This window comes from Impatiens glandulifera, chromosome 7, assembly GCF_907164915.1.
Source record: "Impatiens glandulifera chromosome 7, dImpGla2.1, whole genome shotgun sequence".
Lineage (NCBI taxonomy): Eukaryota > Viridiplantae > Streptophyta > Magnoliopsida > Ericales > Balsaminaceae > Impatiens > Impatiens glandulifera.
Window position 1 is genome coordinate 5565149 of NC_061868.1, and position 72089 is coordinate 5637237.

Genomic DNA, 72089 nt, shown 5'->3' on the forward strand with positions numbered 1-72089 from the left:
AAAAAAACAATATGGTTGTATTGTTGTAGCATTATGTTTCATCGACTTATTTTCTTAATGTGAAACTTTGTCTTGTTTACTACGTTTCTCTTTAAAGTGAGGATGTAAAAATAATAAAAAACAGTTTAATAAACTATTAATTAATTAGTTTAAAATTGTTAATTAGTTTTAATAGGTGTTAGTTAATTGTATTAAATGCAATTAAAATTGAAACTCCAAAGAATTTCAATAATAATACATTTTTCATACAATTTTAATTTAAAATTTTAACAATGCACAATGAACTCCGTGGCCACAAGCACAAGGTATCGAGTCTGGTAGACAATTTCCTAAACGAGCTGCACAACACTTATCATCACCAAGTCGGGGCAGTTAGAAGCTCACATTGCATGTTTAAAGACCACGACCACAGTCTAATTAAACAATAACGAGCATTTTCCGTTCACCTCATTCATCAGTGTAATTATTGTTATGTGAAAATCTAATCTAAACACACAATAAAAAAATATATAGAGATAGACGGGTAAAATATAATGAACACAAAATATAACGATATTCGGCTAACAAATACATCCTCGGAGAGACGTCCATTCTATTGATATAATGGAATTATGGTCAAAGTAATTACATGTTATAATGACTTTATTTATAAATGACTTTATTTATAAAGTACATCAAAATACATAAATACTAAATTACTATACATAAGCGCATTAAACACTTAAAACTATTACATTATATAAACCTTAATAAAATTTGAGAAAAAAAAACAGGGCTGAATTTTGCTTTCTATTTTTTATTTTATTTTAACTTCTTTCAACCATAACTATGACAGATTCTGACAAGTGCTGCTTCCTCCAACTGTATTTTCCTCACGAAGAAAAATAAACTGAAAAATCAAAATTAGAGTTAAAACTGCATCCCTGAGCATAATTTTAATGTCCCAAGAGGCTAAATAAGTGTGAGCAGTATAAACAATGAGATCTCACCGGGATGAATCACAGAAACTGGAAAAATGATTTGAACAATGCCATCAATGATTTTTCATCTTTTCCTTTTCAATAAATAAAGCACGAAATGAATATTTAGTACAAACTTAATCAGATCATGTTACCCTATAATCATAACTAGCTTACTTTGGTTAAACTTACCTTTTTTACATGCCTTGAACGGTTCCTGTATTTGCAAAGCTAGTTTTCCTTTGCATCTTGTCCAATATATATGGTTTTCACCCGTTCTAAACAAATATAACATAAAATAAATAGTCAGCGTACATCATTTTAAATGGAAACAAAATAAGGAAATATACATATATTACAATAATTAATTTTTTAAAATATGTATGAAGAGTTTGATTCCACTTAATGGGAAAATTGTAAATTTGTAAGACTTGAAGTTGAGAGTAATGGATTTTGTTAAATAATTATTAAGGATTATTTAGCAAATTTGTAACTTTAATTTAGTTTAGGTGGCTTCCATGTGATGAGTAACTAAGCCACATTAAATGAAACTAAAATCTCAATATTATATAGAAACTATTATTAGAAATAAGTTTGATTAATTCCTAACTAGTAATATATATATTGAAAGATAAGAATAATTCATACATTTTAATATACATGAACCTTTTTTAAAAATAAAATAATAATAAATCATATATAACTTAAACATAAGCAATTTTTTGGGACCTCTCTAGATGTGGAACATTGTATGCATTTTTTCTTCTTCAAATTATCAAGTTGTTAGCAACCTAGGTGAATGTTTTAGAATTTGAAAATAGGTAAAAACAACTTGAAAAACAGTAAAATTTCAGATCAAATTAGTGGATAGACATCATAAAAATAAAACAATCATTTAGATAACAAAATTTTTTAAAAAATAATGATTAAAGAATTACCTAAATATGCATTGGAGCTTTTGAAAATCTGAAAGAGTTTTCATTCGATTCATATTGAGAGCATCTTTGTTGAAGTTAATATCAAGGCAGTGTGATATTGAATTAACAACATCTTTCAGAAAATAAACCATTGTCTGAAAGAAAGTAAAGTTAATTAAAGTTTGCAAAATATCAATTGAAGACAAAATGAAAATACCTTGTCGAAACAATATTATGATCCTCAATTTATTAGCGACATCAAATTGGTGTTGAACTAATCAACATTCAAAGTCAATTGTAAAAAGGAGATTCATCAAATATAATCGGTAATAGGAAGGATAAAAGAATAGAAAAAGAACTTACAATCGGGACACAATGAAAGATATTGTCGACAAACTTCACACACATACACACTTAAAGGTGAATTTGATGATGAAAAATATCTAGATCGTATTCACCAGAATGGAGAGCACCAAATACTTAAATAATTTACGCCGACCAGAAAATTATAAAAGGAGGCGTATGAGGCGTGTCTTGATAATTAGGGTTTCGTCAGGTTAATTATAATAAAATTATTGGGCCTAGACCCACCTAACAATTTTCATGGCTTCGTTTCTGAACATGAAATAAAATGAAAAAAATAATAATAAGTGAAGAATGAGTATAATTAATTTGTTAAGTAATTTGGCTAGTGATATTAATTAAAATATTTATTTATAAAATTATAAATATAAATTGATAATACTATGTTATAATTTGTTAAAAGATGACAAACTTGAAACAATTATAAATTCTAGATAAAAAAAAATAGTATACTGATAAGTCAATATTATTTGTTATATAAATGAGATCATAATAAAATATTATTTAATTTGTAAAATATTAAAATATCTCCTTATTTGAAAAGTTAAAACTTTTTTTCTTAATCTATAATTATATATTATTTTAGTGAGGATTAAATATTATTCATTAGAGAGTTATGCAAATATTAACTTTATTGAATTAATTTAATTGAAAAGTTTATTTTGTGTTAAATGAAAAGCAAATTAAGATTTTGTGTTAAAAGAAAAGTAAATTAAGATTCATAAACAAATTTAAATTTTAGAAAATAATTTTTTTTTATTTTTCTCTGTCAAATAAAATTAGTTAATTAATAAAATATTAAATAGACCATGATTAATATTATTATTGTTATATATATTTTATAAATAAAATTTTCTTTTAATATTTTCAAATATACAATTATTGAAAATAATATTTTATTTATTTTAAATTATTAAAGTTTGTACTTATTTATTATATATCAAAATTTTTAAAGGGTTATATATATATATATATATATATATATATAAAAGTAGGGGTGTTCATCGGTTCGGTTTCGGGTTATTCGAGTTCCACAATTTGGTTTCTTCGAATTTTTTATTGTTTTTTGTCAATTCGAAAACCGAACCGAATTCGAATAAATTCTAATTAAACCGAACCGAATTCGAATTTTATATTCGGTTTGAACTTCGAATCAAACCGAATTCAATTTTCTTTTATTTTAAACTCAAAATAAAATGTACCAACCAAGAATTGAACTCGGGGTCTATACCATGGTAAGGTACTATTCTACCACTAGACTACTAGTATTTTTATTTCATTTTTTTCTTTTATTATAAATCTTAATTCAAAATATTATAGTTTGATTATTTTGAAGTTATTCTTAAGTTAAGTTTGGAAGAATAAATAATAAAAAATGAATTCGGTTTTCGGTTTGGTTTTCGAGTTGAAACTCAAACTCGAAAACCAATTCGAAAACCGTATTTGAATTCGAATTGGTTTGAAATTCGATTTGAAACCGAAAATGAAATTCGAATTCGGTTTATTCGAATTCGGTGAATTCGAATTCGGTCGGATATTCGGTTCAGACCAAATATTAAACACCCCTATATAAAAGGAGTGATAGAGAGAGGAAATTGGTGAGGGAATGACTTGACATCACCTTCATTGGTTGGTAAATGTAAAAGTGGGAGGAAAGAGAGAAAAAAGAGAAATTATTTGATTTTTTCAGCGAATAAGATTATGCCAACTCATTCTCTCACCTAATCATTTCTCTCTCTCTATATATATATATATATGAAGAGTAAATGAATATTTGAGTCAGATTGTGGGTTGATCTGTCCATAAACTTAAAACAGTTAAAAATAAAATAAAAAATGCAATAGGTATGTTTCGAACTTGCAACTTAACAAAAATAAGTAAAACCCTTTAATCAAGTGTGATTGAGATGTAGTTAAAAAAATATGAATCAAATATTTGATTGACCAAAGTGTGAGGTCACAATGCTAAATGTCAATTGAGATTGATAGTTTGTTTTTTTAGGGATAATAAATATGATAAAGTGTGATTGAGATGTGGTTTGTCGAGAGATAATAGGTCGATAACGAAGGATCGTGATGTCATGACATTAGAGGTCGATTGAAACTGGTGGTTGGTTTGCTAATTGCTGGTTGATTTTTCGAGGAGTGAAAAATAAAGTTTAGACATTTAGGAAAGAAATTAACACATTTTTTTATTTTTTTATTTTAATAATAAATTTAAATAAATAAATTTAATAATTTTTAATTTATTTAAAATAATATTACAAAATCAACATTAATAACATAATAATATATATATATAATAAACCTTAATAGTGAAAAAAAAGAGTTTAATTAATTAGGAAAGAAATCGACACATATAAAGTCTATATTACAATATATAAATAACATTGAAATTTTCTTCTTCCTCTTGATTAGCCTGAGTATATTCCTCTATATTTTCATCAACAACCACTTCAACTTGATTTGATAGAGACTCATTAACTATCTCTTCAACATGATTGTTGAGGTTTTACCTACTTCGTACTACTTTTTTCTTGTACAAAATTTTCTTTATCTTTTGTTTTCTGATCTTTAACCATATTTTTCTCTTTGATAATATGCATCTCTGTTTCATTTTCCTACATTTTTACTTTTTGCCTTTATAAATTTTCTAATCTTCTTCCTTTTTCAAATCACAATTTGGCTTGCATGTTGGAAGGTGTTGCAAAAAGGGCATTTGTATGACCTCCACTCATAAATGATTTCCATGATAATAGGTTTTCATTTTTTTCTACTATTGTCATACTATTCGGCAGTGTGATTCTAGGATGCACTTCAATTCTAATTCTAGCAAATTATAGGTTCTCTCCTTCTTTAGTAATTGAGTCCATGTATAATGGTGTACCCAATAAACCTGCAAAATGACTAAGAACTTCTACATTATACATGTGTGCAGGGATGTTCCAAGTTTGAACCATATCTGAGCTATTTCCTTAGGCTTGCTTAATAAGTTCAAATCTTCATACTATCTTCGTACTTTATACAGTTGGATCCAATATATGTATGCCAATTTTTCAGAATTTCATCCAGATTTGATCCCTTCTTAAATTTCATAAAGTAGAGATTATATACATTTGCAAAAAAATTCTCTAGTCCCTTTTCCTCCCATTGCTTCATAAGTACCTCTTTGGTGAATACGAAGAAAACTTTATTCTTTCCTATGTAATTTCCCACCATTACATTTTTCTATTCTCTAACACAATTTTCTTCTACAGCAGCCAATTTAAATTCTAAAGGAGAATTCACTACCTCCATTTTTATCTGTACATTGCCCAGATAGATTTTTCCTTTGTATGCATGATCTTCAATCTTTTTCTCAATGTTGTTTTTCCAGACTTTATTGATTTTCTATGTATAATTATTTCTGATAGTATATGTAATCAATTTAAGAGCATTCATTAACACCTCATTGTTGCAACAGACCATTTTACTATCACTTCATATTTATCAAGTACAATCTCTCATTTCTTAGCATGCATTAGGAGTTCGATGATTTGATTTTTTAGTCCAAATAAAATGGCCATTTGATTATACCCTATCATCCAAACTCCTTATTTCTTCTCCTTGATCCCTACATTATTTTCCAAAGGCTTTTGGGCAGCAAATGAGTGTTTGCTAATTTCTGGCACTTTTTCGTTAATAACTTCTTCAACTATTTTGTTCATTTTCTTCTCTATAGTTTTTTTGACTCATTTAAGAACAAAATCATGCACTTCTTTGGCCTTTTTGTTTTTCTTTTTACCCATAATTCAATAAGATTTTAGAATAGGGGATTAAAGTCAGAACAACAATCTTGAAACGACCTTATTCAAACCCTAGATGATTTTTCCTCGATGTGCCGAACGTGCTAGACGTGCCGATGAGCTTTACTCTTACCACATTTGCCGTAACTAACTACCAATTGTGTTAATCGTGTTGATTGTGCCGATTGTGCTGAATGTGCCAACGATCTTGAATCCGACACTATTTTTGATTGAATATGAGAATGTGAATGTATTTGGGGAAGAAATTCAAGATCCCGTCGCTAGAAAATTATCGCCGGAAATCTTTAGAGATTTTCTCTCACTAAAGTTTTTGTTTTTCTGATATGTGTTTGGCTTGAGTTTTACATAAATCATTAACCTCTTATTCTCCATTAACGTTAGTTGATCATAACGAGATTTGAGTTAGTCTTCTTCGATAACGTGGTTCTCTAAGTGTATTCTTAAAGTTGGAATCTCGATTTTGATAAGTTTTACGACGTCCATACCGTAAACTAGAGAATATGGAGTTCCACTCGTTAAAGTTCAAGCGGTTATACGATATCCCTATAAGGCATATAGCAGCTTCTTATGTCAATCCTTGTATGTGTTGGTCATCTTCTTGATGATCATAATCATGTTTTTGTTTGCCGCTTCAACCGCACCATTGGTTTGAGATTAATATGACGATGATTTATGATGCTTGATTTTGAACTCCTCGAGCAATTACAACACTTTTCCTTAGAAGTGTCGACCATTGTTTGAAATCAGGGAGTGATGAACTCCATATCTAGCGATGATGCAACTTCAAATGAACTTTTCCACTTGAAATGATTTCAAGACTTTGTAGGAGGCGTCTTCAATCCATTTAGTGAAGTATTTTATGCTTACGAGTATAAACTTGTTCCCATTTGACGCGTGGGGATAGATTTTCTCAATTACAACAATGCCCCATGTAGAAAAGGGTCAAGGGGATGTCATGTTGTAAAGGAGAGATGCTGGTATATGCTTTAGGTTAGCATAAATTTGACTTTGATGACAACTCCTTACATATCTCACACATTCTTGTTTGATGTTTTTTCAGTAATATCCTAAACGAATTATTTTCTTAGCCAAAGCAATCTCATTCATGTGTGGGCTACATGTCCCTACATGTGCTTCTTCCATGCTCCTGTTGGATTCAGGATTATCTATGAAGAGCATGTTTTGTCCTTCGAAAGATCGTCGAGAAAACATGTTGGAAATCCAATCATAGTTGGTGGAATACTGGAACAACGCCCGTCATTCCTTAGCTCGGAAGTGGGAAGGATATTCTATGTATTCAATATACTTCTAGAGAGTATCGTATTAGGGTTTATATTCATTCTCACAAGAATTCACTAATCCCCTTTTAAAAGTAGGTCAGTATTTTTGTCGAATTTTTAATGGTTTGACTTTAATTCCGCTGGGAATTTGATTCATAGCTGCCAAAGTAGCCAGGGCATTCGCGAAGCGGTTTTGGCTTCTTGAAGCGTGAACAAATGATACTTGATCAAATTTGTTCATAAATTTGGTCAGGTGGGTGTGGTAGGGTTTTAAGCTTTCCCCTTTAACTTGCCACGTGTCATTGGATTATGATATAACCAAGTTAGAGTAACCAATGACTTTTAGCTTGGTTGCCCCCTTTATGCCAATTTGAGATCCGAGAGGCATGCCTCGTATTCGGCCTCATTATTAGTGACGAGATATTCGAGTTTTATAGATATTGGGTTGTACGTCACTTTCGGGTCAACTAACAAAATCTCAATTATGTAACCCTACTTTCTGGAAGCTCCATCAAATATCAATTTCCATGTGTCTAATGTAATACTCATAATTCCCTTGTCAGGGAATTCGAGTTCATCTTTTGACTCAACAATGATGGGTTGGTCAGCGAGGAGGTTTGCAACAATGATTTCTTTAATAAACTTATGTACTGTATAGTCTATTTCATATTCGAATAACATCATCATTCGTTTAACTAGCTTGGGTGACATAAGAGTTCATTGGAACAAGAAGTAGATCGGGTCTAGTCTTGATACTAACTTGATAGGGTGGCTTGCATGTAGTGTCATAACCTTTTGGTGACCCTTGCTAATGCCCGATAGATTTTCACAACTAGAATGTAATTAATTTCACACCCAGTCATCCTTTTACTGATGTAATACACAACCCTTTCGAGTTTATCCTCATTTTTTTGAGCCAACAGACTTCCCATGACTGTGTCTGTTACAATAAGATATAAGATGAGAGGAATGTCGGCTCTAGGCAACATGAGTATGGGAGGGGATTTTAAATAAAATCCTTTATTCTATCAAATACTTATTGACAGTTTTCATCCCATATGAACTTTTGGTCTTTCTTCAGCAGCTTTAACAGTGGATCGCATATCATAGTAAGCTTGCTGATTAATCAGATAATATATTGGATTTTCCCAAGAAATATTCAGACCTCTTTCGTTTCGAGGGACCGATATAACCGTGATTGCTTCTATCATAGAGGGATCAACTTCGATTTCCCTTTGTGTGATTAAGAAGCCTAGAATTTTACCAACTGTGACTCCAAAGGTACATTTCTTTGGGTTGAGTCGTAACTAATATTTCATGTTTCGTTGTAAGAATTTCTTGAGGTTTTGGACACGTCCTTCTCAATTATTTGATTTGTCGATCTTGTCGTCGACATATATTTTCACTTCCTTGTGGATCATGTCGTGAATGATCATAGTGGCTGCCTTTTGATAGGTTGCTCTCGCATTCTTAAGACCGAAAGACATGACACGATAACATAAGGTGCCTACTTTTGTTATGAACGTGGTTTTTCTTTGTCTTGCAGGGCCATCAGGATTTGATTGTATCCTAAAAATTTGTCCATGAATGATAACAATTCATGGCCGACAGCATGATCGACCAATATGTCGATGTATAGTAGCGGGAAGTGATCCTTAGGGCTGACCTTATTTAGATCCTTATAATCTACGCACACACATATTTTTTCTTCTTTCTTTAGAACGAGAACTACGTTAGCTATCCTGGTACAAATTTTGAAGTTTATTATAAAAATAATTAATTTGGGTTCAAATTAAATAATCTTTGAATTTGTAGTAATCAAATTACAATTTTATTTTTTAGAAATTCGTTGTTTAAATTAATTAAAAACAATTAATTTAAAAGATTATTCATTTGAAAATAGAGTCGCCCATTGAATTTTGAAAATTAATAAACTGACATATGTGTACAAACATATTTTAACCAGAGTTTCCTTAAGTTCGTAGTTTAGTGATACTCAGGAAAGGGCTTTTGCGTTACATCCTCTGTACCCGTTTTAAAAACAGTCTCAACTTATGAATTTGGCTTTTGAAAATCTGTTGTATATCGTTTTATTCTAACCGATTATTCTTCCAATCCTAGACATGCGTAAGCTTGTGCTTATTTAAAGAATTGTAACAATAATTATTTAAATGTTGGTACATGTTGCTGATGATGACCAATAAGGAAAATATCTGAAGAATATCAGTATTCAAAAGCATTAGGTTTAAACATAAATCTCAAACATGCCTTTATCAAAATATTTTTTTTGTGAAAATATCCCAAAAATATTTTGAAATTATTTTCTAATTCTCTAGGATTTTTAGAAAATGATTTGGGGTTCCAAAATTACAAAAATAATTTTAAAATTTTAAAATTGGAACTAAACATGCCTTAGGACCAGTGTCCTATGTCTTAGGTTCGTTTAATCATTCGGGTCTAAAAAATCCTCGGTCCTAGTCGAGAACCCCTCGATCCAAGTTCAAGATTCTCGGTCGGGTGCGGAAGTCCCTCGGTCAGGGTGTTAAGGCCTCTCGGCCCTTGGCTAGAATTCTCGATCGGGTACCAAAATTCTCGGTCAAACTCCTCAGGCGTGGGTGGAAGTCATCGGTCCTAAGTTCGGGAGTTCTTAGTTAGGAGTGAGAATCATCGGTCCTAGGTCTAAGTTCTCGGTCGGATATAAAATCATCGGTCGGACCTCTCGATTCTAGCTGAAGAACATAGGTCGAACATCTCGGTCCTAGGTCTGAATTCTATCGGTCCTGGCTATGATCTATCGGTCGGACCTCTTGGTCCTGACCGAAGATCCTCGGTCAGACCCGTTGGTCCTCATTAAAATCAAAATTGCAGGTTTTGAAATTTTGAATGAAGCTTGGATCCTTTGATCCAAGAGCTTATGTAACTTCACAAAGCTCATAGGAATATTAAAATCATCATCCCAAGGTATTATTCGACCTAGGTGATGATCAATTTATTCAAAACAGTTTATGGCAAAAAATCGGATTTTTTATTTTAAAACTGTTTTGAAGTGTAAAGAGTTTGTCAATAGCTTCCTTATACTTCATATGTACTTGATTAATACCAAAATATGAACAATGTCTGTTCATTTGGACCAATTCAAGAGCTCAAAATTTTTATTTATTTTGAAAATTATAATTTGGATCAAAATGACCAAGATTGATCAAATATGATCCAAATAGTTGCCCAACATCATTAGAAACATGTTGGGAAGCTTTTTAAGCTACTGTTCACGAGGATTAGCCCAAGAACCGAAAACCCATTTTTTTATTTTTACAAATATAAATTTGAGTTTTTTCGTTTCAGGTTGATTGATCGGTTCTGTCATTCACATAAAGCTCATAAATGATCTTAGGATCGATTTCCATTCATCAAATTCAAGAACAAGGAAGCATATAAGCTTATGAAAACTAAAATATAAAAATTTAAATTACAAACTAGAAGACTGAATTAAAGTATCATTGAAAGCTTACTAATTGTTGGAGAACACTCTTTAGACCTTAAGAAAACTTTATGGATGCATGAATCCAAGATTTAAGGACTTATGCAAAGATTTCGAAAATCTAAAAGTTTGAGCTTTAATGACGGATTTTCTGTAAATATTGATTTGAAGCTTGAGATTACTTCTCTTAGCTTCAGATTTTTTGAGAGAGGCTATTTATACCCTCCTAAAGTCGGTTGAGGAATCCAAGTGGCTTGTAATAGTCAAACACTCATGATAGTGTTTTGGTTGTTCTTGATCCAACTTGTTGATATATGTGGAATTGGGACTAGAGTTTTGAGGCCTAATTTAGTGTGCTTCAATGTTAGGTACAAAAGAAGAAAATAATCTATATATATTATATTATATGAAGGGAGAATGATATATTCTAAAAGGGAAAGAATATATAATATAATATATAGAGAGAATGATTTTTTTCTAATTATTAATTCTAAAAGTCTATATATATTTACATTGTAAACGAGTTGTAGAGTGTGGTGAGACTAAAGCCTAGAACATACAGAGAGTTAGAATTTGTAATTATAACTCTATTGAATCGATTCTCCGAAAGCAGGATGTAGGATATTGTTGGTCTGAACCTAGGTAAAACTCTTGTGTCGTAATTCTGTTTATTCTTTGTTTTTACGTTATTTTTCTACATCCATTACGATTGCTATATTTCCGCTTTTCAATCTTCGGGTGATAGTTTTCACAACAAACTGGTATCAGAGCGAGGTTGGTCTAAGGCGGCCGCGGTTCGATTTCTTTGACTTGAGATGGGGTCAACTTCTAGGGTGGATATCGAGAAGTTCGATGGACGAAGGATTTTGGGTTATGGAAGATGAAGATGAGGGCACACCTAGGCAACATGGGAGTCGCTAAAGCACTCGAGGGGGAATCGAAATTATCAGCCTCAATGGACGCGGAGAAAAATATGGAGGTATTGGAAAGGTCCTATAACACCTTGATTTTTAGTCTCAGTGAAAAGGTACTGCGAGAGGTTGTTGGTGCCACGACGACAATAGAGGTGTGACTTCAGTTGGAATCTTTACATATGACTAAGACACTATCGTCTCGGATCTACATCAAGCAGAGATTCTTCAAGTTTAGAATGACTTAGGGGAAGGAATTGAATACGCATCTCGACGATTATGTCAAGATTCTCCTTGATTTAGAAAACATCGGGGAGAAGTACAAGGATGAGGATAATGCGTTGATGCTTTTGAATTGTTTACCAAAGTTGTATGAAACGTTCGTAGATATACTCGAGCATGGGAGGGAGGAGCTTATCCTCGATGATGTAATGAGTGTGTTGAGATCGAAGGACCAAAATAACAAGAATGAAGAGAGCAATGTGAATGGAGATGGACAGTTGGTTCAATGGAGAACCAAGAAAAGAGACAATAAAAGTAAGAAGAAGAGGCGTTCGAAGTCTCTCGGGAAGAAATCTACTAAGTGCTATAATTGTGACAAGGAAGGGCAATTTAAGTGAGATTGTCCAGATTTGAGTAACGACGGGAAGAAGAGCGGATAAGCAGCAAGTGTTTAAGAGGTCGAGAATGGGTACGAAAGTGCGGACGTTCTCGTTGTCTCCACTAATTAGTCCGACAACCGTTGGATTATGGATTCCGGGTGTTCGTTCCATATGACACCTAACGAGAGTTGGTTCGAGACCTATGAGAAGACTTCAGTGGGTGAAATTTTGTTAGGTAACAACAAGTCTTGTAGGGTGATGGGGATCAAAACAATGCATTTGAAGACGCATGCTTGAATCGAGAGGGTATTGACAGAAGTACGACACGTCCCGATCTTTGGAGGAATTTAATTTCTCTTGGCTCACTAGACCAACTTGGTTTTGTATGGATGGGCGAGAAGAACGTGATGAGGGTCACAAAGGGGTCGTTAGTAGTAACGAGGGGTGTGCGAGAGAAGAGTCTTTATGTCCTTTAAGGCAGCACCTTGGTTGGTGATATGGCAGTGGTAGCAGAACTATACTTCTACTTTTCATTCTTGTGAAGAACGATTTGACTTCATTCGAAAAGTGAAATGATCACCCTACTATGGTGATTATTTCCCCTACATATAGGATCATAATCAACCTCTCGCAGTACTTTGTCACTAAGGCTAAGAATCAAGGTGTTATAGGCCCTTTCCAACACCTTCATCATTTTCTCCGCGTCCATCGAGGCTGATAATTCTGATTCCCCCTCGAGTGCTTTAGCGACTCCCATGTTGTCTACGTGTGCCCTCATCTTCATCTTTTATAACTTAACATCCTCCATCCATCGAACTTCTCAATATCCACCTTAAAAGTCGACCCCATCTCAAGTCAAAGAAATTGAACCGCGATCGCCTTAGACCAACCTCGCTATAATACCAGTTTGTTGTGAAAACTATCACCCGAAGATTGAAAATCAGAAATATAGCAATCGTAATGGATGTAGAACAATAACATAAAAAACAATGAATAAACAGAATAACGACACAAGAGTTTTACTCAGGTTCAGACCAATAATGTCATATGTCCTACTTTCGGAGAATCGATTCAATAGAGTTATAATTACAAATTCTAACTGTATGTTTTAGGTTTAGTCTCATCACGCTCTACAACTCGTTTACAGTGTAAATATATATAGGCTTTTAGAATTCATTAGGAAAGAATCATTCTCTCTATATATTATATTGTATTATATTATAATATATATATATTCTTTCCCTTTTAGAATATAGCATTCTCTCTTCATATAATATAATATATATGGATTCTTTTCGTTCTTTTGTACCTAACATTGAGGCACACTAAATTGGACTTCAAAACTCTAGGCCCAATTCTACAAATCTCCACCTTGCCTCTATGTCCATTGTTAAACGAATGAACCTCATCATTAAGAACATCTTATAATCGATCCTCCTACTTCTCCGATTATGTTCCAAACTTTGTGACGTGAATCAAGTCGCAACATTTTCGAAACTTGATTCCCGTCGTCACCACCTTCGTGGTCATATCTGCGGGATATTCATCCGTGTGAATCTTCTCCACAACTACCCATCTCGAATGTAGTGAAGTCGAATGTCGATGTGTAACACCGAGTTCTTGGAAAAGTGTATGGTGCTTTGGTTATCGCAAAACAGCTCGACCTTATCATGTTTCACCCCAAATTCACCCACGAGACCTTTCAACCAAAGTGCCTCCTTGACTCCATCTGTCACATTGGTATACTCGACATCCGTTGTTGAAAGAGCAACTATGGATTGTAATTGTGCCTTCCAACTTACTGAGCATCCAAATAGGGTAAACACATATCCCATTAGGGACATTCTCTTGTCCGAATCACCTACAAAATCAGCATCAACATATATTCTCAACTTATCATCACCTACACCCGCCCGTTTAAAACAAAGACCGACATCTAAGGATCCCTTAATGTAATGGAGAACCTACTTCATCGCTTCCCAATGTTCTTTCCCCGAGTTTACCATAAAGCGACTAATAAGACTAACCGCGTAAGCAAGATCGGGTCGCGTACATACCATGGCATAAATTAGGCTCCTGACGGCACTCGCATATGTGGTGTTTTTCATTCTCATATTTTCCTCCTCGGTACTTGGTGATATCTTTGAGGAGAGTTTGAAATGAGTAGCTAACGACGTTTGAACTGCCTTGGCGTTAGACATTTCGAACTTGGAGACCACTTTTTAGAGGTAGTCGCTTTGAGACAAGAACAAAGATCCTTTCTCTCAATCTCGCTCAATCACCATCCCCAAAATTTTCTTTGTCGGTCCCATATCCTTCGTTTCGAACTCACTCTCCTAACAAACTCTTGACCTTGTAAACTCTTCCTTGTTTCTTGATGCGATCAACATATCATCCACATATAACAATAGAAAGACCCCGCAACCATCAACCCACTTGACATAGATACAACTATCGAAATTGCTCCTCAAGAAATTGTTACGAACTATGAACTCATCAAAGCGCAAATACCATTGTCTTGGGGATTGGTTTCACCCTAGTCAAACACTCATGATAGTGTTTTGGTTGTTCTTGATCCAACTTGTTGATATAGGTCGTAATTATGATCATATATATAGGGGAAATGATCACCATAGTAGGGTGATCATTTCACTTTTCGAATGGAGTCAAATCATTCAGTAATGATCGATGTTTATCCTCTCAGCGATCGTGGTGAAGACGATGATCCAGGCGAAACAATGTCATTGTGTGCGCTTTTGGCGAACGCGGAGCATTCCGTTAGCGCTTTGTTGCGTTTCGTCCACGATCAAGCGCTCCCTTGCGTTTTAGCTAACGGGGCATTAACTGATCCTGTACGGCGCAGACATGCGCTTCTTTCGCTGTAGGAGAGACTTGACGCGATCCTACAACCAACTGTCCATCCAAAGGCCGTAGTTTCGGTTGTAGTAATCCTTCTGGATTTCGGCTACATCCGATTACAAATTTAATTTTATTTTAAAACCTTAAGGTTTATTTGAAATTAATTTTTCTTTTACCATTTTGGCTTTAATTTTAAAATTTTAAAACACGCAAAATATTTAAAATATCTATAAAATAAATATGACAAATATTTTGTCAATTTATTTTATTTGTTTTGTATATTTTTGGGTTAAATAAATATTTTTTGGGATAAAATAGGTACCACATTTTATCTTAAATTATTTATTTTAATCTCTTGCTTTTTCTAAAATTATTTTGAGATAAAATGAGTACAACATTTATCTCAAATAATTTTATTTATTTTATTTGGCCATTATTTTTAATTAATTATTTTTAATTATCACAATAATTAATCTAATTAATTGTTTAATTAGGCTTTGTCTTGGGGTTAATTATTTTGATTTTATTTATTCGAAAATAAATCAAAATATTTATTTTAAATTTATAAATTGGGTATGTATATTTTTAATGTTACAATATTTGTTAGGGTTTTAGAGGACCGAGTGTTACACAACTCATGTCATAACCCTAGTTTGTTATGTCATTATCTTCGTTTTAATTTTTTCAATAATATTTTCACTTTTATGTTGAAATAACCAAGTTTTATCTTGATGAACCACATTATATCTATATTTTATCTTTATTGTTTGTGTCATCTTTCGCAATTTGTTCTAACAATTTTATTTGAATAAAATGATACAAGTTATAAAATCCGATACACACAATATATTTTTAGATGTTAATACATTTTGAAAATTGTCTTAGACTCATTAAATATAGTATTCACTTCCATCTTTTATTTAAACTCACCATATTTAATAATGTAACATTTCTAAATAATCTTGCTTTACCTCTTATTATTTATTCAATAAACCAAATTATTGTGTACTAGTTCTTGAAACAAAGAATAACCAACTCCATCATATATTATGTTTGGACTTTTTCTTATGGACAATTAATTTTAAGAGACCTTAATTGATTTGAACTTGATGAGACATTTATTTATTTTTTAAGAAATAATATATCATGTTGGGGGAATTTGACGAAATGACCCCAAAAATAGGGTTATTTGACATGGCAGTCACTTGATAACTTTATTTGCTCTCGTGGTCACTTTTATTTTTTTGGACGAAATTACTCTCTTCGCGAAACGCGAAGTGAATTAGAGTTTTATATAAATACCCAAAAATTTTCATTTCATTCATTTCCTTTCTCTCTCTACTCTTGTTCGACGGTGGCGGCGAAGGCTACGGCAACGGCGGAAACATCAAAGATAAGAAAACCTAACACCCTAACATTCAGATGTTCATCATACTGTTCTTATTTCTATTATTTTCATTTCAAACTATTTATGTTATTCTTAATCAAACTATAACTCTAAATTAATTTAATATGTTCTTATTGTTCATATTGGTTCATATTTGTTCATGAATCGATGTTCATCATACTGTTCTTATTTCTATTATCTTTATTTCAAACGATTTATGTTGTTCTTAATCAAACTCTAACCCTAAATCAATTTAATCTGTTCTTATTATTCATATTGGTTCATATTTTTGTTCATCTTATTGTTCATATTTGTCGATGATGATATTTGCCTATCATATGGGTTCCGTTTCAGGGAAGATTCACTTCACGTTTCGCTAAGTACTTCGCATTTCGCGAAGCGGCACATCACGTTACGCGAAGCGGCATGGTCGGCACGCCGCGGCACGGTCGGCACGCGAAGCGGCACGGTCGGCACGCGAAGCGGCACAGAGTTGTACTTTGATTCTATTCAATCATTTGCTATATTAGGCTCTTTTGTTGCTTCTGTTGTGTATTGGAAAATTGGAATGAGTAATTGTTGTTATCACCATTCTTTATAAAAGCAAGTTCTTCTTCAATGTTTCTTTTTTCTTCTTTGGCCAATACCCTCTTCTTCACTTTCTCTAGCTTTTTTGCATTTTCACATCCAAGTCAACTCTTGCCCATTTACCCAAAACATACACACTCACATATTGTCTTATGGTCCCGAGAAAATGAGATTTTATTTTTACGCAACTTATTTCAGATTTGTATATAAAATAATCGTTTAAGCAACATACCAAATGAGGATAAATAACCACCCAATGAATTCTAGTTAAAATTATAAAATTACTAAACAACATGCAAAAACATTCACACTATACAAATCATACACACTTGCTACATAAATGAGATTGTAATGTTCGATTTGAAAAGGAAATTAAGCAAAAAATAATTATTCGAAGAGTATGACATTAGGAATCGAATTTGATGTTTTACACAAATCTAAGTATAACTCTGTGTCGCTTCGTGTAACACAATGTGCCTTCGCGTGACGACCGTGCCGCTTCGCGTGCCGACCGTGCCTCTTCGCGTAACGCGATGGTCCTTCGCGAAACGTGAAGCCCTTCGCGAAACGTGAAACCCTTCACGAAATGTGAAGTCGCGAGAATCAAATGAATTTTCCCTGAAACGGAACCGAATCAGAGCATCATCAACTTCATCATCGACAAGATGAACAACCACGATGAACAATAAGATGAATAATAAGAAAACCTCATGGTTTAGGTTTGAAGATGAATATAATGAAAATAAATATAAATCGATCCAATAACCTGATATTAGAACGTGTTTTCGTCGTCGATCGGTATAATGTGTTCGTTTAGGTTTAGAGTTTAGTCGTGGTTCTGCCGCCGCCGTGCCGTCGCGAGAAGAGAGAGAAGTGAGGGAAGAGAGAGAAAGAAAATGACGAAATGAAAAAATTTAAGTATTTATATAAAAAAAATTCCCTTCGCGAAACGCGAAGAGAGTAATTTCGTCCAAAAAAATAAAAGTGACTACGAGAGTAAATAAAGTTATCAAGTGACCACCAGGTCAAATAACCCTATCTTTGGGGTCATTTTGTCAAATTTCCCTCATGTTAGACTTGTTCTTTGACTTGTTTTTTTTTTATATATAATTTTAAATACAAATTAAAGACTAGATGGATTAGCAAAAATTAAAATAATAACTGACTTAGTAAAGATCATAGTTAGAGTCCCCTACTGCCATCACAACAAGTAGCAAGGAAGTTCGGAGGGTGATATGGAACCCGATGATCAAAGGCGGAGTTAGAATTTAAAATATATTCGGGCTAAAATCTTTTTATAAAACTTACCCGAACTAGAATATAATAATATCAAGCAAATAAACAAAATACACCTAGATTACTATCGCTGACTCCTTTTAGTCACGGAAAAACTATAAATAATGATGGTATTTTCCCATCGTTATTGTCATTTACATACAAGATATTTTAGACTACCCGAACTACAGCCCAAGTAGGCTTGTACATAGATCCGCCCTTGCCGAGGATCTCGATCACTTAGATAAGAGAGCATCGACGAACATCGAGTCCACTAGTGAAGATCACTTTCCCCCATTAAAAGACTCGGTCAAAATAAGCGGACGACCAACCATTTGTAGTGGCTGGACCATATCATAATGAAAATACTAAACTTCCACATTTCTCCGTATTTGGGACCATTATAACTTGGTCTTTTTTCATTTTTTATTAATTAATTTAAATAATAAGTTATATTTAAGAAATTAAATTACAAAATATGGTCAATAAAATCAAAATAACTAAAACATCGAAATGTTCACTAGGACAAAAATTGCAAAAATTAAAATTTTAATTAAAAATCCAACATTATTGTAGTTCTTTAAGATTACTCCAAATATTCGTAAGGATGAGTGATAAAGTATAGCAAACTAAAAAAACTATTAATTAAACTGAGAATTTTTACACAAATTTTAGTTTGAGTTGTAGTGAAAATTGTCATTGAGTGAGGAGGGTTCATAAACAAATGCCCAAAAAAAACTATGACATAATAATTGACTACATCTATGATTAAAAAATGTGACTCATAAAAATAATAAAAATAATAGAAGGATATCAATAAGAGAGCCTTCAACTAAAATATTCATTCAATTCAATGACTCTTTATTAAAAAAATAAAAAATAACTTTATATATCCGATAATTTCATCCCTTTACTCAACATAATATTTTTTTTGCTTCAGCACTAAATTTTACAGCAAATGATATATTAATTTACATTGGGATAATATGTAGTGTCCCTATAATCTTGTACAATTTAATATCACCTACCAACCACTCCTAAAAATATCAAATTTATGAATTCTCTTGATCTTTCTTAGCAAATTCACTCAAAAATATCAAATTTATGAATTCTCTTGATCTTTCCTTGCAAATTCGAGGGCTCCATGACCTTTGATGTCCTTTGACAAGTCAGCTCCTACTTTTCTTTTTCTTTTTTGTATTAATTGCCATTGACTTGCATTTAAATTATGAATCAAAATTCCAATAAGCATACAAATTCCAATTATAAAAACCTAGATCTAGCTATGTGATCTTGTCCAGTAAGGAAAAGAAGATTTGAAGCTCTCTACTTCATTCAACAAGGAGTTTCCAATTCTATATTTTCAATTATCATGGATCAAAGATCACAACATGCTTGGCAGGCTATTAAAAATCGAGTTGATCATGGTCGTGTACAACAATTAGAGGTAACTAAATTCATTACAAGTGTTCATTTATATTTTTTTTGGATGGTTCATAATTCTAGTGGTTAATTAATTAAAGAGTTCAATCTCTTTCAGAAAATAGATATGACTAAAGTAAATGAAAGGGTGACCACACGTATCAATCAACTGGTGTCATCTTTAACTCCCATACACCCGGAAAGATGCATCTTCAAAGTTCCCCATCAATTGCGGCATGGAAAAGAGGAATTCTACGAGCCAAAGGTGATCTCCATCGGCCCTTATCACCGAGGAAATCCTTGTCTAGCTTCTATGGAAGAGCACAAGATTCGTTACCTTCAAAGTCTTCTCCGTAGAACGGGCAACCGTAGTGTGGACCGCTTGGTCCAAGCCGTCGTGCCGCATGTAGAGAAAGTGAGAAAATGTTACGCCGAGCTCAAGAGTACAGACTATATTTCGAGTGAGGAACTAGTTCAAACGCTTGTGTTGGACGGATGCTTCATTATCGAGCTCATGTTTAGGTGTCAATACGTTAATAATGATGACCCAGTGTTGAACTCCATGGTCTTGATAGCGTTGGGGAAAGACATGATATTAATTGAGAACCAGATTCCATTTTTCATCCTCGAAAACTTGTTTAATACTATTAATCATGGTCATGGTCATGATCACTCTTTGGGTAATGAGCTCAAACGTCAAATATTAGTCTTCTTTTATCCTAGGCTTAAAAATTATTCATTGACGCTCCAAGACGTTGAACAATTAATTATCCCAGAAGTATGTCATTTGTTGGACATTATCCACAAGGCTATATGCTTCAGATTCCATGAAAACTCTCGGACTACTACATCTTCACAAATTGAAAGGGAGTTTGTGAACTCGGCCACAAAACTCAAGGAAGCCAGTGTTTGGTTGAATGCGTCTTCATCAACAGAAAATAGAAGCATGTTTGACATAACATTTACAAAAGGAAAGTTGAACATACCAACTTTGGGTTTAGATGATGGCTCTGAGATTGAGATTCGAAACTTCATTGCTTTAGAGCTGTATCAGCAAAGCCACATGCAAAGGTAGTACTAGCTATAGTATCCCTTTGATTATCATAAACTCAAGTCAAATTAATTATATTTGATCATATATTAATCTAATTTATATGTAGATTCTGGTGTGATTACGTGATCTTCATGGATCATCTAATTGCCTCATCCAATGACGTGGACTTACTCACACATCGCGGCATCTTCAATAATCGCATGATAGATACCAACTCCGTAGATAATATGTTTAAGAATTTAACAAGGAATATCATAACATCACATCCTTATACTTATTCTGAAATTTCTAAAGAGTTGAATGACTATTGTGACCGTCCTTGGAACAAATGGAGAGCAACCCTCAAGCATAACTACTTCAACACCCCATGGACAATCATATCTCTTATTGCGGCTTTGGCTCTACTCTCCTTAACTTCCATACAAACAGTGTTTTCCATCATTTCTTAGATTATCTTCATATCTCAAGTGATTATTATGTTTGATGTACTTATATTTTGTAATATCTTATTTAGTGTGAGTTATGGATTCATTTTAATAAAGAGAAGATACTTTTAAAAAAAATAACATATCATATATCATGTACACGAATTACTCATAAATTTGACACTAAATTTCTTAATAGAGAGTTATTAGTAGAGGTGTTCAATATTTGGTCTGAACCGAATATCTGGTCGAATTCGAATTCACCGAATTCGAATTACATTTTCGGTTTTCGAATTCAATTCTTAATCGATTCAAATTCAAATACGGTTTTCGGTTTGGTTTTCGAGTTTAGGTTTCAACTCGAAAATCAAACCAAAAACGAATTCATTTTTTATTATTTATTTTTATTATATATTATATATTAAATTATCATGAGCCTCCTACTAAATCCCTAATATCTAGTCAAATAATTCAGTAAATCCATAATCCATAATTGTGGTCCTTCTAGTTACTCAACTCATCTCTAACTATAAAAATATCTAAATTCTTTATATATCTAACTATTTCACAAGTAATATCACTATCGTCGTCAACACTGTTTTACTTTCGTCGTTCAATCTCCGAATTTGACGGGTGAGTCACTAAGCTTAATTTGCGTGATTTATACATTTTATAATTTTAAATAGATAAGATATCTCTAACAATTTATTTATTTTGTTAACTCTTTTGAAAAAAATTCTTTCATCTTATGGGTAACTAGGTGATGTTTAATATTTGGTGTGAACCAAATATCCATCCAAATTCGAATTCAAAATGGTTTGAATAAATCGAATTCAAATTTATTCACATTGGTTTGGTTTTTGAATCTACTTAAAAAAAATAAAAAATTTGAAGAACCGAACCGAAAACTCGAATAACTCGAAAACTGAACTGATGAACACCCCTAGCTATTAACCTATTACTGTGAATCTTATAGGTATAAACACAAATATATTCATCATGGGGATTTAAAGTGAAAACAAATCTACTAATGTCGGGATTTCAATCATTTGCTAAAAGCCCCTTAGTGGTGAAAAAATTATTAGACAAGGTTAATTCATGTAAAATTAATAAAAATGTTTTTTTCAACTTACCGCATTTTAATTTTTTCTCTAATAAATTTGAAAATCCTTAACAACCAAAGAGATAGTCTTTGTTTTGTTTCATTAAGGATCTTTATGTTGAAAATGAATTTACAATGTTACAATTATGATATGTTTATGTAGGGTAGGTCTTGAAAATTGAGAGCCTAATGCAAATTTCAACTTTGTGGGTCTTAAAATAGTAAATATTTTTTAAAAAAAAATTTAATAATATAAAATGATATATAAGTGGTTAATATATTATAATACGGAAATAAGAGATTAAAAATGAGATGAAAAAGTTATATATATATATATATATATTTAATAAGAAATGAGAAAAAAAAATAAGACTAATAATATAATATATAATTAATAATACTATTAAATATTAAAAAAAATGAAATCGATAAGGTCATATAACACTGTTTATGTTTATGTTTATGGTTATGGTACATAGTATTGGTACAAGTAAACTCATTTACATTAAAGATGTTTTGAGGGATCCAACTGATCATATATAGTTACATCATTTCTATTCATCTTACATTTAATAATTTATTTTCGGAATAAATGACAAATTTAGGATTCTTGTTAGAAGGTTTTTTTGAAACTTAGAACTCTTCTAATTTTTTTTGATCGTTTTATGAACTATATTTAATACTTCCTATTGACGAAGTTTATTTAAATAAAAATCTGTTAAATTATTTTCAATATATGTTTTTTATAATTCATCAATATTTCCAGTGTTTAACCCCACCTAAATTCTTATATCTCCGTTTCTCTCTTTCTCTCCCACTGTCTCTATCACATAAATTGAAAATATCTTCCCACCCAACACACTCTCTAAATATAAAAATGTTATTAGTGGATTCTTTAGTTAATTATCTTTTCAGATCTTCAAACAATAATGTTAAGTGAGCTCTTCTTCTTTGGATAGAGAAAAACGTCAAATCCTTAAAAACTAATCAAAAGTTTTCATGCCATGACTATAATTATATGCCAAGACATTGTTGTTCTCCTCATAAAAGATCATTATCATCTCGCCTTGTCTCGTGAAATTCAAATACCAATTGATCTTACGGGTTATGATCATAATTATTTCTTCTTCAATCTATTTTTTTTTTAAAATTTGTAGGCGAAAGATCTCTTCAAAGACGAAAACATAATAAGAAATTGCTCTCGTAAGCAATCGCCAAGTCTCGTGCAATTCAAATACCAATTGAAGGTAATTGCTTCTCTAATTTATCGGACCATATAATTAGCTAAACAATGCACACAAAAGTTGTGAACGAGGTTAGAGACAATGGGGACTACCAGGGGCAGAGCCAGAATGAAAAAAATTACCTGGGGTTGACTCCAACTTACATCTCAGATGTAACTTTCTATGCTCCGCTTTTTTTTTCAATAAAATTTCCACGATTATTAGAAGATGGAGGCTCGTCACGCCCTCTCAATGCACACACTTGCAAAGTGATCCACCGAGTGTTTTCAATAGTTGTTGTAAACCGTAATCTATTATTTTGTTTTTCATCTGAAGACTATGCATTCAGTACTTTGTCAATATGACAAAGATAGTCATTAGATTATCAAGATATTCAACTGCCCTATTATGTGGTGAAATATTACATCATATATGCATAACAAAAAAACATTTATCCCCATCATTAACTCGCTTTCAATATTTGAATCCATCTATTGTAAATGTAGGTTTTTGGGGTTGCTTATGTTCAAACAAAAAACATGGGAAACAAAAGCAGCATCTTTCAAAGAAGAGTATTCTAACCAAGTAAATTTCTTAAACCAATAATGACTTTGGAACCGTTGATTTTGATTTCCAAATTTGGTCGGCAGGTACTCATTCTTAATAGGTTGATATGACCCCATCTTGATATAAGCTCGTTTAATTTCATCTTTTTTATTAAAAGAATATTTCCATATCGGAATACGTAATGTTTGATCAAGTTTAAGAGAACTTACATCAACATCAATTCTAGGAGATTTGTTAGGTTCTTGAGTAGGGATATCAAATTCTTTATTTAAATACCGAATCAAACCAATGTAACTATTTTAACTTGTTTATTAATATTAATTTATATTTTCTTATAAAATTTTGAATAAAATTAAGAAATATAAAACACTATTATTATTTTAATTTTTATATTTTACCCTTATAAATAATTATTATATAAATATAATTCTGAATTAGTTTATAGATAAATTATATAGATATAAATTAAAGGTGAGACCATGTTTGATCACCTGACCTCATTTTAACAGTTTAGTTACATAGTCAACTAGGCTAAGAGTCAAAATATCAAATATATATATAAAAAATTTTATTTTAAGATTTTAATTTAGGTGGGGCTAGAGCCCACCCTAGCCCATGCATGGCTCCGCCCCTGGGACTACGAGTCTACAATTAATGGCTTCATACTCCAAGTAGCTTGTAGAAAATGTGTCGTGGAAGGAAAGAATCGTATACTTTAACATTAAATCCTTCTACACGCATCAAATAAGTTAATATCTCGATGTTTTGCTTCGATAAGTTACTTACAATTGTATAAACTTATGTAACATAAAGGTAGAAAACTAAGTAGCTACAAAAATGAAAGAGCTCCCTTACAAGAAAGTGTTTCGTCAAAACATCGAGTTCTGTCATGGTGAAATGTAAAAAATGAACATGATTGCTGGTTGGTGTCCTTGAGCAGAAAGTTCAACAGCCGCATCTAGTTGTAAATAAGAAAATGTAGCCTACCTTATTTTTATAAATAATATTATTAAATTATAATAATACTAAAATGATATTTTGAATTTTTAAATTAAAAATAATTAAAAAGAGATTTAAGATCAAATTAGGATTAATTATTGTGATAATTAAACTTTAATTAAGAAATTAAATAAAAATCCAAAAATAATTTGAGGTTAAAATATTGTATTTATTTTATCAAATTAACCCAAAGTGGTTTAAATTATTTAATTATGATTTTAAACATAAATTATGTATAATTTATGGTTTAAAACAATTATATAAACTTGGAAGATCCCCGTGCAATGCACACGGATAATAATATATTGTTATAACGTCCCACGTTCATAAAATTTGGTGTTGATATTAAAATATAAAGTATTATTAGCCTAGTTGGTTAAAAAGTTGTATTTATTTTATTAGGTTGTGAGTTCGAAACATACCTATAACATTTTTAATTTTATTTTTAACCGTTTTAAGTTTATGGGCGGGTCAACCCAGAATCCGACCCAAATATTCATTTACTCTCACATATATATCCAAATTAACCACAGCTCTCGACCCGGCAATCCGGACACTTTTAAAATTAAGCATCATTATATATATATATAGATTAGTTAGTTAAAAATGTCTCGCATTCATCAAATTTAGTGTTGAATTTTAAATATAAAGTGTTAATATCCTAGTTGGTTAAAGAGTTCTACTTGTTTTGTTAGGTTACGAGTTCGAAATATACCTATAGCATTTTTAATTTTATTTTTAACCGTTTTAAGTTTATGGGCGGGTCAACCCAAAATCCGACCCAAATATCTATTTACTCTCACATATATATCCAAATTAACCACAATTTTCGACCCGGCAATCCGGACACTTTCAAAATTAAGCATCATTATATATATATAGATACCCCATAATACTCAAAAATACCCAAGAATAAAAATAATAAACATAATTGTTATTATGTTTCCAAAAATATTTTTTGTGAAGAAAAAACACAAGAAATGGTTAAAAATTCAATTTCAAATAACCATTTTATTAAAAATATAAACTGATGATCTAGTGTAGCCAAAAATAAGAAATTTCATTGCAGCAAGATTTTAGGCCATCGGATCAGCGATGGATTTTCATCGAGCGCCGGTTGTAAGAAAGCGAATGCGCGCCCGGGGCCACACGGAATCAACTAACGGGACGTCAACCTAGTTAGCCGAAAACGCCCAGACACAAACGGAACATAATAGAATGCCAAAACGTCGTGTTTCGGTTAAAGAAAACAACGTCATTTTGATTAGTCTTCTTCGTCGATGCAGGGGATCGCTGAAAACACGATCGACGCCAGCGATTCTTCTAGAAGGATTAGCTTCGCCATTTGTCGTCCCTATTCTCCGAAATTTTACCCTCGTGCACGTCTCCTCTCCGCCATAATTTCCCCTAGACTAGGAAGTCAAGACCTATCATCTAACTAGGCTGCCGAAGTTGAATTAGAAACGAAGAAGAACAACTTTGATTGCTAAATCGAAGTTGATTTCGTCCAAGCTAGCCGACCTAGTTGAGTATAAATACTCTATAGGTCATTCTCTTCTGATCCATCAAACAAGAATCACATGTCACAATCTAAATCAAAGAATCAAAGATTCCAGCAAGACTAATTTTTTTTAAATTCACTCTAGCGATCCAAGCTTAGGTCCAGGCTTCGGGAAAGCTTCTAACACTTCATTGGAGTGTTTTCCTACTATTAGTAAGCTTTTGGATCCTTTATATTTCGATTTGTGAATAAAAATTGAATTTCTTCAAGTTAAATTTGTGATGTATGAACTTTCTGTTGTTGAAAGATATTTGATCTAATCAACCTATACAAAAATAATGAAAATTTAGTTTGAGTAATCTGAATTTTTTGAATTTGATGTTCTTGAGCTTTTAGGATTGAGTTTTGATTCAAATAATTTCCTAACATGTTTGTAAACATGTTAGGATGATTTCCAAATCATTCTATCAACATCCTAATCATGTTTGATCCAATTGAAATTTTGAAAAAAATGGATTTAAGTTTTAGTTTGTAAATCTATTACAGAGCTTGAATGATGTTCTTGTTTTGGTTGTGTTCGACTATGTTCATCATTTCAAAGATGTTGGAACAAGAATTAGGCCATGAGATGACCTAATTTAAAAGATCTCTTTGACCTAAAAACGTTTTTAAGAAATTGATCTTTGTAGAGATCGATTAATCGTGATTAGGCTTAGGCTTTAATCCCCACAATCATATGAGTTAATTGCAACTTACCGATCATGATTTCATAATTTGTATCAAAATATATAAGACCTGCAATTTTTGACCAATTCAAGAACACTCGGTCCTCTTAGACCAAGGAAAATGACCGAGGTTCTTAGCCTAGGACCGAGAAATATGACCGAGAATCCTCGGTCCTAGCCAAGACCAAGGACCGATGTTCTTGAGTCAAGACCGAGACTTAAGACCGGTGTTCTTGAGTAAGGACCGAGAACTCCAGCCAAGGTTTCTAACCTAGAACCAAGAGGTCTGACCTAGAACCGAGACTCCCAGGTCCACAGCTGATAAAGCTAGACTTGGGACCGAGCCTCCCAAGCCTAAGACCGAACACATTAAGTATAGGACTGAGCCTTCTAAACCCTAGGACCAAGTAGTCCGAGTTTGGGATGAGACTCCCGAATCCAGGATCGAGCCCTCTAGATCCATGGACCCATGCTCCTAAAATTCGTAAGATGAATCGGTGGATCGTTATGTATTTATGTAATTGACGGTTGTGTGGTTGGGAGACTCTTGAATATATAGGGGCATCGGGTAGAATTCTTATTGCATGGAATGAAGACATATATGAGAAAATGGATATTAATTTGGGTAGATACTCGTTTAACATTCAATTAAGAAATTAGGAAGATAATTTTCTTTGGGTAATTTATGCGGTCTATAGACCGATTCTTTAACAATTTAAAACAGAGTTCTTTAATGAGATGAAGAACATGGATACTCTATAGGACTTACCAATTATTTTTGCAGGCAACATGAATGAAGTTGGATTCTCGTCTAAAAGAAAAAGGGTCAATCGCGAGTTCTTAAAGACAATTAAAGAACTTAAACTTATCAATTTGCCTTTGGAAGGTGGTTAATTCACCTTTAGGAGAGATAATGACAGTGAGGGTCACATTCATTCTCGTATCGATATATTTCTTATTAGTGAATCAATCTTTCAAGGATTTTCTGATATATTTGATAAGGTCCTTCCATGAAGTTGTTCAGATCACCGACCGATCTTGATGGAACGCCGAAAGATGGAGAGAACATGTTGACCATTTAAATTCGAAAATAAATGGTTGATCAAAGAAGATTTTATACCGCGTGTGCAATCATGGTGGGTGAATCAGACATCAGTTGGTTCTCCGTTGATTAATCTCTTTATGAACTTAGAAATTTGCGTAAGCTTCTATAAAGTTGGTTTGTGAGAGATCGTGCTTTATTTTGTGCTAAAATCAATGACTTGTAATGAAATTAATTATATTGATAGAGATGACAATATTCATGAACTCTTCATAAAAAGATATGTTGGAGGCTCGTTTTACGTTTTACGTTAAAATAGGTTGAGGAGGTCATTAAGGGGTGTGAAAGTGATAAAGCGCTGAGATATGACGGGTTTACTTTAGCTTTTTTTAAGTAGGCATGACATTTCATTAAGACTATAATTATGGAAGTAATTGATCATTTTTATCATTTGATAAGACTTGGAACTCTACTTTGATATGTCTCATTCGTAAAACTTTAGGAACTATTGATGTGAAGAATTTTAAGAATATTAGTCTTGTTTCGTCATTTTATAAGATTTTCGCAAAATATTTGGCCAATAGGTTGTGAAGGGTGTTAGAGACTGTCATATCTAATAATTAGATGGCATTCATCAAAAGCTGTCAAATCTTATGATGATATATTAAGAGGTGAAATGTGTTAATGTCAAGATAGCCATCAAAAAAACTTATGATCATGTCAATTGAGAGTTTTTGTTAAATGTAATGGAAAAAATGGAAATGGGTGCGAAATAGATTAGTTGGAATAGATTTTGTCTCTCAATAATTAATTTTTTTATCATTGTTAATGTGAGTTCTCGGGGATTTTTCGAGAGCTCTAGAGGGATCAGAGAGGGTGATCCACTCTCTTTTTTTTGTCATTATTATGGTAGCTCTCGATCTTTAAAAAATGATGGCTTTCATAGAAAACTCGGGACTCATTCGTGAAGTGAGTTGTGGGTTAAAAAGATATCATTTTGGCATATCACACTTTTTCTCTGATGATATGTTATGCATGATTTAGGCTACCTATAGGAATTTTAAACACTTTCGGGATATTTTATGGTTATTCGGTGAATATTCCAGTCTTTGAGATAATCTTAATAAGTCAGACATCCTTTTTTTAAATTCTATTTCGAATAAAAAAAGGAAGAGGTTGGCAAATGTGTTGGAGTTCAGAATTGTTAGTCTTCCGTTAACATATATTGGTATGTCATTATGTACTAAATTACGATCCAATATCTCTTGGGAATCGATTATTAATAAAATGGAATATAAACTATCTAGATGGAAAAGTAAGATAATCTCGAAAGGGGTTGGTTAATCCTCATTAAGAGTATGTTGTCATTTATGATGTCGTTATTCATTCTTTCCAAGACTGTGGTGGTGAAAATGGAGAGAATAATATGTAAATTACTATATTGATCTTCTAACTCATCGTTTTGTCATCTAGTTAATTAGGATAAGGTTAAATGTTTTAAAGATCAAGGAGGTCTAGATATTTGAGATTTTATTTCTTTTAATAAGGCTCTTCTATCAAAATGGTGTATTAGATTTGCAACGGGGTCGAATAGCCTTTGGGCATCGATTATCTGATATAAGTATAGTAATGATTGGTCTGGTTGGTTCACCAAAATATATAACTATCCAACGGGGTATAACATTTGGAGGAAAATTTATTCTATGTATAAAAAAATCGTGAGTAGTCTAGATTCATTATGGGGGTGATTCTTGATTAGATTTTGGGACGATATGGCAAGCCTACATTTTTGGGTTACTATCCCAATTATATTTTGGTAGACTATCTAGTTTGAGATAAATCGTCGAACTTTTAATGATCGTAGTCGTTCGATGTGTATCATTCATAATACTATTATTATGGCGTTTTCTGAGATTTGTTCAAGAAAGTCAGTAAAGTATGTTGGGGAGTTAATTGTTCTTCACGAGGATTAATTTACAAGCTCGATAATTTATTGAATACAATTTTTTTTTATATCATGTTTTGTTGTTGTATGTTTAAACGTTTTTTTTTTATTTTAATATATATATTTACTTTTTAAAAAAAAACATCTAGAGCTGATTTAACTTATTCTTCAATCTTTTGCTCTATATGTTCGGATCAATTTTTCTTTCTCTATACTAAATTAACTATATTTCAGCTAAACTTACATTAAGAATCTAATTAAACCTGAAATCTATTGTATTTTATTCTCCTCTCTATATGCTTCTTTTTTATTAATTTGCACGAGAATAGATCAATCGTTTCCACAATGATTTTTTTTGCATTCTAGCTTTGTTCTCTTCCTACCACAATCTAGCATCTACCTTCTCAAATTTCTCATGACTGCCTAGAACCAATAGTATTATTAATAGGCTGAACTAAACTGAACGATTGTGTAGTTCTATTTAAGAATTTGTTTAGAAATTGGTAATGGGTTGAAAATTTTCTTTAAAATAAAGTCTTTGATACCTAATTTTATTTGTTCTTCCGATCTTAAAAGTGACTTCTTCTATATATATATATATATATAATTAGTTAATCAATAATAAAACTTCATGATTTCTTAATATATGGGAGTTACGATTAGAAATTCACATAGTTTAGACGGTATAACCCCAATTTTTTAGATAATAATTAAGAAATGAGTTGTAATTTTATCATAAATATCAAAATAATCGGTCAAATAGATTATTGTGATGTCTTTACATCGGAATTCATAATAAATATGAACTCCTTATAAGAGTGAGAAATGGACTATAGTTACATTTATGGATATCTTTTGAACATGGGCTGTGGTGGTTTGCTAAAAGGTATTAATAGTATATTTTCTCACGAGTAACGCTACCTGGGTTCAGGACGTTACAATTGTAATATAGAAAAACATAAATCTGATGGAAGAGGAGTTAGAGTTGTCAAAAAGTTTGTCTACTTCAAATTGTTAATAGAATCCTAAATGAACAAAGGAAAGAGTTATTAGGACAACTAGCCTAATTCCCTTACAACGCAAAGATAAATAAAAATCACATTTATAAAGCTGAATAAACAATACTCAATTATTTGTGGTCGTCATCATCGTCATTGTTTCATCGTCTTCATTATCCTATTCGTCGTCAATATTTATGGTCTGAACATGAGGGGACTTCAATAGTTGGGACAACCTAGTGATTGTCGTCCTCCTCTCATTCAACGTTGTTATCATTATTTATAAAAGAAAAGGATAACAAATTTGAAAAGAATACATTCATATAAAATTTTTTCTCATTGACACCGACATCTTTCTCTTCGACCTCTTACTCTCATTTCTCGGTTAATCAACAATATCTTTTTTACCTAATAGACATATCATATTACTAATCTCGTGACCTCACTTCTGCACTCAACCATCTCAATAGTATCAACATATTTTACCATCACTTTTGGTAAACCAACCTCTTTACTCTAACTTCTTCGATAAAACAACAAATTCATTCATACATTTAACCATTAATATTTTTTGTTCTCCAATGAAAATCACATTACTAAACTTGTGACATCACTTCGAGTATTTTGTACCTCAACCATCTCATATCATTATTGTGACCTCTTTAACAAATCAATCACCCATCCAATTGACTTCTCATCTCATGACCTCACATTCACACTTCGGTCAACCAACCATATTAGTGACACATTTAACCGCCAATATTTCTTTTTCCACTGGACAACTCTTATTACTAATATTCTAACCTCACAAACTTTCACGTGTCTCTTATCCCTCACCAAACTAACCATTGATATCTCAATTGACCTCTCCATCTCGTGACCTCACACTTTCAGATGTCTCTTATCTCTCGACAAATCAACCACCAATATAAATCAATCTCTAATATTGTGACTTTACACTTCAGTCAATCAACATCTCATTCACATATATTTTTAATCACTCATCAAAATCGACCTCTAATCTCGTGATCTTACGATTCTTTTTTACCGGTCTCTTACCCCTTAGCAAACCAACTACCAATCTCAATCTTACGACATTTTATCCCTTGGTAAACCAGTCACTATTCACATCGACCTCTCATCTCGTGATCTCATACTTTCACATATTTTTAATCCATTGACAAATCAACTATCAATCACATTTGACTTATAATCTCGTGACCGTACAATCCTTTGTTACTGGTCTCTTATCCATTGACAAACCAAACCTCAATTCCAATTGACTTCTCATCTCGTGACCTCATTACTTTCACACGCCTTTTATCTCTTGTCAAACCAACCATCAATTCCAATGAACTTTTTCGTCTCGTGACATCACACTTTCACACGTCTCTTATCCCTCAACAAACTAACCACCAATCTTAATCAACCTTTAATCTCGTGACTTCATGATACTTTGTTACCGGTCTCTTATCCATCGGCAACCTATATCCCAATAACATTTTTACACATCTCTTATCCCTAGGTAAACCAACCACCAATCTCAATCGACACTTAATCTCGTGACCTCACATTTTGGTCAATCAAATATTTTATTCATATTTTTTAACCACTCTCATTTGTTACCGACCTCTTATATCTCGGCAAACCACATCTCAATCACACTTGGTTAAAGAGTTGTACTTATTTTGTTAGGTTTAACCACTCTCATTTGTTACCGGTCTCTTATTCATCGATAAATCACATTTGGTTAAAGGATTTTACTTGTTTTGTTAGGTTGTAAGTTCGAAATATACATATAACATTTTTTATTTTATTTTTAACCGTTTAATTTTATATTTTATTTTAAATAAATTTTGAATTATTAATTTCATTTTGTAACTTTAATATTTTTATGATTTTTTAATATTTTGTATTAAATAAATTTGGGCAAATCACATTTCAATCACATTTGGTTAAAGGGTTATACTTGTTTTATTAGGTTGTAAGTTCGAAATATACATATAACATTTTTTTATTTTTAACCGTTTAATTTTATATTTTGTTTTAAATAAATTTTGAATTATTAATTTCATTTTGTAATTTTAATATTTTTATAATTTTTTTTATATTTTGTATTAAATAAATTTTGAATTATTAATTTCATTTTGTTTTAAATATATTTTAATTTAAATAAATATTCATTTAATATGCTAAGGTATATAGACCGAGAATAAAATATTTATATAAAATTAATAATGAAATATAATATATTTATATGATGAGAAAATATAATAAAAAATTATTCTAAATATAATATATATATATATGATAAAATCATAAATAAATAAATTAGGACCCTAATAATGGTAAGGAAAGAAAAATCAAATGAATTGTGAATGTAAATTATAATACATCTCTAGGACATTTCACCAATCTATTTGTAGTTCGTGACGATCTTATAAATTCGTGATGATTTGATATTGTACGACGATTTAGATTCAAGCTGAACTAACGTCTTTTGAGTATTAAATGACAAATCGTCTTAGCTCAGCTCCATTTTGAGATTCGATCCTTTGAGCATGCAAAAAGAGAATTTATCCAATAAAGGATTTAACCAAAAAAAAAGGTAATATATATGATAAAATCATAAATAAATAAATTAGTACCTTAATAATTGTAAGGAAAGAAAAATCAAATGAATTGTGAATGTAAATTATAATACATCTTCAGGACATTTCACGAACCTATTTGTAGTTCGTGACGAACTTGTAAACTCGTGAAGATTTGATATTATACGACGATTTAGAATCAAGCTGAACTAATGTCTTTTGAGTATTAAATGACAAGTCGTCTTAGCTCAGCTCCATTTGAGATTCGATCCTTTGAGCATGCAAAAAGAGAATTTCTCCAATAAATGATTTAACAATAAAAAAAGGAATATATATGATAAAATCATAAATAAATAAATTAGGACCCTAATAATTGTAAGGAAAGAAAAACCAAATGAATTGTGAATGTAAATTATAATACATCTCCAGGACATTTCACGAACCTATTTGTACTTCGTGACGATCTTGTAAATTTGTGATGATTTGATATTGTACGACGATTTAGATTCAAGCTAAACTAACGTCTTTTGAGTATTAAATGACAAGTCGTCTTAGCTCAGCTCCATTTGAGATTCGATCCTTTGAGCATGCAAAAAGAGAATTTATCCAATAAAGGATCAAAAAAGTAATATATATGATAAAATCATAAATAAATAAATTAGTACCCTAATAATTGTAAGGAAAGAAAAATCAAATGAATTGTGAATGTAAATTATAATACATCTCCAGGACATTTCACGAACCAATTTGTAGTTCGTGACGATCTTGTAAATTCGTGACTATTTGTAGTTCGTGACGATCTTGTAAATTCGTGATGATTTGATATTGTACGACGATTTAGATTCAAGTTGAACTAAGTCTTTTGAGTATTAAATGACAAGTCGTCTTAGCTCAGTTCCATTTGAGATTCGATCCTTTGAGCATGCAAAAAGAGAATTTCTCCAATAAATAATTTAACAAAAAAAAATAATATATATGATAAAATCATAAATAAATAAATTAGGACCTTAATAATTAATTGTAAGGAAAGAAAAATCAAATGAATTGTGAAAGTAAATTATAATACATCTCCATGACATTTCAAGAACCTATTTGTAGTTCGTGACGATCTTGTTAATTCGTGATGATTTGATATTGTACGACGTTCGTCTTAGATCCTTTGAACATGCAAAAAAAAGTATTTAACAAAACATCACGCCGTCTGTGGGAATCGAACCCACGACCACATGGTTAAAAGCCATGCGCTCTACCAGCTGAGCTAAGACGGCTTGCCATTTAATACTCAGAAGATGTTAGTTCATCTTGAATTCAAATCGTTGTACAATCGTACAACATCAAATCGTCACGAACTTACAAGATTGTCACGAACTACAAATAGGTTCGTGACGATGAACGATAATAATGACATTTTACATATTCAAAATGTCATTTTTACCAACATTATCGACCTTGTGTTATTTTTCAAATCTTACCTTTTATTGAGGTCATTTCGTCAAAATTCGTAGAAGTTATTTAAATAAGAGTAGTGATAGATGAGCGAAATATTTATAATGAGGGGCAACTAATGATGTGAGATTGTACATGTCCCTTTATAAATATCACACATATCATTCTCATACATTGTAAATATCAAAATATATTAATAATTTATCTTTTTCAATTTTTATTATTAAAAATACTTAATAATTTATATCTTTAAATTTTTATTATTATAAATATTATTTTTATAAATTATTGTATATGCCAATTATTTAAATTATTTTTCTCACTCAATAAATTCTTTTCTCATATTTATTAAAAAAAAAAACAATTTATTTTTAATAATAAAAATTACTCAAATTAAAATAAATATAATTAAGTGTATTATATTTATTATTTTATGTTAATAAATTATACCATCTAAATCTAAGTGTAACAATGAAATAAACTTACCCAAAAAACATATATTTAAATACTTTTCAAAAGTGTATCCTAACATTTACTCTTACAAAATCTAACAATATAATATAATCCACAATAACAATTTTCACTAATCTTTTATAAATTTTCTCTAATCTATTAAATTAATTATTAACTTAATATATATATATATATAATTAAATTAATAAATAAGAGAAATAATAAATTGAATTAAAACAAATAATAATTTTCTATTCTCTTATATATATATATTATTTTATTTATTCATTCTTAATGATATTATTTGAAAAATATAATATATATTTTTAAACATATGTATTTATATTATTTGATATATTTATTCAATTTATTATTATTTTCAAAATTTTATAAATAAATAAATTGTTTAACAAACATATATTTAAAAATTAATAGATAAAGAGAAAAATTATTAATGAAGAGAAGAGATAAATTGTAAATAGTGAGAAGGGAGGGAAATTATTATTTAAGCTAAAAATAAAATAAATATTTTAAATTAATACTTAGTTACGTGTCATTTCGGTACAAATATTTAGCTCCCTCTATCATTGCTCTTTAAATAATTCACGGAAAAAAATGATAATTTTTTTATGATTAGTGATAATTTTGAGGAGATGTAGATATTTTTTTAAAAAAGATATTGATATTTATAAATAAAATAAAAATATTAATTTAAAATATAATGAATTTTAATAATTTGATTAATAAATTGATTAATTTGATAGATAAGTTTAAGAATAAAATGATATTTAATTATTATTATTATTTTAAGTTATTTGAATAATTTAAATAGAGAAAAAAATAAGAAATATATATATTAGTATTTTTTTATAAATAAATAAATATATATATTTGTATAATTTATTATTTTTATATTTAATATAATAAATACTTATCACAATTCATGGAGCATTTAAAAATAAAAATTGATGTTCAGAAAAAAGTTGGAGCTTTCATCTTCTTCTTCTCTCTTCCTACTGAAGTGGAAGAGAAGGAGATATTATTGCTTTCGTAGAAACTCAGTCGATGGAGGATTCATTCACTCCAAAACGTCCACCGGACACTTCAACTTTCGATTGGTCCGAACTTCCTCCGGCGAAACGTCGTCATCATCAACCACTACCCTTCTTCAAGATCGCCTTTAACGAGGCCGTATTCCGCATACTATGCCCTGCCAAAAAGACAGGTTTAGTAATCGGTAAGGGTGGTGCCGTTGTTCGCCAGCTCTGCGACGAAACTGGTGCCAGGATTCGTATAGATGATTCCGATCCTGAATTTGAAGAACGCGTAATTATCATTGTTGGCGACTCGTCTAAAAGAGAAACCAATTCCACATCCGATGCAAATCAAACTGGTTCTAATACCGAACATGTGGGTTCATCTGCCCAACAGGGGCTGGTTAGGGTGTTCGAGAGGATTGCGAAGGTTGTTGCTGATAGGAATTGGGTTTCGACAGAGGGCAATGAGAAAGGAGAGGAGAGACAAGAATCTGTTGGTGATGTAGGCGTCAATGGAGCTGTAACGCCACCTGCGCCTATAGTTTGTAAGTTGCTGGCTCCTGGTAATCAGGTGGGTTGTGTTTTTGGGAGAGGAAGAAATGTTATAGAAAGGATAAGGCATGATAGTGGTGCCAAAGTCAGGGTTTTATCCAGTGATCAGATTCCTCCATGTTCATTTCCTGGTGACGAATTAATTCATGTAAATTTCTAATTCATGCTTTCATTTTGATGTCCATAATCAAGATTTCAATGTATTGAGACAGACTGGTCTAGTTCTCTGGTTCAGTAGATATAAGCATTTGAGACAATTTTAGCTTGACAGTTCACAAGTATTTACCAAAAATCTCATTCTTCATGGAATATTTGAGCATCCCCATTTGGAAACACTTTTTATTTTGGTTATGCATCTGGATCCAGATATAGATACGTATGGAGACTTAATTTATTTATGTGTTTCCAGATACAGAAACAAATTTAGGAAGTGTCTCCAAATGGGGATAGTATTAATTGTTGTGTATGCTTACTCAATTGATGGTTTTTGGTTGCTCTGAACCCATTGATGTAGAGAAGATTCATATTCATACACCATTCATGTTATCATCTGATCTTATGGAACAAAAGGAACATCCTCAAGAAAAATTATGTCATGTTTGAAGAGAAATTTCCCTAGTATCTATCCTCACTTCAATCGTGTGTCTGCAACTTTTTCTGTGGGATATTATGGACTTGATTGAGAGCCTTAGACAGTGATTTGGTTTTCGTTTTGAATTTCTGTCTTTTTATTTATTTCCTTTTGTTTGCTTGTACTGTCTTTTACTCATTTTCCTTATGAAATTGAACTAATTTTAGAAAGAAAAAAAAAAATATTTAGTTGAGGTAGAATTGGCTTCAGATAATTATATGTTATTACACAGTTTGCAATTGATATTGTGCTTGAAATACAGATATCAGGAAACTTTCAGGCTGTAAAGAAAGCACTTTTGTATGTTTCAAGCTGCCTTCAAGATAGTCAAGTGCATGCTGCTGGTACCAAGACGTTTTTAAATGAAGTGGAATTCCATTATCCATTATTCATCTGATTCTGATCCCGTTAACATTTCCTATTGCAGGAAATAGGAGCGCAGGGCCGAACAAGAAGATTATTGAAGAGGAGATTGTATTTAAACTGTTATGTAAAGCTGACAAAGTTGGAGCTCTCATAGGGAAAGGCGGTTGCGTAATACGAGCACTTGAGAACGATACTGGGGCCTCAATAAAAATAAGAGACGAGACTACTGATTTGGATGAGCGAGTTGTTGAACGAGTTGTTCTTATATCAGCACGAGAGGCATGTGAGATAGGGAATTTGAAATAATTTACATTTTCTTTTTCCTATTACCACCATTATTGACCTACCTCTTGTTTTGCTTTAAACTCTTGGCAGAATTCAGAACAACGATATTCTGCAGCACAGGAAGCGGTTATTCGTGCTCATAACCGAATCACAGAGGTGGGATTTGAACTTGGTGCTCCTGTTGTTGCCAGGCTTCTTGTACATCCTCACCTAGTGGGTTTTCTTATGGGAAAAGGGGGTTTAATTCCTGAACTTAGAAGAGTTACTGGTGCTAGCATTAACATTTTTCACAAAGAACAAGTGGCTAATTATGGGCAAGTAAGCGACGATGTAGTGCAGGTAAATTCTTTTGTTTTATATAGTATTTTTCTTTTGAAATTTAATGCAAGTTGATGTTTTTGTGCCTCTCAATTAGCTCAGAACATTAATGATTTCTGACTAAGGCAAAAGCATGAATTGTTTAGAAGGTTGGAGACTTGTTTGAGAATTTTTTTTAAGGGATATGAGATAATCAGGATTTAGTTTTTATTATGCCCTTTGAAATGTCAGTGAAAATTATGAAAAAAATATTAAGAAGAGAGGTAATTTAGTTGATCAGTTGAATGATTTGATATATGATGGGATAAGGGCTTATTAACCCTTAATTTCCTTGGCTTTTGCTCTCAAATTTCCAACAGAGTTCAATTATGGACATAAAATGCCTATGTAGGTGTAAACAGTCGGAGAATCTCCATTCCTTGAGCCTCATTTAGTAAGGGAATTTCTTAGCTTTAAAAACAAAGATACATCAGAATATTGTTTTGGAGAAAATCCAACTACGTACTGATTGGTTTGCTTGCATGTTGTTTTGAGCAAAATCTGGAACTTGGTTGACTTTACTGAGTTTTTTTTTTTAATTTTGCCTGTATTTTTTTGAATTTGTGTATGCTTCTAAACGTGAGAGAAAAAAGTGTTTCATAAATATATATGTTTCACTTTGGGATAATCTAAAAGATCTAGTACCAAATGTATTGGCCGTAAATGCTTCCTCGTCTTGCTTGTAGTTTCACTTTGGAAACACCATTTATGTTAAGATGGGTCACATTTGGAAACTGATCTTAGTCCAACACATTCAAATATTTATTGATGGTTTGGTGTTTTTTAAATAGGGCCAATCCAATGCTATGTAGAAGTAATGAATGTAAAATTATCTTGGTACTAAATTCTCATTTTTCTGGTTAGGTGATGGGAAGCTTGCCCTGTGTACAGGATGTTTTATTTCAAATTACAAGTAGGATTAGGGAAATCATACTTCCTACTGAACCATACATGTCAAATTCTGGCGGTCCACATTTCATGCCCCCTTATTCGGAGATGCCACTGCCTATGTTGCCACCTAGGCATGATCCATCGTTTCCTGGCGCATATCCTTCTCCAGCTGGACCTCCCCTTGATCAACAACCACACTCTCATGGAATGGATCATTCGGGTCCAAATTATTTTGAGCGTTTTGCACATACTCAGGGTGGTGGACCTCCCAATGTTCCCTCTTTTGATACACAATGCTCACCACGGAGTTGGGTTCCTCAGGTTAGTTCTTGCAATTTCAGTTGACAGTGAAATTGTCGCTTTTTTTCTGAAAAGAAAAAAAGAATTGCGATTTAGTTTAGGCACATTCACAAAGAATCACAAAAAGAAAATTTTCTTTTCTTTTTATAAAGTGAGAAGCATAAATCAAAAGAGATATTCATATTATTCCAATTTGAGATTCTCGAATGAGCTCCGGTCAACATATAGCTGAAGGGTTTTATTCTGGTCAGACTTTGCACCTTTCAGTCATCCACTGTAGATCTTCCATTTTTTCTCTATCAAGCTTTTATCCGTTCATTATTAATACGTTTATTAATATTGGTTTTCTCGATGCCTTTTTACTCGATATTTTTTTCTGTGTTAATTCTAATTACCTTTCCTTTTTCTTTTCAGAACATGAATACAGGAGGATTTGTAATGGCAAATGGTCCCATGGGAAGGTGATTAATTTTTTTCATTCCTTTTTCGTATCTTATAGAATGTTTGGCGAAACTACTCTTCCAAAGTACAATTAATAAACATGAGCATGAGAAATTGAAACAAAGCTGTTGGGATGATAAGATCAGGGATACTGAATTTTGGTTCCTGTCTTGTGTCCAAATTTCGTTTCTAAAATGGGGATTTGGAAACATTTGAATTGTATGTTTTTTAGTTTTCTAAAAGTAGTATCATCGTGCAGTGGTAATCATCAGGTGCGTAATGCTGCAAGCACAAACCTCGAGATTGTAATCCCTCGTATGTTCTTAGGACATGTTTCCGGAGATAGGAACTGCAACCTTGGTCATATCAGACAGGTAATGATACTAGCTAATCCTATAGTGGTTGGTTTGATTCGACAACTTTGATAAGATATCTCTCCTTCGAATGTGTGCTGACTAGATTTCTGGCGCGATTGTGGAGATTCAAGATCCCAGCCCCGGAGCAACTGAGGGTGTGGTGATGGTATCGGGTACGCCAGAACAACTATATCTTGCACAGACTATGATTCATGCCTTCATTCAAAGTGAGCTGACCTTTTGATAACAGCTATGTTATGATCTTAATTTGTATATTTAGTTTGATCTGAATTAAACAAAATAGGTTGTCAATACTTTGTCAATCATTTCAGGAGAAAAATATTCAATGTATAACTTCACTGATTATTAGTTCCGACTTTTTGGGATATGGTTAATGTCCATAATATAGTTATAGACTAATAGATTAAAGATTTTTCGCAATTTGGGTTTATAACTATGCAAATACTTATACTAATTAGGGTGGGAAATGAGGCGCTCGAGCTTTGACTCTTACCAAGTTTGATGCGAGTTCGAGCTTATATATTATTTGTGTTTTTTCGAGTATAATAATATATAATATATTTTTTATTTATTTTAATATTAAAATTTAAAACAAATATTTTTTTTTCACCCTCTTTTTTTACTCACATTATTCTATTATATTATATTGTTAAAAAAAATCAAAAATATAAATCCTAATATTCTGTATGTATATATTATGATGATTGTTATAATATATTTGGATGTATTTTTTTTATAATTTTTTTTCACTTATTAACCGTTTTCTTCATTTTTTATTAATTTTTTTTTTTAAAACGGTAGAACTATTTTAATAAAATCTCAAAAGTGGGAGGGTTAAAAATTAAAGTTAGATAAACTCTAGTTATGATTAAGGATGACAATCAAAAGACCCTAAAAAAATAAAAAATTGATTGGTAACATTCTAAAATACTACATTCAAACTTAACTATCAATGCCTGACATTTCTCATACCATCCGTTTTCATTGAGAGACCTTCTTCCTCTTCCTTTTCCCGTTCCTCTGACGATAAAGGGAGGTTGTATTGAAGATGATAATGAGTATTGTTGTTTCTCATTTTAAATTCTCTCTTTGTACGAGTCTGTTTTGATTTGATAGAAAGAATTGTTTCTGAGAATTTCAGGGTTTTATCTTTGTTATCTTCAATTTGAATTTCTGTGTTCTTGTCTTCATTATCTTGGGCTTTAGCTTAAGACTCCACATTGGTTTTGAAATCTTCATTATCAGATTTAGAATTCTCTGTTTCAGCTTTGAAATTTTAGGTATCTTACTCTTGAGTTTCCTCAACAACAACTTGAGGTTCATCTTCCATTTCCACTTTGATCGTTCGCATTATAGAAAATTTTCTTTTTCTCTTCACCTTGATTCCCTTTACTTTCTTTCCTTCACCCATTTCCTTTTTCCCACAATCTTTCTTACTTTCTTCCTTTGCATTTTCCTCAATTTTTTCTTTTTTATCACTATCCTTGACTTACACAATATGCTCTTCCATTCTTGATTCTTCTGTTTCATTTTCCTACTTTTTTGCTTCCTGAGCTTTCATGATTTTCTGTTCTTCCTCAATTGTTTTTGCACATTTAGTATTATAATGTTGGAAAGTATTGCAGAATGCACACTTGTTTGGTCTCCATTCATATGAGATTTCCATTACTGTGGGTTTTCCCTTCCTATCAACAACTGTCATGTTCTTTGATAGTTTACTTTGAGGATGCACTTCAATGTTTATTCTAACAAAAATAATGTGTTCTCCTCCCTCTGTAATTGGGTCCATATATAATGGTTTCCCCAATAGACTAGCAAAGTGACTTAGAGCTTCTGCATTATACATGTGTGCTAGGATGTTTCTAAGTTTGAACCATATTTGGGTTGTTTCCTTTGACTTTCTTAGAATACTCAATTCTTCAGACCATCTCTCAAACTTCATACAGTTGGATCCAATATAAATATGTCTAATTTTCATAATATCATTCAAGTTCGTTCCCTTTTTGAATTGCAGATAATAGAAATCATAGATGTTTACAGAAACCTTCTCCAGTCCTTTCTGCTCTCATTGTTTCATTAGTGATTCCTTAGTGTCTAGGAAAGATACACGGTTCTTTCCTATATAGTTCCTAACAACTACATTTTTCCATTCTTTGACGCATTTTTCCTCCACTTCAGTGGGCAATTTAAATTCAAAAGGAGAGTTGAGAATCTCAACTTTTATTTTAAACTCACCCAAGTAGATTTGACCTTTGTATGCATGATCTTTTTCTTTTTTTTTTCATTCTTTTTTCAGATTTCATTTACCTTTCCGTTGGAATTTCTCCTGATAGTGTAGCTCTTTGATTTTGGGACTTCATTAGCTCCCTCATTGTTTCTACTGGCCAGTTTACTATCTTTTTGTATTCTTCCTTCTTCAGTAGGTTCCAATCTTGATAATAATGTATATTCAATTGGACGGTTGTTTGTTGTATTTTTTCTTTGTTGAGAATAATCTCTCATTTCTTTGCATGCATCAGTAGTTTTGTGATTTTATTTTTAAGTCCAAAAAGGTTTGCTCTTTCATTATACCCAACATTCCATATTTCTTCATTTTCCCCTTGTCTTTCTACTGCACTTTCTTCAGAATTTATATTAGTAATTGGTTATTTACCTTTGCTGCATTTCTGCTTTTCATGGATAATTTCTTCAGCAATCCTATCAATTTCTTTATCAGCTACCTCCCTTACTCCTTCCATCACAAATTCTCTGACTTCCTTATTCTTACTATTTTTTTTTCTTCTTCCTATTTTGATGAATAGCAGAACACAACAACAAAATAGAGCAATAATATGGTACACTAGAAACTCTAACTATTATAGAACATGGTAAAATAGAAACTCTAACCTTCCAACTAAGCTTTGCAGATGAATGAACGGTCTAGTTATTAAAGTCGATACCATGTTGTTCGTGCCGATCGTGTCGATTGTGCCGATCGTGCCTTTTTTTCAATCATTTTTCTTATTTATTCAAAAGCACTTTCTCTCTTTTGTCGTTTCATTTTTTTCATCTTATTTCATTCGAGAATTAGTAAACCCAAGTTATTCAATTATGTCTTTCAACAGTTGAACAGGTATAGAAGTTTAATATTTTGTTTTGAAAATAATTTTTGGTTTGAGTTGAAATAGAATTCGAACTTAAAAATTTAGTTACTTCAAAATTTTCAAGCCGAGTTTATAATAAATAGATAACTCGATTTATTTGTTGTCCTAATAATATTACCAGCGAAAAAAACTATATTGTTAACATGAAAAATAAAAATTAATTTTATAAACATTTATAAGATAATACTAAAATATAATTTCAAATAAAATACTAATAAAACACTGCCTAAAATTATGCTTCAAAATTAGTCAAACCATATTTTTTGAATTTTTTATTTGAAATAGAAGAAATGAAGGCGAATATATATATATATATATATATATATATATATATATATATATATATATATATATATATATATATATATATATATATATATATATATATATATATATATATATATATATTAAATTAAATTAAATCTATGAAAAAAATACGAATGTATTTCTTTTTTCTTTAATTAAATTAGTTATATATAAATATATGGAATGGAAAAACATGTATATGTATATTGTTTGTTTAGATCTTTTCCTATTTATTATAGATAAGTTAATTAAATATATATTATTTATTTAATTAATTATTCACATTCTTATTTATGTAACTATTATCTTCTATTAAATATATAATATATATTTGAATATAGTAAATACAAATATATTTAATTTATTATTGATATTCTTATGTGTCATTTTCATTAAATATATAATATTGTTTTACACTTATTTATATATATATATATATGATTAAAATATAATATCTAAAATATAAAAATATTAATATACGTTTTCTTTTATATGTCTCTATTTGTTTTCTTCCTAAAAAAATAATTAAAAATTACATTAGTTAAATTATTTATTTATATATAAAATAAAAATAAATATATATTTTTTATTCTGACTAAAGATTAGGCCCAATATGAAGCCCATTACATTCCCTTCCTCTTCCATCCAAAACCCTCATTTGTTACAGAAGCTTAGAAACTCGTAGAGAGAGAGAAAAATGGTGGTAAGATTGAGATTATCGAGGTTGGGATGCAAGAACAAGCCGTTCTATCGAGTTATGGCGGCGGATAGCAGGTCACCAAGGGACGGCAAGCACCTCGAGATTTTGGGATACTACAACCCTATCCCAGGTAACAATCTCATCATCCTTCGTTTCAAGATCTGTTTCAGTTTCGATCATTTGCCTTTGATAGATATTGATTTATGTACTCTTTAGCTCTTTCGATCTATTTTCTTAGGAATTTATATGTGGAAAAATTAAAAATGAAGATGACATAAAAATGGAACTGATTGTTACTGATTCTGAATCAATATTATTGAACTTGTGCAGTGCAAGATGGTGGAAAGAGAATGGGACTTAACTTTGACAGAGTGAAGTAAGTCATTGTTGTCTTCTTCCTTTACAATTTGGAATCATTTTTCAGGTTATTGAATTCAAATGGCTTGCTTATGTATTAGTAATTTGAAGTGTTAGTGATTGTATGAACTTGTTGTAAGAAAAGAAGATGTTACTCTAATTGCCATAGACACAATTGTATATCATTCATTCTTACTAGGAACTCTCTTTCATTCTTACTAATCTATTCATTTTATTAGGAGCTCTCTTTCATTCTTTTATACACATTCCAATATGTTTGGTATTAAAGTTGTGGTTGACTGAGATACACTGGAAAATGTGTAATCATTAATGATTTCAATCATCTTCCATGAAATTTTTGACAGTTTGTAAATCTCTTCCAAGGGAATTTTTAGCCTCTATCATACACCAGCGTCATTTGTAAACACCATTTTTGTCAAAATGATCACGGTGTGGATTCTGAGGGATCAAAGGTATAGAATTCAGATATAGAAACAAAGGTGTTTCCAAATGGTGAAACTAACTCCATTGAAAGAAAAATTATATTGTAAATGCCTTTTTTTAGGTGTAAATGGATTTGAATCTCAAATACCCTCCATTTCCTAATGAGATTCCATCCGGATAATTTTAAAGTGCAAATATCAGCAATTATCATACATGAAAACTTTGTATCCATTGAAAATCTCATTTGATTTCTCCAAGTCATTGTTTGGTCTTGGGTTATTTTAATAATTAAGTGGTTATTTCGAAACAACCCTTGTTTGATGTAGGTTATTGCATGTCAGGTTATTTGGGTAGGAAGACATTAGGGTTATAAAAATAATTTACTTATTTATTTTTAAATAGTGGGTATTTATGCATTTTGATTGTTGATTGGACAGTGAGATAATCGCAAATAACCCACATCAAACAAAGGCTTAACTCTAAAATATGATTTGTTTTTTCTTGTAGGTATTGGCTTTCAGTTGGTGCTCAGCCTTCTGAACCCGTAGAACGCCTTTTGTTCAGAACCGGTTTGTTACCTCCACCTCCTATGGTGGCGATGGGTCGTAAAGGCGGACCAAGAGACACTCGATTAGTTGATCCCATGACTGGACGATACTTGACGCCTGATAAAAAGCTAATCGATAATAGCCAATCACAAGACTCTAAAAACGATGGATCAGATGAAGGTGTCACAATAACACACTGATATGTTTCGTGTAGCGATATTCCTAGGATGATGGTTTTTTCGAATTCAAATGTTTGATTGATCGAAAAGCTTGTGAACAACAAACAACGTTTTATGGAATGTTTGATTTTGGAGTGTATAAATGCATTGTTCTTAAAATTGTTAACTTATTTTTGTAACTTGGAATTTTGTTTCCAAAGAAAGTTTGCTAATTAATAATTTTTTGTTTGTGATATATCTAAAGTATCTCAAATACATAACTTGTGTTATTGTTTTTCTATTTTTTATTTTTATGTGTAATATGCAAAATTATATATATATATATATATATATATATATATTTATTTTACAAAGGCAAAGTTATTTTTACTAGGTGTAATATGCAAAATTATATATATATATATATATATATATATATATATTTATTTATTTATTTTATTTTATTTGTAATTAAAGTTAAAGTTAGTTCTTAAAATTTTAAGAATATTTTAAAGATACGATTTTAAGATTATAGGAAAATTAAAGTTATTACGATTTTAAAATTTTACGAATTTATAAATTATTTTGATTTTATAATTTTATAAAAATAAAGTTAATTTATATTTTATATTAAAAAATAAATTAGTACTTATTTAAATAAATAAATTTACAAAATTGATTATGTAATTATAACATATTTGATTATCATTTATTTAATATTATTTTTTCAATTAATTATATAAATAATAATATATATATAACTAATATTTTGTTACTAAACTAAATTCTTCCTGTTTCAAATAAATTCTCGATTATACGAATTACAAATGTCCAACCATTTTAAATAAATTATCGATTTTGAATGTCTTAATTATAATAATCTATTCCAAAAAGTTAGATTAAACAACTTATACACAAGAAAGAACACAATGACCAACTTTGCAATATATGCTAGTTGTAATTGATGGTGAGAGTCAAGCTTTTACCAAAGTTTATGTATAAAAATGGTGCACCTTTACACCTTTTGTAATTGTGAAAAGAAAGTGGCATTAGTTGTTCTTTCCCTTTCTTTGAACAAAAAAAAGTGAAGAAAATAAAAACCCACTTCCATTATCCACAAATGTTTATACTTATTAAGCATTATAGTACATACCCATTATTGAATACAACTTTACCATCATCTCAATTGCATATTTAGATTAATCAAACAATCTTAAGCATTGTTTTTTATATTTCACCACTAATCACTCTTTCTAACTGATCACCTTAATTATCTCAATGGAAAGAAACTTATATTAATGTTCAATTCTCATTCAAAATATTGAATTATTCATGTAAGATATAGAGGATAAGTTATTATTAACATATCTTATATCTAACAAGCTCTTAACTCATAATATGTGGCCAAATCTTGTCACAATGAAATTGTGGACCAAGGTTTATTACTTTAATATTAACATTTATTTTGGCTAGTTGTGGATGAGCATCAACTTATTGGATTGGACCATGTGTCCCCTCTCTTATTAATTTTTATCACTATAATGTTAAATAAAAAATAATAATGGCAAAGAAAGGGATAGTGTTTTGGGACCACTAATTTGTTAATATAGATATAATAATTTATTTTTATTAGCTTATTTGAAAATAAATTTATTTTTTAGTATACTTGATATGTATTGTCATTTAAAAATAGTCTATTTAATTAACATATATATATATATAGTGAGTATATTCATGACTCATCTTCATTGATAATGTGTTTGGCAAAAAGAAAATCTCTTCATTTTGGTTAGATGACATATTTATCATTTAGATTCACTCTTATTTTCTTAATATCAAATAAGTTACATTTTTTTCAACTCTGAATTTATAAGAGATTATCAATAATGTAAAGTGATCTCTATCAAGAAAAATGAATTACTTTTTATTATTATTATTATATTGTGAACGATCTGATCTGATCTGATTAAGTATGGTGTACGATCTTTCAAAATAAATCTAATGATTTTAATCATCTGTGTTACTTGCTTGACATCTACCTTAAATTATAATAATATTTTTGTTATATTTTTTATTTTTTTAAAAAGGATGAAACTTATTATTAAATATGCTTTTTTATTTTGTTATTGCTTTTAAAAAATAAATGAATATTGTCTTAATAAAGAAGTAGAAACATTTACTAATTATTTTCACAACTGAAACAAAATAAAATCAAACAAAAGAACAAGGGTAATTATCAACATTTTTTTCTAAGTAACATTCTTAAATTTCCTTCTATTTTTTTCCTATTTATAAATTTATATAAAAAAAAACCTGCATTTTTTTTCATTTCAAATATTTTAAAATACAACTTAATTAGTTTTGTATTTAATTCTAGTTAATTGTAAAGCTTGAAAAGTGGACAAATTGTTCACTCTACTTATGTTTTCATTCACATTTATCCTTCTATAATATATATATATATATATATATATATATATATATATATATATATATTTTTGGTTATTGTAATGTTGTCTTTTTATTTATTAATTTTTTTACTTGTTTCTTGTTATTATATATTTTACTAGTTTATTGACTACATTTTTTTATTAGGAAAAGCTATGTACCTTTTATTAATATTTACCCAATCTTGTAAGATTGCACGTTTTAACTTTTGTTTTTTTATTGAACCATTTTGACATTTGATCTTTTATGATTTTGTAATTTTATTTATTTTTATTTCAATGATCATTTGAAAAATATTTTTTATTTGGTATGTAAATTAATAATTTGTAAGAAAATCTCATTCAAAGGCAACATAGTAAGATAGGTCATGTGCATAGTAAATTTGTGACCATAATATTTGTTAGATCAATAAAACATTACATTAATCTGAGAATCAAACTCCGTAACTTTTAACTTTTAATTTTTAATCTTTTAGACATGGACTATATTATATAAGTTATATGAAATGATAAATTATTCAAATCAACTAAAAAATACAATTAAATATATAATATATAATCAATTAGTTTATAATAATATAAATTTTTAATATCCTACCAAATAAAAATATTATTTTTTATAATTATCTTAATTTTCTTTAAAGAATATAATATAAAATACCCTGAGAAATTTACGAGACGAACTAGACATTAATGAAAGTAAAAAAATATCCTATAAAATAAAATGGGACCGAAATAATGAATTCATCGCACCCAATTCATCTCATTATCATCTCTACTACTTATTATTACAGTTTATTATGTTTAAGAAATTGCTTATAATATTATAGCTTCTATTAACTAATTTTAAATTAAAAATTGACCCACTCCATAAATATATAATATAAAATGAGGTAAAAAAAAATAAATAAAAAATAGAAGAAAGCATGACAGATTGGTTAGAGGTATAAAGAAGGCCCATATGTTTTGGTTGATTCATTTCAGACACTTGTTATTTTGGAAAAAAGAATTCAAATAAATAATTGAACTTTGAAAACCTTTATTTAATTCAATGGTATCCCAAACAAATACAACTCTTCTTTTGAAAGACAATCAAAGTTTCTCTTCTTCCCTTTCGTTCGTTTGCTGTATGTGTAATATGTATATCCTCCTCTTCATTCTAATAACTCTCCACTCTCTATCCCCATTCAACACTGTTTCTATCTTTTGCTCAACCCAAACCCTAAAGTTCTGATCTTCGATACTTCAGGTATACTCTTTTTACGTTTATTTCTTACTTTCATGTCTTTTAAGAAATGGGTTCTTCGTTTTTTTGATTTCTACCATCTGGGTCTTTGTGGATTTGATCTGGGTATGTATTGAGATCGGTCTTGATGTTGTGTATATTGAGATTCTATCATGATTTTGTTTCATTTAACTTGATTGTTGTTTTGATTAGAAGATTTCATCGTTTGATTGGATTTGTCTGTCTATTGATGGACATATTGTTGAAAGAATCAAATTCATGGTTGTTTGTTTGTTGTTGATTTCCCATTTGCAGATCATGAATGCAAGAGATTAAGGTTTTGATTTAAGTGTTATCTATGGATAATCAATCGAAAAGATCAGAACCTAATTCAAGTAATTTTAGCAGAGAAAGTATAAGCAGCGATGAAAGCTCTTGTAGCAGTCTTAGTAACAATGCTGTTAATAAACCTCATAAAGCAAACGATGTAAGATGGGAAGCAATTCAAGCAATTCGAACAAAAGAGGGAATGTTGGGTTTAAATCATTTCAGATTGTTGAAAAAATTGGGTTGTGGCGATATTGGAACTGTTTATCTATCGGAATTGAATGGTACCAAGTGTTATTTTGCTATGAAAGTGATGGACAAAGCATCGTTAGCTAGTCGTAAGAAACTTGTTCGATCTCAAACAGAACTAGAGATTTTGCAGTGTTTGGATCATCCTTTTCTACCAACTTTGTATTCTCATTTCGAAACAGACAAGTTTTCATGTCTTGTTATGGAGTTCTGTCCTGGAGGTGATCTACATACACTTAGACAAAAACAACCTGGAAAGCATTTCTCAGAACTAGCTGTTAAGTATGAACCAAAAACCTGCACTTTTTTTTCTTAATATTCTTTGTTTGATTTCCATGTTTTAATTTGACAGGTTTTATGTTGCTGAGATTCTACTAGCTCTTGAATATCTTCACATGCTTGGGATTATCTATCGCGATCTCAAACCAGAGAATGTACTTGTTCGAGAAGATGGACATATAATGCTCTCTGATTTCGATCTTTCTCTAAGATGTAATGTCAGCCCGACTCTCGTGAAATCTGCAATCACCAAGAATGAATTTCGTAAAAGCTCTGCTCAATCCTCCCAACCGTCTTGTGTTTTGCCAACTTCGTGTTTCAAACCTCGATTCTTCTCTAAGAAAAAACCAAAAAACGAAATTGGAAACCAAGTGAGACCGTTGCCTGAGCTTATGGCCGAACCATCCGGGGCTAGATCGATGTCTTTCGTCGGGACCCATGAATATTTAGCGCCTGAAATAGTTAAAGGAGAAGGCCATGGGAGTGCTGTTGATTGGTGGACTTTTGGGATTTTCTTGTATGAGTTATTGTATGGTAAAACGCCTTTTAAGGGATCGGGAAACCGGGCAACTCTATTCAATGTTGTCGGGCAGCCACTTCGGTTTCCTGACACTCCGGTTGTGGGATTTGCGGTTCGTGATCTTATAAAGGGGTTGTTGGTTAAGGATCCGCACGATAGGCTTGCATATAAACGAGGGGCGACTGAAATAAAACAACATCCTTTTTTCCGAGGCGTGAATTGGGCGTTGATTCGTTGTGCAAGCCCACCCGAAGTCCCGAGGCCCGTGGAGGTTGAAAGGTTTTCTGCATCGTCGAGCCATAAATCCGAAGTGGTTGCTACTCATGAGAAAAAAGAGAATTATCTTGAGTTTGATTTCTTTTGAAAATAATTGGAATGGATGGATGAATGGATTTGGGAACTGTTTTATTTTTAATTTTAATTTTTTTGATCTTGTATTAGTTTAATGATGTTAAGGGTTACATATTTTGATTTTGTGTTGGAGAAAGCATAAATTTGGTGTAATGCTTTCAATAGATTATTAGTGTATGTTGCTAATGCACTAGCTAGTTCTATTTTCTATTATTCTTATTGAATAACAATAATAATAATAAAAGTGTTCTTTATTGATTTTTTATTATAATATATATATATATATATATATATATATTATTTTCCTTTTGTCAAATCTCATTCTAGCATGAGGTAGGGGCTTCAAATTATTGTAAAATAAATTCTAAAAAATATACATTTAGTTAATTTATATTAAAAAATATATACACTTAGAATTTATATTAAGATCATTAAACATCTAAAACAAATATTATTTTAAAAGATTAAAATATATAAAATAGGGAATAACTTTTATTTTTTGGGTTGGGTTTAAATTTGTTTAGGACGCTAGATAAATTGAGGATTGAAAAGTGTATCTCGATTTGAAAAAAAATATATCTATAAATTTATTTTAAATACTTGTTTTTGTGAGGTATTTTATATAAATGAAATAATGTTCTAACTAATATTTTATATTCAATTTTTTTCTTCAGTTTTAAGTGTTTTTAATTGAAAATAGTAATATAGCCATTACAAGAAACATGATATTTGTAATATTAACATTAAACTTAATTTTTAAAAATGCATTATTGCATTTTAGATTTATTAAAAAAAACAAACAAAAAATTCAAATAGACCTGTAAAGTCAAATAATTTTTTAAATCAAATAGACTTTTAAGTAAAAATAGTAAAAAATTACTTAAATCAAAACTAAAATTTTAAATTAAATAGACTTGTAAAAGTCTAAACTCTCAAATTGACATAATAAATATCTTTTTTTATCATCTATTCATTAAGCATGCCTCTTTTGTGACCACTATGGATAATGTATTTTATTCAATAAGTATCACAAAACCCACAAATTATAACTATTTTTGTTAGAATTGTCACAAATAAAAAAAATCAAGTTGGTCAAAGTGTTATAACAATTACAGTTACAAAAATATATATATTATATCTTCAATTAAAGTTGTAAAAATATACTGTCTTAAATTCTTATTGGGAAATCATACAGCTAATATCCTCAAATAAATAAATCATACAAGTATCATCATAAATATTCATAAGTCAATTATTATTTAGATTGACATAATTATGCATAAGATTAATAAGCATGGTAAGAATTCAAATAAAAAATACTCCAAAGAATAAGTAAACTATTTGGATTAAAAACATATTGAAGTTAAAGAATTTGAATAAGCATAACTAATTTATTTGTAGAATATTATTAAATTTCGATTATCAATTTAATAAGATAAGAATATTATTTATTGACTCTATATATACTTTTCTTTCAAAATTTTAATATATTTCATTTTGAAAACAAATATTAAGTAACAAATAGACCAATATAAAACAAACAAAAATAGTGTGTCTGTTTCAATAGCAGTGTTATGAACTATTCGAATTTTTTATATGTTTCATTCTTTCATTGTTATGGAGAGACACTTTGAATCAATCATTTTTTAAAATATCAATATTATGTTTTGAATGATCAATTATCTCTTTGGAAGGAATCAATAATTTCACATATATTCATTAAATTGTAATTATATATTATTGTGTTATTATTTATTTTAGTATTCCCTCTTCTAGTTTAGTTTAACGGAAATAAAATGTGGATATTAACTCTAAGTTCCTGTGTTCGAGCTGTCAAACGACAAATTCTGCGTCTGATTAATCGTGTATGCGGGTTACAATACTTAATCCGTTGTCCAATCTTTTTTATATTTATTTTATTAATTAAATTACTCCCCTATTTATTGAATACTAATCACATGTGATTACCATTCATTTTATTAAACCTCATACAATACTCCATCATTCATTCATTTTATTAAACCTCATTTTACTAAGGCCATCTCCAACCTAAATATCTATTCTCAAACTCAAAATGCAGTAAAAATCCCATCAAACAGTACATCTCCAACTCAAAAACTCAAACTCAAACTCAAAAGAATATTCCTTTTTATAATAATTTTTAATTTTTCAATATTATTTATATATTTATCTAAAATTACAAATTGAACCATAACTTTACAACAATTTATTAATTATTTTTAAATTCTAGTTATAAATCAATTATTTATACAACTGCATAAAACTAATTAAACATTATTAAATAAACACAAATTACATTTCACAAACAAAAAAAAACAAAAAAAATCAAACCTTATTAAAACATACTTTCCACACATAAAATAGACGATTTATCAATTCTCGGAATGTATTTTTAAATGTCTTTTTCAATTTTTTAGTTATGTAATCGAAATGTCTTTTTCAATTTCTTAGTTATGTAATGGATTATTGTATTTTTTCGTTTTTTCTATGTTTTTTATTTTATTAAAATTGTTTTTATTATTTTTTTTTATCAATATTGTTTATTATTATAAATTTATAATACTTAAAAAAATATAAATTATAAATATAAACAAATTTAAATATAAATTAATCATATAAACAAATTAAAATTATCATGAATTAAACATATAAATAAAGTAAAATATAAATAAATCATATAAATAAATTAAAATATAAATAAATAAAATATGTAAACAAATTAAAATATAAATAAGTTATGTAAATTAATTAAAAACAAACTAAAAGACTGAAATGAATGTTTTGAAAACTTTTGAGTATGTGAACGGTGTCTCTACAAATTTGGGTTTGGAGAAGAGAGAATTTACAGAAAAATTCAAAATACAGCTGAGTTTGCAGGTGAGTTGGAGGGCTAAAATCTATTATAAAGAAGGTGGGTTGGAGATGATGTTACACAAGCCCTCATTTCCTATAAGTAAGCCTACAAACTATATATTCATGGTTTTATATTTGTTTTTCTCATGTGGTATATATAATGTAAATTATATTTCTAGTATACTATTGTTTAAGTTAATTGAAGAATTGTATAAGTTAAAATTCTTATTAACTAACATGAATCCGGGTAAGAATATAAATAAAATTATTTATCTATAAATATTTTAAATAAAATTAATATTATTCAAATTTAACAAATTAAAATTAGTTTGTAAAAACTAAATTTAATTAAATTCAAATTTTAATTTTAATATATATTTTAAAATTTATTAAATATCTAAAATTAAAAAAAAAAAAAAAATTTATGAGTTTAAAAACACTTAATAGATTTCTTGTTAGTAAGAATCAAATAAATTATAAAATTTATCTCGTAAATTATTATAGATCGATTTAGAAATTTTAATTAAAGTTGTGTCATTCATCTTGTTCTTATCTAAATTATTGTTAGACGCGTTTTACACTATTATTGACCTCTTATTCATTACTGCGATTTTTTTACCACCACTTCGACAATCCAACCACCAATCGCATAATTCATATCTCATATCGTGACCTCACACACCTATTATCTTTCGTCAAATCAACCACCATTTATCTTGTTAGTTACATTTTTATATGCATCTTATTACACTCGACAAACCAATTACCAAATCTCAATCGACATATAGTATCGTGAGCTCACACATTTTCACATTTCGATCAATCAAAATTTCATTCATATTATTTTTAACCACCGATATCTCCTTTATTATTAGTCTGTTATCCCTACAAATCTCACCTCTCATCTCATGATTTCTATCCTTACCGCGACCTCTTTTACCACTAATCGATCTCTTATCTCGTGACTCACATTTTTTCATATTCCTTTTTATCCACTCAAAAAATCACCCACAAATCTTAATAAATCTTTATTCTCGTGACCTTACACACTCTTACAATTCGATTAATCAACATCTTATTCATATATTTTAACCACTAATATCTCATTTATTACCATCATCTTTTATATTACCGCGACCTCTTTTTCTGCCCCCATTTTGATAAATCAACCACCAAATCTCAATTGATATCTCATCTTGTGACCTCACACACTTTCACACACCTCTTATCCTCTTCAAACCAATATCAATCACTCAATTGACCTCTCATCTTATGACTCACACTTTTTCATATGTCTCTTTGTCCCCCGCGACCAAATAGCATCACCAATCACAACCGACCTCTAATCTCGTGACCTCAGACACTTTTACATTTCGGTCAATCAACATCTCATTCTTATATTTTTAACCACTAAATATCTCATTTGTTATCAACTTCTTAAATCATGCTTCACTTTTAGCAAACCAACCACCAAATCTCAATCGACATCTCATTTCATGACCTTACATACTTTCACACACCTCTTAACCATCATCTAACCAAAAATCAATCTCCACAATCGACCTCTCATCTTGTGACTCACACTTTTTCATATGTATCTTTATCTTCTCGGCAAACTACTCACCAATCCTAATTTCGATATCTAATCTCTTGACCTCACACACACGTTTATACTCCGGTCAATCAACATCTCATTTATATATTTTTAATCGTCAATATCTCTTTTTATTATCGATTTCTTATCCCGACAAATCAACCACAAATTCCTAAATCGCATTTCATCATATTTTTACTCTTATCATGACTTCTTTTACCCCCACTTCAACAAATCAACAATCAATCCCCCAATTGACCACTTCGGTCAGTCAATATCTCATTCATATATTTTTAACCACTAATATCTAATTTGTTAAGAAGACCTTTTTATATTTTACCATCACTTCGACAAACCACCCACCAATCTTGACCTCTTATGACTCACTTTTTCATATGCATATTTATCCACTTGGAAAACCACCCACCAAATTTTATTCGACCTCTTATGACTCACACTTTTTCATATGTCTCTTTATCCCATCGGCAAAGCACTCATCAATCTTAGTCGAACTCTTTTACCCTCACTTCAACAAATCAACAATCAATTACAATCGATCACACCTCTTATCTCTTTAGTCAAACCAACCACTAATTTTCTCAATTGATCTTTATCTTATGACTTACACTTTTTCATATGTCTCTTTATCCTCTCAACAAATAACCCCCATCAATCTTAGACGACATCTTTTACCCTCACTTCAAGAAATAATACAAATTGATCACAAACATCTTATACATTGTCAACTCAACCATTAAACCCTCAATTGAGCATCAACTTGTGACTTACACTTTTTCATATGTCTCTTTATCCCTCGCCTGACAAATTACCCACCACCCGACCTCAATCTCGTGACTTCACACTTTCAAATGATCGTCAAACCAATAATTAATTCCCCAAATTGACCTTCAACTTATGACTCACACTTTTTCACATGTTTCTTTATCCCCTCAACAAATAACACATCAATCTTAGACGACATTTTTTACCCTCACTTCAACAAATAATACCCCAATTGACCAGAAAGTTGTTATATACATCGTCAACTCAACTATTAACCATCATAAGATGACTTATATTTTTTCTTATGTCTCTTTATCTCTCGGCTGACAAATCACCCATCACCCGACTTCCATCTCGTGACCTCACACTTTCAAATGATGCATTCTTTAACATTGATCTCTCATCCCCTCTTCTAGCCTAGTGGCAATAAGAGGTGGATATCCCCCAGGCCTCCATGAGATCCTGGGTTCGAGCCCGTCAGGCGGTAAGTTCTGTGCCTGGTTAATTGGTTAAGTATGTTTGCGGGCTATGTACTTAACCCGCGGGGATTAGTCGCACTCCATAGGAGCAGCGGAACCCAGCGTTCTCAAAAAAAAAAAAAAAACAAAACATTGATCTCTCACATATTTATAATACTCACTTTTAAATTTGTAGTTTTTTGGATTCGAACCCTGTCTTAAAATATGAAATGTGAATACCTTAACCGCTAGACCACTTGAATTTGTTGAAATAATTTTATAATTTTATGTATGTAAATATATTTTGTATTAATATTTATTATCAATTAGTTAATTAGTCGACATCTTGTGAGTAACATTTTTTCATATGCCTCTTTATCATATTCTCACACGCCTCTTATCCCTCGTTAAACCAATCACCAATCTCAATCACATTTTCAAACGCATGTTATTTCTTAGAAAATCAACCATCAATCTCAATCACATTTTTTCATGCCTCTTATCATTTAGTAAATCAACCGTCAATCTCAATCGACCTCTAATCTTGTAACTTCATGATCATTTGTTATACACATCTTATACCTTGACAAATATAAAATATTATTATTAGTTTAGTTGGTTAAATGTTGTGCTTGTTTTGTTATGGTACAAGTTCGAAACATATATACCTATAGTTTTTTAATTTTATTTTTAATTGTTTCAAGTTCATGCGCCCGATAAAAGTATTCATTTACTCTCACATATATATCAAAATTAACATTATCTATTTATCCGGCAAATTAAACAAATTTAAATTAAGCATTATTATATATATATATATATATATATATATATATATATATATATATAAAAAGAATTATATATAATACATTAGCTAGCTTCAATAATAATGGTTTGGATGTTTGCTTGTCATTCTAAGGATGAAAATGACTTTATAAAAGTTTCAACTTTCAACCACACAAAAGAAAAAGAAATGCAAATTAACCAAATAAAATATCATATATTCATCATAAAAGTCGGTTATTTAAAAAAGAAAATAATGGACTAAATAAAAAGAAAAGAAAATAATAAGGGCAATTATTAATGTTCAAAAATAATTTGAAGGTTTATATATATATATATATATATATATTTAGATATAGATATATATAAAATATGCTTAATTTTAAAGTGTCCGAATTGCTGGCTAATTTTGATATACATGTGAGAGTAAATTGATACTTAGGTCGGATTGTGAGTTGACCCGCACATAAACTTAAAACAGTTAAAAATAAAATTAAAAATGTTATATCTATGTTTCGAACTTGCAACCTTAACAAAAATAAGTATAATCCTTCATCCAACTAGACTAATAAGCAACCTTAACAAAAACAAGTACAATCCTTCATTCAACTAGACTAATAAAACTTTATATTTTAAATTCAACACAAAATTTGATGAATGCGAGACATTTTTAATAATATAAGTTCAACTTTTTAACTAGCTAATCTATGTATATATAAAATGATACTTAATTTCAAAGTATTCGAATTGTCAAGTCGAGAGCTGTAATTAATTTGGATATATACGTGAGAGTAAATGAATACTTGAGTCGGATGGTGGGTTGACCCGACCATAAACTTAAAACGATTAATAATAAAATAAAAAATGTTATAAGTATATTTCGAATTTACAATCTAACCGACTTAAAAATATATATATAACTCTTTAATTAAGTATAATTAGAATCGGATTTTTGATGGACCTTGAATGAATGTAGTTTACATGCCTCTCTTCTCTTCAAAGTGTAAAATTAATAATTGAATGGACTTTTTTGCTTATTTTTTTTAATAATAAATACTTTTTTTCAAAAAAGATAAAAATGCCAAACCAAGCTTGAAAATGGAGAAAGAGCTTAGCTTTCTTAGTTGGGTAGATGTAAGGTGACTCTAATCCCCAGCCAAATTGAAATCTTGGGTTAATTTCCACGGCCAGTTTGGATCTGAGAAAGAATGGTGATCGTAACGGAGGAGATGACCAAACAGTTCCACAAACTAATGGAAGAAAGTCAGTTCTTCCCCATTCAATTCAGTTCCCATTACTTCAATTTGACTTTTCTTTACTTATCTTCATCTTCTCTTTCTTTCCTTTCTTGGTTGCAGTTGATGAACGACATAAAGATACATTCAAGGTTCTTTTTCCTTCTTTAAACTCTTGTCTTTTCTGTGTATAACAAATCGATTTGCTTGTTTAGGTCATACTTAATCGCAAAATTTAACTAGGGTTTCTGAATTTTTTGTTTAAAAAAAAGTTGGGTTTCAAAAGTAGATCTTGTTCTTACTTAGATGAACAAGAAATCTTACAACTTGTTATTTTCATCATTCAAATTGCAAGTTTTTTTGAAAACTTGGTTTTCAGAATGTTCATCAAGGGTATCCAACTGGAACACTAAAGCGGTTTCTCAGAGCAAGAGATGGGAACTTGAGTAAAGCCCATAAAATGGTTAGAATTTAGATAAGTTTTGACTTTTGATTATTACAATTGTTGTTTGTTATAGCTATTGATTGTTCATTTCATCGTTAGCTTGTAGATTGCTTAGACTGGAGGATACAGAATGACATTGACGACATATTGACGGTTAGCATTTGGTTTCAAGTAGATTTCCTTGAAACCGATATGAAGAAGTCTTAAAATCGATATGTTTTGTTTCATCAGAAACCAATCAGTCCTACTGAATTGTATAGAACGATCCGCGATACTCAGCTAGTTGGATTATCTGGTTATACTAAAGAAGTATGTTTTTCATTCCTCAAATTCTTTTCACTTTCTGTATTATATCGTTTGATTTTTTAGATTTTTGAGAAATATTTTATATAAACAGGGTCATCCGGTTTTTGTTATTGGTGCTGGCTTCAGTACGTATGATAAAGCCTCTGTAAGGATATATGAACATAATCGAACTTCATTCACCATCAAATTTCAAGATTTAGTGACTCTTGTTTCTCGATAGGTGAACTACTATGTCCAATCACATATCCAGATGAATGAATACAGGGATCGAGTAATGTTGGTGAGCATTGTGAAAAGGGGTTTTATCAGTTTTATTTATTTTTTCCTGTCGTGACTATTATGATTCTTTGTTGTTTCGAATGTTAGCCATCTGCCTCTAGAAAATTTGGACGGCATATTTCAACCTGCATAAAGATTCTAGACATGACTGGTCTAAAGCTTTCAGCTTTGAACCAAGTTAAGGTATCGTTTTCAAATAAATTTTAGAAGTTAGTTAATCATCTCGTTAATCTTATCGTGTTATTTTCAGTTGTTGACTGTCATTTCAAACATCGATGATTTGAACTATCCTGAGAAGACAGAAACATATTACATTGTCAATGCCCCTTACATATTCTCAGCTTGCTGGAAGGTTTTCTAATTTATTTATTTTCTAAAATTATTTATTAGCTATTTTGTTGACGCTCGAAAAACAATTTTCAGGTTGTGAAACCGCTATTGCAGGAAAGAACAAGGAAAAAGGTACAAGTTCTTCAAGGTTCTGGCAAAGACGAGTTGTTGAAGGTATTAAAGATATTTTATTTCTCGTTCACTAGCTCAATTATCTGTTTTTATATAAATTTGGTTGTTTCCAAACATAGATAATGGATTATGGGTCTCTCCCGCATTTTTGTAAAAGAGAAGGATCTGGATCTGGATCATCACGCAATTTGAGTGATGATTGTTATTCATTGGACAATGATTTTCATCAAGAGCTTTATAATTACATTAAAAGTCGAGCTGAGCTAACAAGACCTGCTAGACCGACCAGACAAGGATCATTGCATATCGGTTTCCCAGAACCTAACCCGGATGATGTCAAGATTGTTGAAACGATTGAGACAGAGTGTCAAAAGTTTGGCCATCAAAATGATCTCTAAAATGATGGCAGATTTTATAACAGATTTGGAAGGAATTAGGAGAATAAGTTCATTTCTCATTTAATATGTAATGATATCCCCATTTGCAGATCTGTTATTACTTATTACACAATGTTACTACCACGAACTTATGTGCTGTAATTTTCTATTAGTCAGTCAATGTAACTCTCTCCTACAATTTTATAAGTCAATTTGATATCGTACGAGTATTATAATTAATTTTGAATATGAATCGAAGACTCTCAATAGACATATGGGTTAGTTATGGCGGGGTGTTTTGGTCGTACAATTGTTTGCTTTCTTAGAGTTGAATTATATAAAAAAGAGAAGGTTATCATTCATGGTTACAGGTGCAATTCTGATTCATTAGCATACAATTAGACAACAGTTTTCGTTTATACCTTAGGAGCTCGGGTTTCTTTCAAACCAAAAGAGACTGAATAAATTGATTCTAACTGAATAAAAAGTAAGAAATAATAACCCTTGAATTAATATGAATTAGAAGTTTATACCTTAGGAGCTCGGGTTTCTTTCAAACCAAAAGAGACTGAATAAATTGATTCTAACTGAATAAAAAGTAAGAAATAATAACCCTTGAATTAATATGAATTAGAAATTTGATAAATTGGGAAATACATAGATTAATTACAAAGCAACATAATCAAATAATTACAAAGTGGAGATACTTCCTTTACAAACTCAAGAAGAAGCAAACCTCCTATATAAACAATAAGCGACCATAATATTAGAATCTAGTTCATCCTTTTATAGCATCCATAAGCAACCGCAACCGACATAACAGCAGCAACAACAGCAATACTCGCGTATGTGTCTTCTCGTTCCCAACTCTCAAACCATGTTGGCATATTACAAGCTCTTCTAGTAAAAGATCCTTTATTATCACTATTATAATTGATCACTTTCTTCTTACTTGTAATATCTTTCTCAGATTTCTTCACCTTTTTGCCATTTCCATTCACTTGACAGCATTTCAGACTCCCATTTGTCTGGCAACAGCCGTTAGATTCAATTCTCAATTCAGATTCATCGATGTTACATCCAATATTGTCATCCCCATTTTGTTTTCGTCTCGATTCCTGTGCTATCTTCTGGTCTTCTTCTGATAACCCCATTTGTCCCCTGTTGAAATTCTTTCTTAAATTATTGATACAACTGAGACTAAATTAAATTAAATTAAAATGAAATGAAATCTCATTTTATTTTATTTTACCTCCAAAGATAATCCACGATCTCTCCTTTTCCTATATGTTGTTCGAGCAAGAAAGGGACGTCTTCGGGTTTTACATACCCGTACCTACATTCCATTATTTCAATATTAGCTCACATAGCTCAGTGTAAAGAGTTTTATTATGTCTCACGTTACTGGGGTCGTGCTAGCATTTCTCTAGAGAATAAACCATGATTTTCAAAAAAGAACAAGAAAAAACATTGTAGAGAAGGCTAACACAAAATCCCACAATCACAACTCTCCACTTTAATCGAGATTTTCTTAGTGGGAATCGAACATGAGCTTCTTAGTTCAAGATTCTTATACTTCCTCTAGGGATAAAAGTTTAAAACAAAAAATGAAAGGAAAAAACATTAGAGGAGGATAACACAGCATCCGACCGCCATAACCCTCCCATTCAATTTGTGAGAATTGAACAAGAAACCTCAGCCTCTTAGTTCGAGACTTATATTTCTTTCGGAAAATAAACCATGGTGTTAAAAAAAATGAAAAAGAAGGTTAAAACGTGGGAAGAAGCTAATAACATTCTACTTCAATCAAGATGTTCTTAACCTCAGCTTCTTAGTTCAAGTCTCCCATCAATTGAGCTAACAGGGGTGTGTGAACTCAAAACATAACAAAAAAAGCAATACTTACCAGTGACCAGTCACTTTCCCTTCTACATTTGGTCCGAATATAATGACATTCCCAGCATATTTATGACCTCCAATGTGAGAACACGGGCTAACAGTCACTTTATTGTGAAGGCCACGCGATTCTATCTCGTCCATGAACCTAGTAATCACAAGTGGCCCGCAAACGCCACAACGCTGATCTCTAGACCCATGAGCACAAACGAAAACATAGAAGCCACTTAAAGCCTCAGGAATACCTGGAAGCCAATCTCGTTCTTTAACAAGAACTTCTTCAACAAATGTCTCGACATCAAAGTGTGTCAGTCTCCTACATTTTTCATGGAAGAAAACTATCAACTTCTAAAATGGGAAACAAGATTTTACAGATAAAAGAAAGAAAAGAAATTGACCTGTATCTGATCATTTCTGGAAAGATTAAAACATCACCATTTGATGTCTCGGTTCCATCATGTCCTTCACATATGGTTAATCGAGTCTTTTCCAAAGTTCATGAAATAGATATGAAATCCATTAGAATACATATGAGCTTGTTTGATGATAGTGTTTATTTGAATTGAAGTACCAAGAACAGTTTCCAAAAAAAACCTAAACCCTAAACACCCAGAAAGAAGATTGAAACAATACCTGTTTCTTCATCTCCGTTTTCCTTGTAGCAAGAGCAGCAGACAGAAGCCTAGGCAATCGATCAAATTCAGCAGCTTCAATACGAGGAGGCCAAACCTTAGGATTCTTATAACAGAGAAAGATATGACGATCGTAGGTCTCAACAGTTCCAACTAACGGAGACTGACGAAACTCAGAACGAGAAAATGCAAAATCTGATTCGCTTCCATCAAGGAAACCCTCGTTGTTCTGAAAGCTCCCTGAAGCACTGCCGATCTGGTAACTAGTGTTGGTATCATAAAGATAACTTTCTCCTTCCGAAACCGCAACTGGAGATGATGTCGAAAGGTTCATGAATAGAAGAGACTCGTCCCTGTTACTGCTTGCCATCGAAATAGAAAATAAGATAAACCCTAGTCTTCTTCTTCTTCCTCCTCCTCTGGGTCTTCTTCCTCCTGTGGTTTTGAACTATGAGTAATGTTTACAGAGTAGTACGGAAGCATAAAGATTGAGTTTTTAATCAAATCGAAAAGATAGCTATGTATAGAAGAAGAAGATCACTAAAATCATTTCTTTTTATATCTCCTTAATTCACTATATTAATTATTAATCCTATTTTGAAATATTTTATTTATTTTTAATATGTATCTAGATTCTAAAATGCTAGAGAAAATAATACTTTTTTTAATACTTAAAATTAATATATATATTTATTTATTTTAAGAAATTAGTACTGATCAAGGTTCATGGTCCATTTCTATACATTAAAATAATAATGTTATGATTAATATTTTAATTATTTTTGGAAATTTTCAAATAAAAAAGTGAAAGTAATTAAATAATTTTTAAGATAAAAATAAATTAAGAAAGTGAAATTTTGATAAATTATATAAAAAAAATTAGATCAACTTTTTCTAAAAAGAACATGATTAAATTTGTACATTATAGCCAGCTGTCAAGCATTATAAAGATTAGAGGATAAGAAACTCTTTATTCTATTTTATTTTTATTAAAATTAAAAATGATGATGGAATATTAAATTTTAATTATGGAAATAATAATAATAAATAAGTTAAATAAAAAAATATAAATTTGAAGTACTATATATAAATTGATTTGATAATGTGCTTCCTTTAGCTTAACAAATTATTATTATTATATATTTTAAAGTTAACAAATTATTATTATTATATATTTTAAAGTGATGTAATATTGATTAATTAAAATATTGTATAAGAAAATAATTGTCCATACAATTAAGGACGTAAATAAATAAATTGTGAGTTATGCGAATTTAGACTATATAAAAGCTCCTAACATTCATTTAAAATATTTAAAAACTTGAACATTTAAACGAATCAAATATTCGTATAAAATATAAAAGTTCGTTAATGCGCTTGCGAACATGTTCATTTATAGGCTCGTTTATGGGCCCGCGAACATGTTTGTTTAAAGACTCATAAAAATATTTGTTTAGAGGCTCGTTTATGAACTCGTAAATATATTCGTTTAAAAACTCGTTCATGAACTATACTTGTTAAGTCTATATATATTAATATTTTATATATGTGTTAGAATTATATATTTATTAAGATTATATTATCGTTTAAAATAATATATTTGTTAAAAATATTTGTCAAAGTTTAAAGTCTTTGTCTTAAAAGTATCTATATAAACTAGTATCATAATTTGTATATGTTAAGGTTTTAGGAGACTGAAAATAAACTCTATCATAATTTTAAACTATTATGATGATGCAATCTCTATTCTAATCTTTTTCTCAATAAGGACATTACTAAAATTTACTAAAATTTAAAATCTTTATTGTTCACTGAAGTTGAAGACTTCTTTTAGATTGTAAACAAGCTTTTGAGCTCAACTAAATACATACGAGTTGAGCTCAAACTCTAATATAAAATATCAAATTCGAGAATATATGTTAAACCAGCAAAGCTCAAGCCATAAACTGTTCAGCATGACTCATTACAACCCTACATACAATCAAACTTGTTTCCAAACAACATGAGACTTCCATTCTAGGTTAGAATAGTAATTTATATAGATATCAAACTTCAATTTTCTACAATTTATTACAAATCATTCCCACTATTTTATTACAAATCACTACAATCCAAATAATCAAGATTTTTCTCTTAGTGGGTAGATGTAAATCCTAACTTACAACAACACCAAACTCAAGCATGACATATTAAAGATCATGGTTAAAACACACATGAAAATAGTGTACCTGATGATTGATCTCGCTACAAGACTTTGTTCAACCGGTTGGTTCTTTCTTCAACATCTTTGTGTAGAAGGTGACAATCCGTTGATCCAACTCATAGTAATAATCCATTTTCTTCAAAGATTTCATATCCAGGTCAATGAATGAACCCTATAGTACATACATTGCACCTTCTATTAGTAGTAGTAATTACAACAGATTGTAATAAATTTGAATGAATCAGCCAATCTGAAACTGAATCTGGATCAGGGTTGGGTTTGGACCAAAAAACATCAAGAAATTATCCATATTCAAGCGAGACATACCTTGTAATAGAAACTTTGGTTAGTTGACGCAAGAAACAAGCTATTGTAGGAAGATTCAACAAGTCCTCCATCTTCTTTCAATTCAAACGTAATCATCATACTCAAGTCCTTTGCAGTTGCCGAGATAAGAAAATCCCTAACAATCTTAAGTTTTTCATCCAACGAAAACGAATGCAGAACAGCAAATTTCTCAGATAAGCCAACGCCCTGTACAACTTTATTACACGCCACACAAGGCTTCGAGATAACATCATAATATGCATGAATAGCCCCTTCTACGTCAATAGTATCGAGCTTCTGAATTTCCAAGAGTCGGTCTAGCAATCCAGATTTATACAACCCCTCAGTTAAAAGCTGTATGAAATTCGGAATGCTATCATCTGCTCTAATGAGACCCTTCAGTACATCTTCAAATTCTACACTAATTGTGTTAATAAGACGACCATTCAAGAAGAAGCGAAAGTTATTCTGAGGCGTTCTGAAGAGAGACTCTATTGCCTTATGAATTCCGTCTATGGACCCAGAAAACATATCAAGTGGATCATATTCACTTATTTCTGTTACCTGAGAGAAGTTTCAATCCAATCCTTTCTGAGTTTTAATAAAAAAAGACGAACACAGATTTATTACTACAAGGGAAAACGAACAGGTAATCAATCACATGGGGAAATTTTACCTCATTCTTGTAAAATTTTAATGCCTGATGCATCTTGAAACGAGATATGCTCTTTTTAATAGCATTTTCTTCTGCGATAAATGTTGAAACTGGAAGAAATCCCCACTTTGGCTGTTCTCTTACAAGAATGGTGGAAAGGAGAGACAAGTAATTATTTTTAATTTTTATAGTAGGAGAGGGAATTATGCTTCTTGCATGATAAATAATACTCAGAACTCAAGCAAAGAATAAAATTACCTTTATCTCAACAGAGAAACACAATTTCTCTTTTAGAGTGACTGCAAGAAGAAAAAAATTAGTAATAAGCACTTCTTATTTCTGATAGCTGACTTCAAGAGAGGATTTACCAGTGGGGAAAATACAATGATCTGAAATAAGAACAGCAGAATCACAGAGGGTATCGATTTTGGATGCATCAACTCGCCAAGAAGGGCGCTCGTGGTGAACATTTTTTTCAATCAATTCTAGAAATTCACGAGAAACAAGGACTTGAACCTGACCAGTTATAAGAAAGAAAAAGTATTGAGTAAAATACTGATAATATTTACAAGCGTTTTGAAACATGTTTTGGAACTGGATCTAGGTTTGAGTTTGGACGAGAAAACATAGATAAATTTGATGGACCCATTGCCTTTAGAAAATAGAACAACTCCTACAGTTTGATGGAAATTTAGGAAAGGCCATTTCTTTTTCAATTTTCTCCAACATTGGGTTGGTTGTTTTTTTAGTTTTAGGAAGCATTCTAAGTGGGAATTGAACCCATGACCTTTGGTCTCTTAGTCTCGACTCTTGCCACTTGAGTTACCCTAGTGGGTTTCCAACATTGGGTTGGTGATTGATTAAAAAGGATTGTAAAAGGAGAAATTCCTTCAAGTAAAAACATAGATTATGGCCCGTCTTTGAATTGACAACTTGAAGAGCAAGATTTTATTAGCAATACTTGAAATAAATCTATAAAAGGTATGTCTTAGTTTCACGTAGAACTAACAACAAAGTGCAGAATAATTTTTTGAAATTAAATAGCATACCCCAGCATCAACATGTTCAGTGCCCAGCAATGGCTGCATTATACGCTGAATGTACACTTGCTGTGCAACTTCCTTTGAAGGGTTCGACTCAAGACCTAGAGTTTTGTTCCAGACAAGGCACTCATCCGAGGATAGGACTAAATGGGCATTATCACATACAAGTCCATTTCTAGGTAAGCTTTTATTATCAGCCTTTTGTATCCGCAGGACCTTGCCAAGCTTTGTAGAAAAGTAAACAATGACGTAAGAAACATACCCTGATATATCTCTCATTTTGTTCAAAGTAGAAGAAGAGGGTTACATTCATAATTGAAATTAATGTATTAGTAACCAAATTAAAGTCTTTTGTGCTTTGATTTGATAAGAGAAACATAATGGTTAGTTAAGAAGCATACAATAGCAGGAGAGGAACCCTTGTATGCAAGAACAAGATTAGCAGCTCCTTCCCCTCTGTATATCCAGTCATCAGCGTCTTTAGCCTCTAAAATGAGTGCCATCTTCTAAAACTGCAAATTTAGACACCAAATTCAGAATTGTGTTTAATACGAGCAATAAAAGCTAATTGTACAACATCCTTTAAGGCTTGTCATGAAAGTAACTGTTACAGATACAATTTAGGGCTGGGTTAATCACTTCAACCCTAACAGCAATGGACCAGATTAAACAAGCGAACGGACGAGTTTCGAACTAATAACAGGCAACACAAATATATATGGAGGCCTACAAACATTTAAATACCATTTTCTCGAAATATTAATAGTCACCACAACAGTTTTGTATTTAAGAAACCGGGAAAGTGGAAAAGAGAAAAACATTGATTATGTGACCTGGAAGATAATGAGGACAAGAGTAAGAAATAAACATCCATTCTAGTAAACGATCACCATGATAATAACAGAGCATAAAGGTAGCAATAATATCAAAGACGGTCATAAAGAAGCATGCATATCCTCAACCATAATTCAATCAATCATGCATAGCAACTTATAATTTCTAAACATGCATACTTCGATTTGCAATTCAAAGTCCAATTCCTAGTTCCATTCTACCCATGTAATCATCATAGGCATCATCAATCCAAGCTCAATTCATAATCAAATTAACCTAACATCAATCATCAACACTCATATCCTCATCAAAGCATGGAATTCAAATTCAATCATTGCATGCAAATCAACTCATCTTAAAATCCATTCATAGCATCGTTCATCATGGCCTTCAATCCAATCAACACAGCATAACATGCAAGCACATCCATGATATTGCACTTGATCATCACAATCAACTCATTCATTCAAATCAATTTAAGATCATCACTTGAAGAATACAATTGAGCTCATCATCATCCAAATCATATTTACTTGACATCATTTTTCATTTGAAACTCACTTTGAGGCTCAAATCATGTCAATTCTAAAAAAGAAGAAATTACAGAAAGACAAATGTGGTTTTGCAACCTTCATTTGATTTTGGAGATTAAAGTCTTAAATAACATACACAATTGAGAATTAAATCAAGAAGTATGTACCAAGAACTCATTCTCAACTATTTTTTTGTTTTTTTGGAGTTTCTGTTTTATGATTTTTGGGATTTTACATAAAAATATATTATTTCTATGGTGCCAGCACAAAATGTAATTATCAGTAGAAGAATATTATTTCTATTCAACTGCAATAAAACACATCATAGTATCCCTAATCCAAATGAAACCAGAAACAGAACAATAATAAAATACGATTTCCAGATTGAAACCAAAGCTGTATTTCAGTTTTGAACAAATCAAAGCCCTCATTCACATCATAAACTGGAGTTTCATCCAAATAGCATACTCATTTAAGAAGTCAGAAGGTTACAACAGCTTTAAAACTAATCCTAAGCAATGAACAACGAAACCCTTACATTGATTGGTTAAAATAAATTTCCGGATTTCATGCAGCAGCTGCTGGAGCTTATAATACAATCAGACAACATAAAACAAATTGATTTACATTAATGATAGAATCTTATATGCATTACTAATGATGACCATCAATTTACAAAACAATCGGACAACATATATATAATTATTCATCAGAAAATGGAGAAGACTGAAATAGATGCGACGGATCTCAGTACAGACCCAGATGAAATCCCCACAAAAATATTCCAACCCAGAAAGACCCAGATGGTATTAATCAAACTAAACGAAGGATCAGTTCTAAAAAAACATGAAAAAATAATGAAATGTAAGAAGCGCACCTGAAGACCCAAAGATCAGAACTTTAGGGTTTTGCTTTAGCAAATGAGCACTAGTAGTGTTGAGGGAGATAAAGAGTGGACAGCTCTTCCTCCGTAAAACATGTGGCGCTAGAAAGAGGGTATCGAATAAGCGAAAGGGAGGAAGAAAAACTTTGATCGTTAGGGTTACCATTGAAGAAAGATAAAAAGCTTTTCAAAGTTCGATATGTCTAACAAGTGTCTGAAATCAGAATCAACCACACAAACATACTTACTTCTTCAGACCTCTAACCAATTATCTATCATGCTTTGGTAAATTTATTTTTCAACTCATTTTATATAACATGATTTTTTTTTTTTTAAAATTTTGGTGTTAGATAATTAAAATTTTGTATTTTTTTATTTTTAAATAAATCTCACAATTTAGGACTCTCTACGGTTAAATTTATACAAAAACGAGATTTTGTTTTAACAATTTCAAACACCATTAACTTATTATATACGAAACATTTATAATAAATAAATAAATAAAAGATTCATATCACTAATTTAATTACCAATTCTTTAAAATTCGGTATTTAAAACTCTTAATTAGCTAAAATTCGATAATTAAATTAGTGGCATGAATATTTTATTTATTTATTTATGGAATAAATGATAAATTTAGAACTGTAGTTGCAGAAATTTGTCAAATTTAGGACTCTCCTAATTTTTTATCATTTAAAGAACTCTTCTTACATTATTTAGTTATATTTAGGATTACCACTAAATCCGTTAAATTATTTAACGATGTTTACACATCTCATTTAATTTTTATTATATTTTATTATATCAAATCAACGAATGTTAATTTATTTATCATTATTAAACAAACAACTAACCGGCCGAGACTCCTCCAATCTCCAAATCGCTCTCCTTTCACTGGAATCGAATTTCTAAATTTCAATCTCCTCTCTTTCTCCCATCATCATAGCCCATAAGAAGACGAGTTGCACTAGAATTGTTCAAAGTGATTGGACTGCGAATGCATACCATCACTGTTGTCTCCGTCATCATTGTTGAATGTTGAAGATAAAAGCAGCAGTCGAGGATGCCGACAGAGAAGAGGTGGATTTCTCTTCAACAAAGCGAAGTGGAACTGGGAAGAGGGAACTTGTGTTGCTTTTACAGATAAACGAGTAAACTGTTTCTATTCTGTTATACTACTCAACTGGTATATATATATAAAAATAAAGAGAGCTTTGCCTTGAAATTTGTTTAACTCACGATAATGCCACGAGCGGAGTTAATAGATTTGTTTAACTCA

General features: G+C 30.8%; 7 protein-coding genes and 1 non-coding gene across 8 annotated transcripts; 5 read left to right on the forward strand and 3 right to left on the reverse strand.

The window, feature by feature from the left end:
* Nucleotides 1–19892: 19892 nt before the first annotated feature.
* On the forward strand, nt 19893–21490 carry LOC124910541 (UPF0481 protein At3g47200-like). Its single transcript, XM_047451202.1, has 2 exons — nt 19893–20917; nt 21007–21490. Exons 1-2 carry the CDS (start codon nt 19974–19976, stop codon nt 21347–21349), a joined length of 1287 nt encoding a protein of 428 aa, XP_047307158.1. The 5' UTR covers nt 19893–19973; the 3' UTR covers nt 21350–21490.
* A 13723-nt stretch (nt 21491–35213) lies between these two features.
* Nucleotides 35214–35286, reverse strand: TRNAK-UUU. Its single transcript has one exon. It is a non-coding gene; the product is annotated as a tRNA-Lys (tRNA).
* Nucleotides 35287–36894: 1608 nt separating this feature from the next.
* On the forward strand, nt 36895–41547 carry LOC124945564 (KH domain-containing protein HEN4). Its single transcript, XM_047486018.1, has 8 exons — nt 36895–37654; nt 38400–38481; nt 38565–38782; nt 38879–39127; nt 40010–40357; nt 40751–40797; nt 41037–41151; nt 41237–41547. The coding sequence occupies exons 1-8, from the start codon at nt 36983–36985 to the stop codon at nt 41375–41377; spliced, it is 1872 nt and encodes a 623-aa protein (XP_047341974.1). The 5' UTR covers nt 36895–36982; the 3' UTR covers nt 41378–41547.
* Nucleotides 41548–45265: 3718 nt separating this feature from the next.
* On the forward strand, nt 45266–47066 carry LOC124945915 (30S ribosomal protein S16-2, chloroplastic/mitochondrial). The gene is made up of 3 exons (XM_047486440.1): nt 45266–45433; nt 45634–45679; nt 46612–47066. Exons 1-3 carry the CDS (start codon nt 45301–45303, stop codon nt 46850–46852), a joined length of 420 nt encoding a protein of 139 aa, XP_047342396.1. The 5' UTR covers nt 45266–45300; the 3' UTR covers nt 46853–47066.
* Nucleotides 47067–50327: 3261 nt separating this feature from the next.
* On the forward strand, nt 50328–52471 carry LOC124945557 (serine/threonine-protein kinase D6PKL1-like). The gene is made up of 3 exons (XM_047486011.1): nt 50328–50506; nt 50798–51340; nt 51411–52471. The coding sequence occupies exons 2-3, from the start codon at nt 50841–50843 to the stop codon at nt 52219–52221; spliced, it is 1311 nt and encodes a 436-aa protein (XP_047341967.1). The 5' UTR covers nt 50328–50506; nt 50798–50840; the 3' UTR covers nt 52222–52471.
* Nucleotides 52472–59789: 7318 nt separating this feature from the next.
* LOC124945299 (phosphatidylinositol/phosphatidylcholine transfer protein SFH2-like) lies at nt 59790–61974 on the forward strand. Its single transcript, XM_047485705.1, has 11 exons — nt 59790–59963; nt 60059–60087; nt 60315–60398; nt 60480–60533; nt 60612–60689; nt 60778–60831; nt 60907–60966; nt 61053–61148; nt 61216–61317; nt 61389–61469; nt 61547–61974. The coding sequence occupies exons 1-11, from the start codon at nt 59909–59911 to the stop codon at nt 61823–61825; spliced, it is 972 nt and encodes a 323-aa protein (XP_047341661.1). The 5' UTR covers nt 59790–59908; the 3' UTR covers nt 61826–61974.
* A 429-nt stretch (nt 61975–62403) lies between these two features.
* Nucleotides 62404–64812, reverse strand: LOC124944957. The gene is made up of 5 exons (XM_047485306.1): nt 64334–64812; nt 64099–64184; nt 63711–64016; nt 63057–63140; nt 62404–62965 (listed from the first exon to the last, which is right to left on the reverse strand). The coding sequence occupies exons 1-5, from the start codon at nt 64700–64702 to the stop codon at nt 62578–62580; spliced, it is 1233 nt and encodes a 410-aa protein (XP_047341262.1). The 5' UTR covers nt 64703–64812; the 3' UTR covers nt 62404–62577.
* Nucleotides 64813–66322: 1510 nt separating this feature from the next.
* Nucleotides 66323–71014, reverse strand: LOC124945525 (inositol-pentakisphosphate 2-kinase-like). Its single transcript, XM_047485979.1, has 8 exons — nt 70805–71014; nt 68962–69072; nt 68567–68785; nt 67886–68033; nt 67776–67816; nt 67539–67649; nt 66863–67426; nt 66323–66707 (listed from the first exon to the last, which is right to left on the reverse strand). Exons 2-8 carry the CDS (start codon nt 69061–69063, stop codon nt 66591–66593), a joined length of 1302 nt encoding a protein of 433 aa, XP_047341935.1. The 5' UTR covers nt 69064–69072; nt 70805–71014; the 3' UTR covers nt 66323–66590.
* Nucleotides 71015–72089: the final 1075 nt, after the last annotated feature.

What these genes read in the sequence shown, in the direction of transcription:
- LOC124910541 (XM_047451202.1), top strand. Translation starts at nt 19,974, where the DNA reads ATGACTAAAGTAAATGAAAGGGTGACCACACGTATCAATCAACTGGTG. An exon ending in CAGCAAAGCCACATGCAAAG is followed by an intron (nt 20,918 to 21,006) that starts GTAGTACTAGCT and finishes ATTTATATGTAG; the next exon opens with ATTCTGGTGTGATTACGTGA.
- LOC124945564 (XM_047486018.1), top strand. Translation starts at nt 36,983, where the DNA reads ATGGAGGATTCATTCACTCCAAAACGTCCACCGGACACTTCAACTTTC. An exon ending in CACGGAGTTGGGTTCCTCAG is followed by an intron (nt 40,358 to 40,750) that starts GTTAGTTCTTGC and finishes TTTTCTTTTCAG; the next exon opens with AACATGAATACAGGAGGATT. An exon ending in GCAAATGGTCCCATGGGAAG is followed by an intron (nt 40,798 to 41,036) that starts GTGATTAATTTT and finishes ATCATCGTGCAG; the next exon opens with TGGTAATCATCAGGTGCGTA.
- LOC124945915 (XM_047486440.1), top strand. Translation starts at nt 45,301, where the DNA reads ATGGTGGTAAGATTGAGATTATCGAGGTTGGGATGCAAGAACAAGCCG. An exon ending in ATACTACAACCCTATCCCAG is followed by an intron (nt 45,434 to 45,633) that starts GTAACAATCTCA and finishes GAACTTGTGCAG; the next exon opens with TGCAAGATGGTGGAAAGAGA. An exon ending in CTTAACTTTGACAGAGTGAA is followed by an intron (nt 45,680 to 46,611) that starts GTAAGTCATTGT and finishes TTTTTCTTGTAG; the next exon opens with GTATTGGCTTTCAGTTGGTG.
- LOC124945557 (XM_047486011.1), top strand. Translation starts at nt 50,841, where the DNA reads ATGGATAATCAATCGAAAAGATCAGAACCTAATTCAAGTAATTTTAGC. An exon ending in TTCTCAGAACTAGCTGTTAA is followed by an intron (nt 51,341 to 51,410) that starts GTATGAACCAAA and finishes TTAATTTGACAG; the next exon opens with GTTTTATGTTGCTGAGATTC.
- LOC124945299 (XM_047485705.1), top strand. Translation starts at nt 59,909, where the DNA reads ATGGTGATCGTAACGGAGGAGATGACCAAACAGTTCCACAAACTAATG. An exon ending in CCACAAACTAATGGAAGAAA is followed by an intron (nt 59,964 to 60,058) that starts GTCAGTTCTTCC and finishes TCTTGGTTGCAG; the next exon opens with TTGATGAACGACATAAAGAT. An exon ending in TGAGTAAAGCCCATAAAATG is followed by an intron (nt 60,399 to 60,479) that starts GTTAGAATTTAG and finishes TTTCATCGTTAG; the next exon opens with CTTGTAGATTGCTTAGACTG.
- LOC124944957 (XM_047485306.1), bottom strand. Translation starts at nt 64,702, where the DNA reads ATGGCAAGCAGTAACAGGGACGAGTCTCTTCTATTCATGAACCTTTCG. An exon ending in AAACGGAGATGAAGAAACAG is followed by an intron (nt 64,185 to 64,333) that starts GTATTGTTTCAA and finishes ACTTTGGAAAAG; the next exon opens with ACTCGATTAACCATATGTGA. An exon ending in ATCGTGGATTATCTTTGGAG is followed by an intron (nt 62,966 to 63,056) that starts GTAAAATAAAAT and finishes GAATTTCAACAG; the next exon opens with GGGACAAATGGGGTTATCAG.
- LOC124945525 (XM_047485979.1), bottom strand. Translation starts at nt 69,063, where the DNA reads ATGGCACTCATTTTAGAGGCTAAAGACGCTGATGACTGGATATACAGA. An exon ending in CTGAACATGTTGATGCTGGG is followed by an intron (nt 68,034 to 68,566) that starts GTATGCTATTTA and finishes ATAACTGGTCAG; the next exon opens with GTTCAAGTCCTTGTTTCTCG. An exon ending in TAAAATTTTACAAGAATGAG is followed by an intron (nt 67,427 to 67,538) that starts GTAAAATTTCCC and finishes AACTTCTCTCAG; the next exon opens with GTAACAGAAATAAGTGAATA.